At 36.1% G+C, this 72,089-nt stretch overlaps 1 protein-coding gene and 1 pseudogene across 1 annotated transcript; one reads left to right on the top strand and one right to left on the bottom strand.

Annotated features, from left to right (window-relative positions):
• Positions 1 to 9,913: 9,913 nt before the first annotated feature.
• Positions 9,914 to 10,724, top strand: LOC139854206 (uncharacterized). The gene is made up of 2 exons (XM_071843523.1): positions 9,914 to 9,974; positions 10,084 to 10,724. The coding sequence occupies exons 1-2, from the start codon at positions 9,914 to 9,916 to the stop codon at positions 10,722 to 10,724; spliced, it is 702 nt and encodes a 233-aa protein (XP_071699624.1).
• A 28,426-nt stretch (positions 10,725 to 39,150) lies between these two features.
• Positions 39,151 to 44,456, bottom strand: LOC139852902 (uncharacterized; annotated as a pseudogene).
• Positions 44,457 to 72,089: the final 27,633 nt, after the last annotated feature.

Below are 72,089 nucleotides of genomic sequence, written 5' to 3'. Positions count from 1 at the left end.
GGACGAGTCGTGTGAACGACTCGTTAAATAAGGTTCACGTTGTTGTAAAGTTTGTATATTTTTGGTGCTAGTTTGATAATATGTGCAATACGATCATGTTTAGTTTTTATTGGGGATGGTTTGGTTGTTTTATGGCGAGAAAACTGGGTTTTATTGCTTAAAAATGCGGATTTTTGATGATACAGTACATGGAGCGCCGCTCCAATAAGGGGCGCGCCGCGCCACTTGAGTATATCTGAAGTACCAGTTTTTGAAAACAGCACGGCACAAATTTTTAGTTATTCGGCGCGCCGCGCAACACTTTGGCGCGCCGCGCGAAAAACCTGCGCGCCGCGCGAGCTTTTGGAGCGCCGCGCGGAATCCTGTCAGCCAGCTGTTTTGGGGTTTTTATTTAAAGTCAATCCGAATTTTTACATCCCCACAATTTAGAAACGGGTGACCAGCTGTATTTAGTCCTTTTTACTTCAATTATTTTCATTCTTACATCTCTTAAACACCTACAAATCCTTTGATCTTTCAAAACCCTAATTCTACAAAGTTTAATTTCTTGTTTCAAGTAACCTTAATCTTTCAAGAATGGCACCTAAGAAGGTCCGAATTTGTTCCTTTCTTTACTAATTTCATCTTATTATATGTTAATTGCTTGTTTAATTCTTAATTGTCATGATGAATTAGTGTGGGGTTGTTTTAATTTGGGTTATGTGATTCAATTAGTAATGGGTTTTTGTTAGATAATGTTTAAATGCTTTGATTTTATGCTAAAGTTGGTGTTTTTAGAAGTTTAACATGAACCTAGGGTTTGTAGGGTTAAAGGTCCGAATTTTGTAAGTAAAAAGGGGTTAATTGCTTGAAGGTGTGTTGTTCTTTGAATTGTTCATGTGGTTTTGAACTAGTGTGGGGTAGTGTCCATATGGGCGGGTCACTTTGTTTTGAATGACTTAAGCTACATTGTTCAAATTATGTGATATGCCATGCTAGTGATGATTAAACATATGATTTTAATTGAGATAAAGCTTTTGTTTAATGGTTGTTGAATTTGATAAAAGTTGCTAACATGATGAAGTTGATTGGATTTTTGGAATTTAAAAGAGTTATAAGTAATCATGTTGGTCGTGTTTTGGTTATGTGGTTTGATGAATAAGGTTATGAATTATTGGTTTATGGATAGTGTGATTTGGTTGAGAGTTAGTTTTTGAAAAGTTTTCAAAAGAGTTATTGGTTTAAATGGTTATTGTATTTGAAAGTAATTTAGCATGAAACAAGGATTGATTGTAAAGGTGTTTGGTGCTTATTATGATGACTAACACTAACTTTTGAGTTTTGTGTTTGTTTTCTTTACTTGTTTCATGAATGCAGAGAACAAGAGGTAACCCACCACAGCAACCACCGAACAACCCTGAATTGTGGTTGTCCCAAGTTAGTAATATTGAGGATTTGGAACAAAGGTTTAACATCAATCTTGCTCGTCCGATTGAGCAAACCTACTACTTGGATTGGACGCAACTTCGGAATGAAAGTGTTCAAGCTTATCGAGAATTGCGCGGTTACTTATGGGTTACGTATAGCGGTACTGAGTTGAGACCGTATGAGCGTTTGTTTCAGATTAACGAAGATGTGTATGAGCAATTGACTGTCGAGTTCTTTTCGACTGTAAGTTGTCGGCCCCGAGTTGCTCCTCGTGATTCGGACTTTTTGATATTTAGGCTTGGCGGGGCGGACCGTCAAATGAGTAAAGTTGAGTTAGCTCGGGCGTTGGGTTTGTACCCCGAGTTAAATGATGACATCGATCTAGGGTACCATTTGTTGGGGTGCAGGGTATTCGGTGACGGCGATTTTAGTGAAAGTGAGTATTGGCCGACGATTATTAATCCGGGGGTTAGGGCTTTCAGTTCTAGTAGAAGCATTCAGTCTAATCTTCGACGTCCGGTGGACCGTATTCTGTTTAAAATGATTGCTACTATGTTCATGGCCCGGAGGAATGCAAACAAAATCAAACGGAAGGATCTTTGGATCCTCCAGCAGATAAAAGCAAGAGAGGCAATTGATGTGCCGACTATGTTGGGGTCCTGGTTTCAGGAAATCGGTGAAGATAATCGTCCCGAGCGCCCGTTGTTAGGGGGCCATTTTGTGACACGGATAGCTGAGGCATTTTCTGTGCCTACTGATAGGTGTACTATCGCGGGGGTCGAAGCAATGGTAACAAACATTTTGTTTTTCGCTAAAGCCGATTTTATTAGGCGAGGACCGAACGGTTGGGTTTTGGTAGAGGATGAAGAGCAACAACAGGGTCAAGGTCAACAACAACAGCAAGAGCAGGGTCAAGGTCGAGGTCACGGTAGAGGACGTGGTGTTGGGTCCACGTATGAAGCAGGGAGTTCTAGTGGTAATGTTCGAGGATGGACTCCCGATGAGGAAGCTTTTAATGGGTTGGTGAATAGTGTTGACGGGCTGCATCTCGAGTTCCAAGATAGTCGTACATTTTATAATGATCAGGTTGCGCATAATCAGCGTATGTATGACGAGCAGCGCCGTCATAATCAGGAGTTGATGACGTGGCACCAGGGTAACTATGGGTCGCTTAACACGAGTTTGGGTCAGGTTCGGACAGAGGTTGGTAATTTGGGCGACCGTGTTGACAGGATAGAGTATGATGTTCGAGGGATTCGGGCCCACAATCAGTGGGAAATTCATCAGAGGCAGCTCCAACGGCAGATGCGTCATGTGCCGGATGCGTACATTCCTACGCAAACCACTATTCCGGACTACACCGCCGTGACGCCTCCGAGACCGGATCCGTATTATGACCCGTATCAAGCTTGCCAAGATACTTATGGCGTGACTTGGGACCCGTTGAGAGATTTTTGGCCGGGAAGCGATTGATGTGTTGCACTTATTATTGTTGTATTTGTTTAAACTATTTCCGTTTCGATTTGGTTGTACTTGACTATTTTTATTTTTCGTATGATGTACTTTGAGACCTATTTGGGGCAAGGCGTTTTGGTACCGGGTGGTACCACCTTGCCCATTTATGTATTTGGTGTGTTTTTCTTTTTGTTAGGTGTGTTGGTGAAACGGTTTTTCAAGTCTGGCATTAAGTTCAGCAAAACTACTTTAATGATGGTATTGGTGTGAGGATCGGGAATGGACGATGTTCTTATGCTGGCAGTCAGTTCAGCGCCATCTGTCACTGTCATTCCACGATCTGTGGTTAAGCTCGATAAGTTTTTATTTTTCTTACCCTTTTGATTTTAATCCATTTTTGATCTCAAGTGATGGAGACATTACTTAATCTCAAGTGTGGGGTGGGGGATGTAAAATCTCTCGGGTTGGTTATTAATAGAATCATCATTATTTTGGTTTTGACATTTAAAAGACTTAACGTTTCACGGGGTTTTGGTCGTAAAAAAAAAAATTTTTGAAAAATTTAGGGAAAAATAAAAAAAAATGAAAAAATTAGTTAGAAAAAAAAAAAAAAAAAAATATATAAAATGTAGTTAAAAATTCGACCAAAACCTTTGTTTAAGTATGGCTTGGTATATTTATTTCATTATGTTTAAAGAAGCCAAAGTTGTTCCACATGTTCATTACCATTGAACATGAAATCCTACGAGTTCGAAGAACTCAATAGTAGGTCACCTGTACCAAAACGGGTGTAAACCGTGAGAGAGCGGTGATTGCATAGCGTGATTGTGACCGAATCACGTGCCAGATCAAAAACTTTTGGTTACTTGGTATAGCATACTTCCGAAACTATATCATTTTATTATTGCATCATTTAATGATGTGATACTGTGGGAAGAGGAGCCTTGAGCTTCACCAGTGCTGTCCTTTTCAGGAGCAATAGCTACGTGCTTGTGTTTGCTTAGACAACACAACCCATAGCCAAAAGCTATGGAACCCGAAGGTTTTCGGGATTTTTCAAAACCGGTGACAAGTGAAACAGATTGGCACTTCCGAGTGACTCAGATCCACTTATTAAGGAAGTAAAGTCTTCCGATTGTCTTACTTGGTACGTATACCTCTTAAGCGTGCCATTTCATTACCCATCATTTCACGATGAGGTACTGTTAGAGGAGAAAGTCTTGAACTTTCAAAACACGTTCATTATTTTGAATGTGAAATCCTACATGAACATTCAGTTCATACGTAGGTCACTTGTACAAAAACGGGTGTCAACCGTATGAACGGTGATTGGATCGTGTGGTCGAAGCCGGGCCACACGCTAGATCGAAAACTTTATAGGGCGGTCTTCATTGTTTCTCCTAACAAGGACAATGTATGCGCTCGACCACCTTTTATGACCACACAGGATGTATCTATTCCATCCTAAAGGGAGTCAAGTCTCCCGAACGACACACTTGCTGATTTACTTCAGAAGTTGTAGTCCAGACCAGTTGTAGGGTGACGAAAAGTCTTGAAAAGTCATTGCTAAAATCGACTGGAAATCTACCAGGCCTCAACATCAAACAGGGAAACTGGTAGTCAAAGCTTATCTCAATGAGGGAGATTTGCTAGCTTAATGGGAAGCGCACCATGATACACAAAATGTCAGTGATTGATCAGATTCCCAGTGGATAACCTCCGGAAAGGTAAGATATCAGCTTTTAAGCCTGATGAACTTCAATCTTTATGATTGACTTAACGGATTAGACGGTTACCTCATAACCATCGATGATATCCGGACGTAATGTGTATCCTCCTAAGCACATTATTTTCTACCGACATCTCGCGATGTTAGGTACTGTGGGAGGCTTGGCTTGACCAATTGCGGGGTAGCCCGTACGTTCTCTTGGCACACATGGCTCGATTGTTACATCTTTGGTGCTTGGTTCCTACTTGATTCCCGGTTTCTTTGAAGACTTTTATTATGGTTCGAGATTCTCTATTTCATCAGTATGGTACGTTATCGAGATTATTTTTGGTTACTATTTTGATTCATATTGATGGCGGTTTGGGGAGTTCCATCGGGGGAATGCAAGTGGGAACCATGGTTGTTATTTACTCCAAATCGTGCCCACGCTAGTTGCTTGTTTGGTTCTTGTTCGTTTGATTCTACATATTTGCTTGAAGACGTTATTTTATTGTAGAAGATTATTATCGAGTTCATTGCTTGAGGACAAGCAAAACTCTAGTGTGGGGTTGTTTGATATCGCATATTTAATATGCATTTTCCTTAGCGATATCGGTTGCATTTTGGTCCTTATGGATACGATTTGGAGTTATTTCGGTTAAAGTTGTGAAAGTTTGAGTTCCAAGACCAAGAAGGTTAAATTTGATGTTATTTGATGGTTTTGGACGTGTTTCGTTGTTTACAAGTGAAAAGGTTTGATTCGGTTCGAGTTTGGGTGTTAATATTGAGTTTTCAGCTTCGTTTCAGTAATCTGGTAATGGAGCGCCGCTCCAAAAGGGCGCGCGCCGCGCCATTTAACTACAAAAACAGTTCGAGCATATCAGAAAACAAAGTGTCAGTTTCTAGTTATTCGGCGCGCCGCGCGGTATATTGGCGCGCCGCGCGGGGTTGTGCCCGGGTTCAGAATTCCCTCCTATAAAAGCCCGAATTATACCCTAACTTATCATAATCGTATCCTGACGAATTCCAGCCACTTTTTGACGAACTTAGGTGATTTTTGGAGATCTTCAAGGTCATTCTAAGGTATTAATCATTCCGGGAACAAGTCTCGATTCGTGTATCATTCAGATTTCAATCTTTAATTAGTTTTATTCTTTTGTTATCAACAATGAATTATTCTATGTCTTTGATTGTTATTTTGATTTCAGCCATGATTGTAGGCTAAACCTTTAATGTTTGTCTAGATTGAATATTTGCAAGTGTTTGGATGATACTTTAATGTTTTATTGATTGATGCATGATTAATTATGAGTTTTGATTAAAGAACCATTCTTGTGGGTGTTAATTATTGTTACTAGGTTGATTAGTGAATCTTGTTTGAACAAAGGGAACCCTGTTTCAATTTAGTGATCTAATTCCCAATTGATTTGTCTTAACCGATTGGGTGCTTACTGGACCAAGGGGGTAAACCGGGTAACGTAATTGAACAAAATAGGGGTGAATTGTGTGGAGCGAACGCGTAACCAATTGAATCTTAATCTTATAATTAGCTAGTTACTAAGTCACAAACAAAAGATGGTATTTGGTAAAAGGGAACCCTAAGCCAATTAATCCTAGTTTGACGTGTTTGCTAAAAGAGAACTCTGGGTAAACCGACTCTGTAATTGCGTGCATTGATTAATAGAACTAGTGCTTAATAACAAATCATCCAACACTGCGAATAGGATATCTAGGCGAACATTCTTTTATCCATTGAATTCAAATATCTTTATTTTTCTGTCGAGTCTGCATTTCTTTTATTTAAACTTAAAAACCAAAAATATTGTCTTTTATTTTCAAAGCTATCTTGATTTGGCTAATCGTTAAATAGCCGCAAAACAAACTATCTCGTACTTTCGATTTTCATAGTTTAACTTAGTTTACTTTTATTTACAAACTTAATTCTCACGTTAATACTGTCCTTGGAACGATCTTGGAATTACCATTTTTTTATACTATTGCACGATCGGGTACACTGCCCGTAAGTGTGTAGTAATCTTTAACCAGGCATATTTCCAGAGATAATTTATATACTAGATTTCACACATCACATAGCAACTTTATCAGTTGAACTATTCGAAGCAATAGATGCTTCCAATTCTTGTACCGTCTCTACTTTCAGAATGTATAAATTAGCACCCACCTTTTCTCCTTTCATAAGTACAACCACTCCTTTTTTGATTATCATGATCTTCTCATGTATCACCATCTTACAACCAAGATCATCCAATTGTCCTAAAGACAATAAGTTCTTCTTCAAACCCTCCACGTGTCGTACACCTTGAATAGTACGAACTGTACCATCGTGCATCTTCAGAATGATATCTCCAATTCCAATGATCTTTAGTTCATGATCATTGCAACTGTATACAGATCCTCCTGAGATATGTTCATATTGTTTGAACCATTCTCTTCTAGGGGTCATGTAAAAAGTAGCTCCCGAGTCAAATAACCAGACATCAACAAATGTCTTTCTGCCTTCATTTGCTACTACTGCCTCACTAACCAAAGCAGTCCCATCATCTGAAGTGCTTGCAATATTTCCTTGAGGATTTGAGTTATTTAAACTCCAACAATCCTTCTTCAGGTGACTTTTCTTGCCACAATTGTAGCATGTATAGGTCTTCTTCTTTTTAGACTTCGGTTTACCATGATTGTGACTCCCACTTGGGCCACGTTCCGTTGATCTCCCTCCTGACACCAATAAGGCCTCCACTTGTCGTGAACCGGCATGTTTGTCCTCCTTGTTATTGTGCCGATTTTCTTCTTCTAGAATAGCAGCCGCAACTTCATCATAGACTAGATACTCCGAGAGAACATTATTGGTTAAGTTAATAATGAGTTGATCATACGAGTCAGGTAGACTCTGAAGTAAAAGTTCAGCACATTCTTTTGACTCTATATTGCAACTTAATGAAGCGAGTTGAGAAAATAGAGTATTCAAAGAATTAATGTGCTCATTAACTGAAGTAGATTCATTCATGCGTAGCGCATAAAGTTTCCTCTTAAGGAATATCTTGTTGTGGAGTGATTTGATCTCGTACAATTTTACGAGGTGATCCCAAATCTCTTTCCCCGTCTTCTTTTCTTCATTGCTAGACAAAACGCCATCTGCTAGTGCCAGATGAAGATTTGCGATAGCCTGGCCGTCCATCTCTTCCCATTTTTCATCAGTGACTTCGGCGGAACGTCCACTGATGGCCGCCAAACACTTATCCTTTCTCAGGATAGCTTTCATCTTTAGTTTCCATAACGAGAAGTTACTCCCGTTGAACTTTTCAATTTCAAATTTCGTAGACATCGCTATAATTACAATCTCATTTTCGACAATACTATTTTTCTTGAAATAACACCCAAGGACTTTTACCGAGTGAAAATAATCTTACTTATTTTCTGATGTGGACGATCCACTCCCGTGGCAACCACAGAGCATAGGATAAGTAGATTAATACACACCAGATATTAGGAACCTTAGCTCTGATACCACTTGTTGAGAAATGTGACACCGAATTATAGCAAACCGCTAGTAATACTTGAAATAATGACAATAAAGGAACACCGAGATTTAACATGGAAAACCCCAATAGGATAAAAACCACGGGCAAGGAAAGAAACGCTTCACTAATAAGAATAATAGGAATTACACTTCTCTCTAATTACAAGGATAAGTACTAATCTTTATATCTCTTGTAATTAGGAGACTAACACTCACAAACTCTCTATTAGACTTTTAGTATACAAGATACACTCTTGAATTTTGGGATGAATGAATGAACTATCTACTGCCTCAATTTATAGTAAATGAATAAAGGGTTGGTAAGTCTAAAAATGCAGAAGTCTTCATTTGAATAGTGTATCCTCAATAAACATGTGGTATTTGACCACATATACCCACCAACCATTCAACATTTCAACACAAAGTGAACACAAACCGGCGTTTGAAACACCGGTTTGGACCAAACCGGAGTTTGAAACTCCGGTTATACTAGTTTTGTAAAGTGTTTTTCCATATTTCTAGTTTTGTAAACATGTTACCAAATATTACTATTTCAAAAAAAAAAAATTCCACAAAAGAAAACCAGTTAAACGTCATTGTGTTATTTCAATTTCTATGTCATTAACCTTTATGATTCTGGTGTTAGCAATAAGACAATAGAATACCTAACGATCAAGCAAGAGAATTCGACATGAACCTACAACATCCTTCCAAAACTAGTGGTTGTTACTATTATACCATTCTTTCATTAATTCACATTTTCACCGTCATTTATTAAACACTTCAATTTAATAGTGAAATCACTAATTAGTTAGGACAAATAATTTATATTGTATAAATTGTATAAATATAAATATATGAAAACATTTAAGTCATGATTAATTAATGATTTCTTCATTAATACGGAGTATATGAAAACATTTATGTCATGATTAATTTAATCATTTCTCCATATTCTCTTTAACGTTAGTTTATTATTATTATTATTTTTTTTTTTTGAAAAGCAAGAAATTTTGTATTCATAACCGCGAAGAGTTTAGAACGATCGGGAACCGAAAACACGAAAGGATCACGAAACTATAACAATTTAGGAGTTGCAAAGATAGCAACCCCAAAAGTCTAAAAACTATATAGAAAAATAAGAACTTGCATTATTCGACCAAACAAGCCAATCGATTTTTTTCTTTCCCATCCTATGCGATATCTACTCGAAAGATTTAGTTTGAATCTCATTTGGAGCAATCAGAGTATTCCACATTTTACCGCGAAATATCATATTGTTTCGATTTTTCCAAATGCAATAAACACAAACTCATTACACCGCTTGCCAAATCTCAATCTCGAAGTCTTCCGTTGTACTACTTCTCGCTTTTCCGTGCCCCGCCACGTGTGATCAAAAAACTTGAGTGTGTAAGGTGTTCTTTTTTTGGGGCGGGTCGGGGGGCTCTAAATCTAAAATATCTTGGGTGAAATGGGAAAATACTATTTTACCTTATGGGGAGGGGGGTTTGAACTTGGGAACTTTAAAGGGCAAAAACTTGGCTTTGATTGGCAAATGGTTGTGGAGGTTTAAAACCGAAATCAAAGTTATCTCGAGTATTTATGGGAAGTCGGGGGGGGGGGGGGGTATTGGTCGAGGGTGCTTTTCATTCCGACACTTATAATTCGGTTTGAAATGACATTATTAAATGTTGTTGTAATTTAATTGAAATTGGTCATCCATTTCAAAGTTTTTTTGTCAAAGAATTAGGTGACGGCGGTTCTACTTCTTTTTGGAACGATTTGTGGATTGGAAATGAGACTCTTAAATGCAAATTCAAAAGGCTCTCAATGCTAGACGTCGGCATCAATGCTTCGGTCAAAGATCGGGTGAGTTGGGACGGGTCAAAGGGTGCGGGTAATTGGGCGTGAACTAGAAATCCATCGGGTCGGGCTAGAGGTGATCTCCAAAGCTTGTGCGATTTGATCTCGGGTGTAGTTTTGAAACCGGAAAAGGAAGACACTTGGCGATGGACTCCCGGCTCCAATGGGATCTTCACAACAAAAGTGCTTTCGGATTTGGTTGACTCAAATATTCTAAGTTCAAATGGTTCAAATGGTTCAAATAGTGAGACTTTACGCAACAATCTTATTCCAAAAAAGGTGGAGGTGTTTGTTTGGAGGGCTAGAAAATTATATCTTCCGGTCTTGGTTGAGCTCGATAAAAGAGGGATTGATCTTCATACGGTTCGGTGTCCGTTATGTGATGACGATATCGAGACGGTCAATCACTCCCTAATTTTGTGTAAACATGCGGTTGAAGTTTGGGTCAAAGTTTTTGAGTGGTGGGGTGGCGGTGGCGTTGCTTTTGTAAATGTCGACGACCTTCTTCAAGATTCGGGTCATTCTACTTCGTCGGTTGGAAAAGATATTTGGCAAGCGGTCATTTGGACATGTTCATATCTAATTTGGAAAAACCGAAACCAAAAGGTTTTCTCAAATAAGTGTTGGAATGTCCCGTGTGCTCTCAACGAGATCCAAGTCAAAAGTTTTAATGGGTCTCAAAAATATGCAAGAAAAAAAACATCGACTGGCATAATTGGATTCACAATCCGCGTTGCTTTCTTTAGTGCGTTTTAGTGTGTTTCTTGTTGGCTTGCTTCCTTAGCAATTTGACAAGGCCTGTGTGCTTTTGTATATTGTTTTTTGTTGAGTTGTAAGGCCAATGGCCTCCTGTTTTCTTTGTAATTTCCCTTTTGGGGGTTTCTTTTTAATGAAAAGTTGCCTTTCCAAAAAAAATCTCAATCTCGAAAGAAGACATATGAGCCGGTGCGTTGCCACGAAGAATTTCATTGAGGCTTAAGATAGACAATCTTAATTTAACTAAAAAAAATCAAATCAAGATTTTTCTTTTACTCTGTTAAAATTTATAAATAGTTCAAGCTTATTTTTGATTCTCATTTAAAATTATTCTTATTCTTTGATTCTAGTGTTTGCAGAGTAATGCTTGTTATTCTGGAAGGATTGGCATTGCTGGATTTCATAAAGTGAAGGACTAAAGTTGTTAAGTTATTGAAGTTTAATGCTGAAATCAAGTTGGAGGACATTTCTGCACTTCTTAGAAGATTAAAGGACTACTTGGAGACCAAGTTATTTTGATGCTTATATCTGGTTTTAGGGTTTCAGTTGGATCCATCGTTTTTCAGTCATTCATTCACAAATTTGTGGTTTTCTCTCTAAACACACAATATCTGAAACCCTAATCATCTTCATCTTCATCAGATTGATAGAGTGCTTCTGTTATTCATTTAATCAATCACTTATAGTGATTGTAATTTTGGTATTTGCTGTTCAAGAGATTTTTAATCTACTTGATTTTATTTTCATCAAAGTTAAGATTGTAATTTTGAAGATTGAAGTATTTTGTAATCGAATCTGATATATTTTAGCATGGTATCAGAGCGTACGGTTCGTTGATTTGTGTTTTGATTTCATCATTCGATTGAAGAAATTTAGGGTTTGTTCGTTCGGTTGTTGGAACAAGGTTTCTTTGAAGTTCTTTCTTTCTGGGTTCGATTGTGGATCTGTGTTCTTCACTTTCTCTTCTTATCAAAATTGTTTGAAGAAACCCTAAAATTAGGGTTAGGGTTTGTGAAATTTGGGCATCTTTTCTGAAATTGTCTTCCGCTACTTCTGTTCACTCGTTTCTTCTATTTTGTGGTGATCTACAAAGGGGAGTCTCGAATTTATTCGTGTTTTCTTTATTGTGTGTTTACTTGTTCTGTTTATCTCTTTTTATTATATCTTGATAATCTGTTATTACTTATCTGTTACATCTGTTCTTTATTAGTTTCTCTCTTAATTGCTGATATGGCTGAACAAGGTGCTATTACTTTGATTAATAAACTTGATTTTAGTGATCCTTTGTATCTTCATGCAAGTGATACAACTACTGGTACACCTTTTATTTCTATTAAACTCAAAGAAACAGAAAATTATAATATCTGGAGTAGATCTATGTTAATAGCTTTGGGTACTAAAAATAAACTTGATTTTATTAATGGAACTTTTTAAAGGCATGCTACTGATGCTACTCTTCAAAATCAATGGGATAGGTGTAATAGTGTTGTTCTTTCATGGATACTTGGATCAATTTCTGATGAGCTTTATGAAATGTCCCGTTCATATTGATTATAAACGTTCCATATTAATTGATTTCGTTGCGAGGTTTTGACCTCTATATGAGACGTTTTTCAAAGACTGCATTCATTTTTAAAACAACCATAACCTTTATTTTATCAATAAAGGTTTTAAAAGCATTACGTAGATTATCAAATAATGATAATCTAAAATATACTATTTACACACGACCATTGCATAATGGTTTACAATAGAAATATATTACATCGACATATGTTTCTTGAATGCAGTTTTTACATAATATCATACAAACATGGACTCCAAATCTTGTCCTTATTTTAGTATGCAACAGCGGAAGCTCTTAATATTCACCTGAGAATAAACATGCTTTAAACGTCAACAAAAATGTTGGTGAGTTATAGGTTTAACCTATATATATCAAATCGTAACAATAGACCACAAGATTTCATATTTCAATACACATCCCATACATAGAGATAAAAATCATTCATATGGTGAACACCTGGTAACCGACATTAACAAGATGCATATATAAGAATATCCCCATCATTCCGGGACACCCTTCGGATATGATATAAATTTCGAAGTACTAAAGCATCCGGTACTTTGGATGGGGCTTGTTGGGCCCAATAGATCTATCTTTAGGATTCGCGTCAATTAGGGTGTCTGTTCCCTAATTCTTAGATTACCAGACTTAATAAAAAGGGGCATATTCGATTTCGATAATTCAACCATAGAATGTAGTTTCACGTACTTGTGTCTATTTTGTAAATCATTTATAAAACCTGCATGTATTCTCATCCCAAAAATATTAGATTTTAAAAGTGGGACTATAACTCACTTTCACAGATTTTTACTTCTTCGGGAAGTAAGACTTGGCCACTGGTTGATTCACGAACCTATAACAATATATACATATATATCAAAGTATGTTCAAAATATATTTACAACACTTTTAATATATTTTGATGTTTTAAGTTTATTAAGTCAGCTGTCCTCGTTAGTAACCTACAACTAGTTGTCCACAGTTAGATGTACAGAAATAAATCGATAAATATTATATTGAATCAATCCACGACCCAGTGTATACATATCTCAGTATTGATCACAACTCAAACTATATATATTTTGGAATCAACCTCAACCCTGTATAGCTAACTCCAACATTCACATATAGAGTGTCTATGGTTGTTCCGAAATATATATAGATGTGTCGACATGATAGGTCGAAACATTGTATACGTGTCTATGGTATCTCAAGATTACATAATATACAATACAAGTTGATTAAGTTATGGTTGGAATAGATTTGTTACCAATTTTCACGTAGCTAAAATGAGAAAAATTATCCAATCTTGTTTTACCCATAACTTCTTCATTTTAAATCCGTTTTGAGTGAATCAAATTGCTATGGTTTCATATTGAACTCTATTTTATGAATCTAAACAGAAAAATTATAGGTTTATAGTCGGAAAAAATAAGTTACAAGTCGTTTTTGTAAAGGTAGTCATTTCAGTCGAAAGAACGACGTCTAGATGACCATTTTAGAAAACATACTTCCACTTTGAGTTTAACCATAATTTTTGGATATAGTTTCATGTTCATAATAAAAATTATTTTCCCAGAATAACAACTTTTAAATCAAAGTTTATCATAGTTTTTAATTAACTAACCCAAAACAGCCCCCGGTTGTAACTACGACGGCGTAAATCCGGTTTTATGGTGTTTATCGTGTTTCCGGGTTTTAAATCATTAAGTTAGCATATCATATAGATATAGATCATGTGTATAATTTATTTTAAAAGTGTAGTTAGAAGGATTAACTTTATTTGCGAACAAGTTTAGAATTAACTAAACTATGTTCTAGTGATTACTAGTTTACCACTTCGAATATGATAGCTTTTTATGTATGAATCGAATGATGTTATGAACATCATTACTACCTTAAGTTCCTTGTATAAACCTACTGGAAAAGAGAAAAATGGATCTAGCTTCAACGGATCCTTGGATGGCTCGAAGTTCTTGAAGCAGAATCATGACACGAAAACAAGTTCAAGTAAGATCATCACTTGAAATAAGATTGTTATAGTTATAGAAATTGAACCAAAGTTTGAATATGATTATTACCTTGTATTAGAATGATAGCCTACTGTAAGAAACAAAGATTTCTTGAGGTTAGATGATCACCTTACAAGATTGGAAGTGAGCTAGCAAACTTGAAAGTATTCTTGATTTTATGTAAGTAGAACTTGTAGAATTTATGAAGAACACTTAGAACTTGAAGATAGAACTTGAGAGAGATCAATTAGATGAAGAAAATTGAAGAATGAAAGTGTTTGTAGGTGTTTTTGGTCGTTGGTGTATGGATTAGATATAAAGGATATGTAATTTTGTTTTCATGTAAATAAGTCATGAATGATTACTCATATTTTTGTAATTTTATGAGATATTTCATGCTAGTTGCCAAATGATGGTTCCCACATGTGTTAGGTGACTCACATGGGCTGCTAAGAGCTGATCATTGGAGTGTATATACCAATAGTACATACATCTAAAAGCTGTGTATTGTACGAGTACGAATACTGGTGCATACGAGTAGAATTGTTGATGAAACTGAACGAGGATGTAATTGTAAGCATTTTTGTTAAGTAGAAGTATTTTGATAAGTGTCTTGAAGTCTTTCAAAAGTGTATGAATACATATTAAAACACTACATGTATATACATTTTAACTGAGTCGTTAAGTCATCGTTAGTCGTTACATGTAAATGTTGTTTTGAAACCTTTAGGTTAACGATCTTGTTAAATATTATTAACCCAATGTTTATAATATCAAATGAGATTTTAAATTATTATATTTCATGATATTATGATGTACGAATATCTCTTAATATGATATATATGCATTAAATGTCGTTACAACGATAATCGTTACATATATGTCTCGTTTCAAAATCATTAAGTTAGTAGTCTTGTTTTTACATATGTAGTTCATTATTAATATACTTAATGATATGTTTACTTATCATAATATCATGTTAACTATATATATAACCATATATATGTCATCATATAGTTTTTATAAGTTTTAACATTCGTGAATCACCGGTCAACTTGGGTGGTCAATTGTCTATATGAAACCTATTTCAATTAATCAAGTCTTAACAAGTTTGATTGCTTAACATGTTGGAAACACTTAATCATGTAAATAACAATTTCATTTAATATATATATATATAAACATGGAAAAGTTCGGGTCACTACAGTACCTACCAGTTAAATAAATTTCGTCCCGAAATTTTAAGCAGTTGCAGGTGTTGACGTATCTTCTGGAAATAAATGCGGGTATTTCTTCTTCATCTGATCTTCTCGTTCCCAGGTGAACTTGGGTCCTCTACGAGCATTCCATTTAACCTTAACAATTGGTATCTTGTTTTGCTTAAGTCTCTTAACCTCACGATCCATTATTTCAACGGGTTCTTCAATGAATTGAAGTTTTTCATTGATTTGGATTTCGTCCAACGGAATAGTGAGATCTTCTTTAGCAAAACATTTCTTCAAATTCGAGACGTGGAAAGTGTTATGTACAGCCGCGAGTTGTTGAGGTAACTCAAGTCGGTAAGCTACTGGTCCGACACGATCAATAATCTTGAATGGTCCAATATACCTTGGATTTAATTTCCCTCGTTTACCAAATCGAACAACACCTTTCCAAGGTGCAACCTTAAGCATGACCATCTCTCCAATTTCAAACTCTATATCTTTTCTTTTACTGTCTGCGTAGCTCTTTTGTCGACTCTGGGCGGTTTTCAATCTTTGTTGAATTTGGATAATTTTCTCGGTAGTTTCTTGTATTATCTCCGGACCCATAATCTGTCTATCCCCCACTTCACTCCAACAAATTGGAGACCTGCACTTTCTACCATAAAGTGCTTCAAACGGCGCCATCTCAATGCTTGAATGGTAGCTGTTGTTGTAGGAAAATTCTGCTAACGGTAGATGTCGATCCAAACTATTTCCGAAATCAATAACACAAGCTCGTAGCATGTCTTCAAGCGTTTGCATCGTCCTTTCGCTCTGCCCATCAGTTTGTGGATGATAGGCAGTACTCATGTCTAGACAAGTTCCCAATGCTTGCTGTAATATCTGCCAGAATCTTGAAATAAATCTGCCATCCCTATCAGAGATAATAGAGATTGGTATTCCATGTCTGGAGACGACTTCCTTCAAATACAGTCGTGCTAACTTCTCCATCTTGTCATCTTCTCTTATTGGCAGGAAGTGTGCTTACTTGGTGAGACGATCAACTATTACCTAAATAGTATCATAACCACTTGCAGTCCTTGCCAATTTAGTAATGAAATCTATGGTAATGTTTTCCCATTTCCATTCCGGGATTTCAGGTTGTTGTAGTAGACCTGATGGTTTCTGATGTTCAGCTTTGACCTTAGAACACGTCAAACATTCTCCTACATATTTAGCAATATCGGCTTTCATACCTGGCCACCAAAAATGTTTCTTAAGATCCTTGTACATCTTCCCCGTTCCATGATGTATTGAGTATCTGGTTTTATGAGCTTCTCTAAGTACCATTTCTCTCATATCTCCAAATTTTGGTACCCAAATTCTTTCAGCCCTATACCGGGTTCCGTCTTCCCGAATATTTAGATGCTTCTCCGATCCTTTGGGTATTTCATCCTTTAAATTTCCCTCTTTTAAAACTCCTTGTTGCGCCTCCTTTATTTGAGTAGTAAGGTTAGTGTGAATCATTATATTCATAGATTTTACTCGAATGGGTTCTCTGTCCTTTCTGCTCAAGGCGTCGGCTACCACATTTGCCTTCCCCGGGTGGTAACGAATCTCAAAGTCGTAATCATTCAACAATTCAATCCACCTACGCTGCCTCATATTCAGTTGTTTCTGATTAAATATGTGTTGAAGACTTTTGTGGTCGGTATATATAATACTTTTGACCCCATATAAGTAGTGCCTCCAAGTCTTTAATGCAAAAACAATCGCGCCTAATTCCAAATCATGCGTTGTATAATTTTGCTCATGAATCTTCAATTGTCTAGATGCATAAGCAATCACCTTCGTCCGTTGCATTAATACACAACCGAGACCTTGCTTTGATGTGTCACAATAAATCACAAAATCATCATTCCCTTCAGGCAATGACAATATAGGTGACGTAGTTAGCTTTTTCTTCAATAATTGAAACGCCTTCTCTTGTTCATCCTTCCATTCAAATTTCTTCCCTTTATGCGTTAATGCAGTTAAGGGTTTTGCTATTTTGGAGAAATCTTGGATGAATCTTCTGTAGTAATCAGCCAATCCTAAAAATTGACGTCTATGCTTCGGAGTTTTTGGGGTTTCCCACTTTTCAACGATTTTGATCTTTGCCGGGTCCACCTAGATACCTTCTTTGTTCACTATGTGACCGAGGAATTGAACTTCTTCCAACCAAAATGCACACTTTGAAAACTTAGCGTACAGTTTTTCTTTCCTCAATACTTCTAGCACTTTTCTCAAATGTTCTTCATACTTTTGATTATTCTTTGAGTAAATAAGTATGTCATCGATGAAAACAATGACAAACTTGTCAAGATATGGCCCACACACTCGGTTCATAAGGTCCATGAACACAGCTGGTGCGTTAGTCAATCCAAACGGCATAACCATAAACTCGTAATGACCATAACGCGTCCTAAAAGCAGTTTTTGGAATATCATCCTCCTTTACTCGCATTTGATGATATCCAGAACGTAAATCGATCTTCGAATAAACCGACAAGCCTTGTAGTTGATCAAATAAGTCGTCAATTCTCGGCAGTGGATAACGGTTTTTGATGGTAAGTTTGTTCAACTCTCTGTAGTCAATACACAACCTAAGTGTACCATCCTTCTTCTTGACAAACAAAACAGGAGCTCCCCATGGTGATGTGCTTGGTCGAATGAAACCACGTTCTAATAGTTCTTGCAGTTGGCTTTGAAGTTCGTTCATCTCGCTGGGTGCGAGTCTATAAGGAGCACGAGCTATTGGTGCAGCTCCTGGTACAAGATCTATTTGAAATTCAACAGATCGATGTGTAGGTAGTCCACGTAATTCTTTCGGAAATACATCGGGAAATTCTTTTGCGACGGGAACATCATTGATGCTCTTTTCTTCAGTTTGTACTTTCTCGACGTGTGCTAGAACAGCATAGCAACCTTTTCTTATTAGTTTTTGTGCCTTCAAATTATTAATAAGATGTAGCTTCATGTTGCCCTTTTCTCCGTACACCATTTAGGGTTCTCCTTCTTCTCGTACAATGCGAATTGCATTTTTATAACATACGATCGCTGCTTTCACCTTCTTCAGCCAGTCCATGCCAACTATTACATCAAAACTCCCTAACTCTACTGGTATCAAATCAATCTTAAATATTTCGCTACCCAGTTTTATTTTTCGATTCCGGCATATATTATCTGCTGAAATTAATTTACCGTTTGCTAATTCGAGTAAAAATTTACTATCTAACGGCGTCAATGGACAACTTAATTTAGCACAAAAATCTATACTCATATAGCTTCTATCCGCACCCGAATCAAATAAAACGTAAGCAGATTTATTGTCAATAAGAAATGTACCCGTAAGAAGCTCCGGGTCTTCCTGTGCCTCTGCCGCATTAATATTGAAAACTCTTCCGCGGCCTTGTCCATTCGTGTTCTCCTGGTTCGGGAAATTTCTAATAATGTGGCCCGGTTTTCCACATTTATAACAAACTACATTGGCATAACTTGCTCCGACACTACTTGCTCCACCATTACTCGTTCCGACACCATTTGTTCCTTTCGTTCTGTTAACCCCTGGTCCGTAGACCTCACACTTCGCCGCGCTATGACCATTTCTTTTACACTTGTTGCAAAATTTGGTGCAGAACCCCGAGTGATACTTTTCACACCTTTGGCATAGCTGCTTCTGATTATTGTTGTTGCTGCGGTTGTTATTGTTGTTGGGATGAATGTTGTAGTTACTGTTGTTGTTGTTGTTGTTGTTGTTGTTGTTGTTGTTGTTGGGCCATTTGTTGTAGTTGCGATTGATGTTGCGATTGTTGGGATAATTGTTGCGATTATTATTGTAATTGCTGTTGTTGTTGTATTGGTGATTCTTATCACCGTTTTCCTCCCACTTTCTTTTGACTTGCTTCACATTGGCCTCTTCAGCCGTCTGTTCTTTAATTCTTTCCTCAATCTGGTTTACTAGTTTGTAAGCCATTCTACATGCCTGTTGTATGGAGGCGGGCTCGTGTGAACTTATATCTTCTTGGATTCTTTCCGGTAATCCTTTCACAAACGCGTCGATCTTCTCTTCCTCATCTTCGAACGCTCCCGGACACAATAGGCACAATTCTGTGAATCGTCTTTCGTACGTGGTAATATCAAATCCTTGGGTTCGTAACCCTCTAAGTTCTGTCTTGAGCTTATTGACCTCGGTTCTGGGACGGTACTTCTCGTTCATCACGTGCTTGAATGCTGACCACGGTAGTGCGTACGCATCATCTTGTCCCACTTGCTCTAGATAGGTATTCCACCATGTTAACGCAGAACCTGTGAAGGTATGCGTAGCATACTTCACTTTGTCCTCTTCAGTACACTTACTTATGGCAAACACCGATTCGACCTTCTCGGTCCACCGTTTCAATCCGATCGGTCCTTCGGTTCCATCAAATTCCAAAGGTTTGCAGGCAGTGAATTCTTTGTAGGTGCATCCTACACGATTTCCTGTACTGCTAGATCCAAGGTTATTGTTGGTATGTAGCGCAGCCTGTACTGCGGCTATGTTTGAAGCTAGAAAATTACGGAATTCCTCTTCATTCATATTCACGATGTGTCGAGTAGTCGGTGCCATTTCCTTCAAAATAGTCAAATGGAACAACTTAATCATACAGAATATTAAGAGTAGTTAATAGTATTTCGTAGCATAATATGAACTCATTTATAAAAGCTTTTTCTTCATTTTAGCATTTTATAAGTTTAAATTCGGGTAGTACCTACCCGTTAAGTTCATACTTAGTAGCTAATATACAATTCAACTACTACAATTCTATATGAAAAACTGATTATAATAATATTTCGCGTTCAAACTTTTATACAATATTTTACAAACTTACAATACCGCTTATTTTACATATAGCATGAAATATAGCACACAATAAATTTGATACAAGATGGTTGTGAAGATAATTCTAGCTAGTACACAAGTCGTTCAGCAAGGCAATAAAGACACGTAATTCATACGTCCAGAAACAAGTCATGCATTCTGGTATTACTAGGACTACTTCCCATCCTTGGTCTTGTGGAACATAACCGTTATGGCCGTTGATAAGACAGCGTGTTGTAACGTCGTCAAAGGAACGAGGGTTACGTAATGACCAACAGTCTTGTAATAACCTAAAAACCTCATTTCTTACCCCAATTACCGACTCCGTCACTTGTGGGAACGTTTTGTTTAATAGTTGTAGCCCGATGTTCTTTTTCTCACTTTGGTGAGAAGCGAACATTACTAACCCGTAAGCATAGCATGCTTCTTTATGTTGCATGTTAGCCGCTTTTTCTAAATCATGAAGTCCTATATTCGGATACATTGAGTCAAAATAATTTCTTAACCCGTTGCGTAAAATAGCATTTGGGTTCCCCGCAATATATGCGTCAAAGTAAACACATCGTAACTTATGGGTTTCCCAATGTGATATCCCCCATCTTTCAAACGAAAGTCTCTTATAAACCAAGACATTCTTGGAACGTTCTTCGAATGTCTTACAAACTGATTTCGTCGTAAATAGTTGTGCCGAAGAATTATGACCGACTCTAGACAAGATTTCATCAATCATGTCTCCGGGTAGGTCTCTTAAAATATTGGGTTGTCTATCCATTTTGTGTTTTTATACTGTAAAATAGACAAGAGTTAGATTCATAAAAAAAAATACTTATTAATACAAGCAATTTTTACATATATCATAAAGCATAAGCACACTATATTACATATATTACACCACACGAATACAACTATCTTATTCCGACTCGCTCGTTTCTTCTTCTTCAGTTTTGGTTCGTTTTGCCAAGTTTCTAGGGATATATGATGTTCCCCTAATACGAGCTGTCGTTTTCCACAACGGTTTAGAAAAACCTGGTGGTTTAGAGGTTCCCGGGTCATTCTTACAACTTAAAGGCTTCGGGGGTTGACGATACATATAAAGTTCATCGGGGTTGGAATTAGATTTCTCTATTTTTATGCCCTTTCCCTTATTATTTTCTTTTGCCTTTTTAAATTCAGTTGGGGTAATTTCTATAACATCATCGGAATTCTCGTCGGAATCCGATTCATCGAAGAATTGGTAATCCTCCCAATATTTTGCTTCCTTGGCGGAAACACCATTGACCATAATTAACCTTGGTCGGTTGGTTGAAGATTTTCTTTTACTTAACAGTTTTATTATTTTCCCCACCGGTTCTATTTCCTCCTCCGGTTCCTCCTCTTCCGGTTCTGATTCTTCTTCCGGTTCTGATTCTTTTTCCGGTTCTTCTTAGGGAACTTGTGAATGAGTCCAATATATATTCGACTGTTCGTTATTATTAGGTGAGTCAATGGGATTTGTGCTAGAGGTAGACATCTATCACACAATATCAAACATGTTAAGAGATTAATATACCACATAATATATACATGTTAATAATATATAGTTTCCAACAAAAATGTTAAGCAATCATTTTTAAAGAAAACACGGTCGAAGTCCAGCTTCACTAATGCATCCTAGCAAACTCGATAAGACACACTAATGCAAATTTTCTGGTTCTCTAAGACCAACGCTCAGATACCAACTGAAATGTCCCGTTCATATTGATTATAAACGTTCCATATTAATTGATTTCGTTGCGAGGTTTTGACCTCTATATGAGACGTTTTTCAAAGACTGCATTCATTTTTAAAACAACCATAACCTTTATTTTATCAATAAAGGTTTTAAAAGCATTACGTAGATTATTAAATAATGATAATGTAAAATATACTGTTTACACACGACCATTACATAATGGTTTACAATAGAAATATATTACATCGACATATGTTTCTTGAATGCAGTTTTTACATAATATCATACAAACATGGACTCCAAATCTTGTCCTTATTTTAGTATGCAACAGCGGAAGCTCTTAATATTCACCTGAGAATAAACATGCTTTAAACGTCAACAAAAATGTTGGTGAGTTATAGGTTTAACCTATATATATCAAATCGTAACAATAGACCACAAGATTTCATATTTCAATACACATCCCATACATAGAGATAAAAATCATTCATATGGTGAACACCTGGTAACCGACATTAACAAGATGCATATATAAGAATATCCCCATCATTCCGGGACACCCTTCGGATATGATATAAATTTCGAAGTACTAAAGCATCCGGTACTTTGGATGGGGCTTGTTGGGCCCAATAGATCTATCTTTAGGATTCGCGTCAATTAGGGTGTCTGTTCCCTAATTCTTAGATTACCAGACTTAATAAAAAGGGGCATATTCGATTTCGATAATTCAACCATAGAATGTAGTTTCACGTATTTGTGTCTATTTTGTAAATCATTTATAAAACCTGCATGTATTCTCATCCCAAAAATATTAGATTTTAAAAGTGGGACTATAACTCACTTTCACAGATTTTTACTTCGTCGAGAAGTAAGACTTGGCCACTGGTTGATTCACGAACCTATAACAATATATACATATATATCAAAGTATGTTCAAAATATATTTACAACACTTTTAATATATTTTGATGTTTTAAGTTTATTAAGTCAGCTGTCCTCGTTAGTAACCTACAACTAGTTGTCCACAGTTAGATGTACAGAAATAAATCGATAAATATTATCTTGAATCAATCCACGACCCAGTGTATACGTATCTCAGTATTTATCACAACTCAAACTATATATATTTTGGAATCAACCTCAACCCTGTATAGCTAACTCCAACATTCACATATAGAGTGTCTATGGTTGTTCCGAAATATATATAGATGTGTCGACATGATAGGTCGAAACATTGTATACGTGTCTATGGTATCTCAAGATTATATAATATACAATACAAGTTGATTAAGTTATGGTTGGAATATATTTGTTACCAATTTTCACGTAGCTAAAATGAGAAAAATTATCCAATCTTGTTTTACCCATAACTTCTTCATTTTAAATCCGTTTTGAGTGAATCAAATTGCTATAGTTTCATATTGAACTCTATTTTATGAATCTAAACAGAAAAAGTATAGGTTTATAGTCGGAAAAAATAAGTTACAAGTCATTTTTGTAAAGGTAGTCATTTCAGTCGAAAGAACGACGTCTAGATGACCATTTTAGAAAACATACTTCCACTTTGAGTTTAACCATAATTTTTGGATATAGTTTCATGTTCATAATAAAAATTATTTTCCCAGAATAACAACTTTTAAATCAAAGTTTATCATAGTTTTTAATTAACTAACCCAAAACAGCCCCCGGTTGTAACTACGACGGCGTAAATCCGGTTTTATGGTGTTTATCGTGTTTCCGGGTTTTAAATCATTAAGTTAGCATATCATATAGATATAGATCATGTGTATAATTTATTTTAAAAGTGTAGTTAGAAGGATTAACTTTATTTGCGAACAAGTTTAGAATTAACTAAACTATGTTCTAGTGATTACTAGTTTACCACTTCGAATATGATAGCTTTTTATGTATGAATCGAATGATGTTATGAACATCATTACTACCTTAAGTTCCTTGTATAAACCTACTGGAAAAGAGAAAAATGGATCTAGCTTCAACGGATCCTTGGATGGCTCGAAGTTCTTGAAGCAGAATCATGACACGAAAACAAGTTCAAGTAAGATCATCACTTGAAATAAGATTGTTATAGTTATAGAAATTGAACCAAAGTTTGAATATGATTATTACCTTGTATTAGAATGATAGCCTACTGTAAGAAACAAAGATTTCTTGAGGTTGAATGATCACCTTACAAGATTGGAAGTGAGCTAGCAAACTTGAAAGTATTCTTGATTTTATGTAAGTAGAACTTGTAGAATTTATGAAGAATACTTAGAACTTGAAGATAGAACTTGAGAGAGATCAATTAGATGAATAAAATTGAAGAATGAAAGTGTTTGTAGGTGTTTTTAGTTGTTGGTGTATGGATTAGATATAAAGGATATGTAATTTTGTTTTCATGTAAATAAGTCATGAATGATTACTCATATTTTTGTAATTTTATGAGATATTTCATGCTAGTTGCCAAATGATGGTTCCCACATGTGTTAGGTGACTCACATGGGCTGCTAAGAGCTGATCATTGGAGTGTATATACCAATAGTACATACATCTAAAAGCTGTGTATTGTACGAGTACGAATACGGGTGCATACGAGTAGAATTGTTGATGAAACTGAACGAGGATGTAATTGTAAGCATTTTTGTTAAGTAGAAGTATTTTGATAAGTGTCTTGAAGTCTTTCAAAAGTGTATGAATACATATTAAAACACTACATGTATATACATTTTAACTGAGTCGTTAAGTCATCGTTAGTCGTTACATGTAAATGTTGTTTTGAAACCTTTAGGTTAACGATCTTGTTAAATGTTGTTAACCCAATGTTTATAATATCAAATGAGATTTTAAATTATTATATTATCATGATATTATGATGTACGAATTGATGGAATTTGACATACTTTTAAAGAAACATGTTCTACATTATAACAAGTTCATAAAAGTCCATTTTTATGAAGATAAAGTGAGCGGAAGCATGTATGTTCATGTTATATAACAACCATTTTTAAAAAGACAAATTCCATAAATATATCAAGTCTTGAATAATATGCTTACGTACAACAAGTGGGTTTAGTATTTTACCTCCTCAAGCTAGTTGAGGGTTACAACAAGATGATGAAGAAGATGAAGATGAATGGAGCTTCAAAAGTATGAAACCTCAAGAGATAATACCCCAAACTTATTACCAACACCCTAGCCTTTAGTTAGGATTTATTTGACACTTAAAATTGAGCTTCCAATAAACTCAAAAAAACTCCTTTGATGCTCAAATATTTCGGCCAGAATTGGGGCAAAAGGGAGAGCAAAAAATCTTTGTTACTTGATGGAAGAGAGAAGTGTGCAAGTCTCAAACAAGTGGGATTGGTTAGGTGCATTTGTAGAAGCAAAAGTCCCTTAAGAAAGAGCCAATCACAATCCATGCAATGCACCAACCTCCCATGCCCATTTAATTATATAAATTTGAATTTTAAATAAATACAACTTATATAAATGTATTATAAATAATACTTGCACCTTTTCTTTTATTTTATGCTTACATTATATTTTATAAAACCAATTTATAAAAATGTAACATAAAATAATTAATTATTTAACCTATAAATAATTAAATCCTTTATATATAAATTATTCCATAATTTATATATATATACATCAAGTGATATATTTTTAGAAACCATTTTCTAAAATTCAAGTGTCGCGTATTTATTTAATGATCCAACCGTAAAGATCAAATACGTATAAGGTGTCGGTAAGCTTGTTATTGGGTATGACCCGACTTGGATCATAACATGTTAGCCACATTAGTTTAATATGTCTCTCGGGCATATGAAATACCTTCAATCTCCCACTTGCACGAGAAACATAAGAAATTAATGCAAGTGATGGATACCACCTAACGACCGTCCATCACCCCTAATATGTTATGACTTAGTGCCATTCAATAACATCATCCCTTTCGAGTTCCCATCTCGAATATGATTTAGGTGAATCTTTCAATATATCCTTTTGTCCTAGATGTCATGTTAAATCCAAGAGACATAGAATGATCACTCTCTTATAGATTTAACTTTATCAGGCCTTAGACATCTGACTCTCAACGAATAAGAGGGACAAATTCCATCTTGACTACATACGTTCTAGACACTACACTTAGTACTATACCTGAAGCCTCCCTTATGAGCTACCTTTTCAGAATAGCGAAGGAAAGAATCAAGGCACAATATTCGGTGAATGTCCGAACCCAATATGTGTCTCAGGTCAGAGGATATAATGATATTCTCCTTTACTCAAGATTACATGTGATCAACCACAAAGGCTCCATACAGTAAATCTTGAGAGCGGGTCTTCCAATATTTGTGTCCCACAAATATCTATGAACCTTGGTTGCAACCTTGCCCCACATTCACCATTTGAATGTTGACCAATCCAAGTTCATAATAGTCTAGACCTCACACTTGTTCCCACAAATGTGATCAACTACGGAATTCAGAATAATAGTTTATTCATGGATAAAATATGCAAAATTGGAACATGACTCATAATTAAATTAATACCATAATTATATTAATGAGTTTGAACTAATTCGTTCCATTACAATACATAAAATAGATCATTTCCAATCACTAGAATATCGAAGCCCTAATGCACAAACATGTCCCTCATGTTTTGGCCCATGTAGAAGCTTCGTGAGTGGATCCGCAACATTTTGATCTGTGTGAACTTTGTGAATACATATCTTTCCCTTTTCAACCTCATCCCTGATGTAGTTGAATCTCCGCTCAATGTGACGAGTCTTTTGATGAGCACGAGGTTCCTTGATTTGAGCAATCGCACCCTCGTTGTCACAAAAGATCTCAAGAGGGTCCTGAATGGAAGGGACCACTCCTAAGTCGTCGATGAATTTCTTCATCCATGCAGCTTCCTGAGCTGCCAGTGAGGCGGCAATGTACTCCAACTCTGTAGTGGATAACGCAACAACCTCCTGTTTCGAACTCTTCCAAGAGACCGCACCACCATTTAACATGAAGACATAACCGGATTGTGATCGAGAGTCATCTCGGTCAGTTTGGAAGCTCGCGTCCACGTAACCTTTTACAGCGAGTTCCTCCTCACCAGACCCATATATTAGAAACATATCCTTAGTTCTCCTAAGGTATTTCAATATACTTTTAACAGCAATCCAATGACTGTTTCCTGGGTTGTTCTGGTATCTACTTGTCAAGCTTAGAGCGCATGACACATCCGGTCTAGTACATATCATTGCATACATGATAGACCCAATAGCAGATGCGTATGGGACTTTCTTCATTCTCTCTTGTTCATCTTTCGTGGTAGGACACTGAGATGAACTGAGAACGGTTCCTCTTTGAATAGGTACCAAACCTTTCTTAGAGTTTTCCATCTTGAACCTTTTCAAGATTTTATCAATGTATGTACTTTGACTTAAACCTATCAATCTCTTGGATCTATTCCTATAGATCCCTATCCCCAATATGTATTGTGCTTCTCCAAGATCCTTAATGGAGAAGCAACTCTTTAGCCAAGTTTTGACTTCTTGCATTGTGGTAATATCATTCCCAAATAATAATATATCATCCACATATAGCACAAGGAACATTATAGAGCTCCTACTAGCCTTCTTGTATACACAAGCTTCATCACCATTTTTAATGAAGCCAATTTTCTTTGCCTCTTCATTAAAACGATGATTCCACATTCTAGATGCTTGTTTCAATCCGTAGATTGATTTCTTTAACTTGCATACCTTTTTAGGATTTTTCGGATCAACAAAACCTTCGGTTTGTACCATATAGACATCTTCCTCAAGATATCCATTTAGGAAAGCGGTTTTGACATCCATTTGCCATATTTCATAGTCATAGTGAGCAGCTATGGCAAATAATATCCTAATAGACTTTAGCATTGCCACAGGCGAGAAAGTTTCATCATAATCAACCCCTTGAGTTTGAGTGAAACCTTTTGCTACAAGTATAGCTTTGTATGTATCCAAGTTTCCATGTATGTCGGTTTTCTTCTTGAAAAGCCATTTGCAATCAACTAGCTTGGAGCTAGGAGGTTGCACAACAAGTTCCCAAACTTGGTTTTCATACATGGATTGCATCTCGGCGTTCATGGCTTCCTGCCATTTATCTTTATCAATCCTTGATAAAGCATCTTCGTAGTTTGTCGGTTCATCCAAATCAACCGTATAGCAACCATCCACGAGAAAACCATATCTCTCAGGAGGATTACTAATTCTACTAGATCTTCGAACGTCTTGTATGTTTTGATCATCCACTTGATCATTTTCAACATCCTCATGTTGAGTACTAGTGTCGACCATTTGTGTATCATCGACTTGATCTTGTACCTCTACAAGATCTATTTTCCTTTCACCATCACCTTCCATAAGGAATTTGGTTTCAAGGAATTCCGCCTTTCGAGCAACAAATACATTTTGCTCGGTCGGATCATAGAAATAGTATCCCATATCATCCTTGGGATATCCTATGAAGATACACTTTGTGGATCGAGCATGTAACTTATTAGCTACATGGTGCTTAGGATAAGCTTCACATCCCCATACTTTCAAGTATGAAAGAGAGGGAGGTTTTCCAAACCACATCTCATGAGGAGTTCGTTCCACTTTCTTGGTTGGGGCCATATTTAAAATACGAAACGCGGAGCTTAGACAATAACCCAAAAATGATAGAGGTAACGAGCTTCTTGCCATCATAGATCGAACCATATCCATTAGGGTTCGGTTCCTCCTTTCGGAAACTCCATTAAGTTGGGGTGTTCCGGGTGGAGTAAGTTGTGAGATGATCCCACAACTCCTAAGATGATCTTGGAAAGCATCGCTTAGGTATTCACCTCCTCTATCGGTACGAAGTACCTTAATTGTCTTATTGAGTTGATTTTGTACTTCGTTTTGGTATTCTTTGAATGCTTCAAACGTTTCGTCCTTGTGTCTTAATAAGTAGACATATCCGAAACGACTAAAGTCATCAATGAAAGTAACAAAGTATCTTTCACCATTCCTTGTCATGGGCTTAAACGGTCCACACACATCCGAATGTATTAATCCCAATAAGTCTTTAGCCCTTTCATAGGTCCCTTTGAAAGGTGCTTTAGTCATCTTGCCTTGTAAACAAGACTCACATACATCAAACGAATCCATCTCATTTGATTTCAAAAGTCCATTCTTTTGAAGTGTATGCATTCGGTTCTTGTTTATGTGACCAAGGCGACAATGCCATAAGTAGGAATCACTCAAATCCCTTTTGAGTTTCTTGGTGCTTGTATGGTACATTGAGCTACTAGATGATGTGTCATCATGAACCAATTCATAAATTCCATTTGAAGGCGAAGCCTTGAAATAGAATACATTATCTAAATAAACATGGATATCATCATTAATAAAATTAACATTAAAACCACATTGTCTCAAACGGGAAACAGAAATAATGTTTCGACATAAGTCGGGTGCATACAAAACATCATTCAAAATAAGTTCCAAGCCACTTGGAAGTTTTAACACAAAGTCTCCTTGAGCTTTCACTTGTACTTTAGCTCCATTCCCCATGAAGAGACTTGATATTCCCGTTTGCTTGTTACTTCTTTTGAACCCCTGCAAAGAATTGCAAATGTGAGTTCCACATCCAGTGTCTAATACCCATGTATTAGAAGAAGTAATACTAAGCTCTATATATACCATATATATATTACCTGAGGATTGCCCCGCATCCCTCTTTTCCTTCAACTCCTTAAGGTAGACCGGATAATTTCGTTTCCAATGACCCATCTCACCGCAACCGAAACATGGGTCTTCCTTGGGGTTTGCCTTTTCCGCAACCTTTTGCTTTTTGTTCTTGTTCTTGGTTGGGGTAACCATCTTCCCCTTTCCCTTGCCTTGATAGGCGAGTCCTTTTCTCTTAGCTACCTTTGGCTTAGAGGTGTTACCTTTGGACCCACCTTGATCGATTGCTAACACGGGTAAAGCCCTTTTACCCATGCTAGTTTCCGCCGTTCTAAGCATACCGTGGAGCTCACCTATGCTCTTATCCATCCCATTCATATTGTAATTAATTACAAATTGATCAAACCTTTTTGATAGGGAGTTAAGGATAAGATCGGTGGCTAACTCATTTGATATGTTTAGGTTAAGACAGTTAGCACGATCAATAAGGCTTTTCATCTTAAGGACATAAGATGAAACCGATTGGGTATCGTCCATACGACAAGCATGTAGCGCCCGAACGGTCTCGAAGCGCTCGACACGCGCTTGTTGAAGGAACATCTCCTTCAATTGCATTATCATGTCGTATGCACTATGATGCTCGAAATCCTTTTGGAGTTCGGGAATCATAGTCCCAAGCATTAGGCATGAGACTTGAAGGGAGTCGTGGCAATACTTATCGTAAAAGGCCATTGCCTCCACATCATCCTCATCCGGTTGATCGGGAATGGGGTCCTCAAGTACATACGCTTTATCCTCTTGTTTGAGGACAATCCGAAGATTGCGGAACCAATCCATAAAGTTGGTATGGTTGAGTTTGTCTTTCTCTAAGAGAGACCTTAATGATAGGTTGTTTAGGTTAATTGGTGCGTTTTGCATGTTGTTGTTGTTATTAGCGGCCATCTACAAAATTCAACAAAGTTCTTTTAAGTATTGATTTTAAATTTAATAAACAATACCCTTTTATATTTCAATTGTTTAATTAAATCTTAGAATCCAACGGTAAATCAAATTTCGGTTAGGTGACCTTTATCCCGTCATTTGATTTAGCTAGGTAGTCATTTATATGACAATTGCAATCCTTTTGCAACTTCTAAGTTATGGGATCATGCAATCCTTTTGCATGGCATATTAATCCCATCAATGCCTATTTGTTCCTCATGCTTCGGTGACCCTAAGTTCATGATTCCCAAATCAAGTCGTCCTACTTGTGTTAACATGTAAAATTAACATGCAAGTGGTTAGGTGACCTTTATCCTACAATCATGTGAATTTTACCTTAACCATATTAGTTTGCTCATAACGGTTAGGTGACCTTTATCCCATTATGAGTTCACTACTATGTTCAAGTGTCCCACAATAGGATGGCGTTTAACTTGTTTTCCTTGTTTTAGTTGTTAAGGGATTTTTTAGTCTTTCTTAAATTCTAGTTTAAGAAAACATTTTGCCATACACCAACATGCATTTGATGTATGGTATATAATGAAAAACCTATTTCATGTCATTAGTAAAATAACCAAATTTTACTTGATATAAACCATTTTATATACATTTTTCATCTAGCACCTAATAACCATTTATTAGTGTCTTTTGTTGTTTTAATTATAACCAATTATAATGTCATTTTTGCAAGTTGTTCATGTGAACTTGTATCAACCAAACACATACACAAAATCATACAAGCATGCAAAAGAAAAGTCCACAATCAAGCCATGGTGGTGAACACTTGTTTAGCCAAAAGAAGTGTTACCTAAAGGGTTAAAATTACAAAAGTAAGAGATTAACAAATCTCCCACTAGCTCTTGCATCTTTATGCTTCATCTTGTAATCTTCTTGAATCTTCACTTCTTTTACAAAAAAATATATAACCTAATACATTTTTTCTAGAAAAAGAAATTACAACCTAATCTATTTTACATACCAAATAAAATAAATTACATCATAAAATTACAAGATTATTACAAACCAAATGAATGAATAATTATTACAAACCATAAGAATGAATAATCAACCAAATCATATACAAATCCAACCATAAGGTCAAGGCTTGATTGTGAACCAAAATAACAACAAAACTTGGCCAAATTTGAAGCTCCAACCCCCATTTGGAAGCCCTAAAATTCGGCCAAATGGAGAACCCACCCAAAATCCAAAAATTTTTACATTCTAGTTTTATGCATGTTACTAGATTGTAAGATTAGTGGATTTAAAAGTCATAAACAAGAAGCATATTTCAAAGACCTTGGCTCTAGATACCATTGATGGAATTTGACATACTTTTAAAGAAACATGTTCTACATTATAACAAGTTCATAAAAGTCCATTTTTATGAAGATAAAGTGAGCGGAAGCATGTATGTTCATGTTATATAACAACCATTTTTAAAAAGACAAATTCCATAAATATATCAAGTCTTGAATAATATGCTTACGTACAACAAGTGGGTTTAGTATTTTACCACCTCAAGCTAGTTGAGGGTTACAACAAGATGATGAAGAAGATGAAGATGAATGGAGCTTCAAAAGTATGAAATCTCAAGAGATAATACCCCAAACTTATCACCAACACCCTAGCCTTTAGTTAGGATTTATTTGACACTTAAAATTGAGCTTCCAATAAACTCAAAAAAACTCCTTTGATGCTCAAATATTTCGGCCAGAATTGGGGCAAAAGGGAGAGCAAAAAATCTTTGTTACTTGATGGAAGAGAGAAGTGTGTAAGTCTCAAACAAGTGGGATTGGTTAGGTGCATTTGTAGAAGCAAAAGTCCCTTAAGAAAGAGCCAATCACAATCCATGCAATGCACCAACCTCCCATGCCCATTTAATTATATACATTTGAATTTTAAATAAATACAACTTATATAAATGTATTATAAATAATACTTGCACCTTTTCTTTTATTTTATGCTTACATTATATTTTATAAAACCAATTTATAAAAATGTAACATAAAATAATTAATTATTTAACCTATAAATAATTAAATCCTTTATATATAAATTATTCCATAATTTATATATATATACATCAAGTGAAATATTTTTAGAAACCATTTTCTAAAATTCAAGTGTCACGTATTTATTTAATGATCCAACCGTAAAGATCAAATACGTATAAGGTGTCGGTAAGCTTGTTATTGGGTATGACCCGACTTGGATCATAACATGTTAGCCACATTAGTTTAATATGTCTCTCGGGCATATGAAATACCTTCACGAATATCTCTTAATATGATATATATGCATTAAATGTCGTTACAACGATAATCGTTACATATATGTCTCGTTTCAAAATTATTAAGTTAGTAGTCTTGTTTTTATATATGTAGTTCATTATTAATATACTTAATGATATGTTTACTTATCATAATATCATGTTAACTATATATATAACCATATATATGTCATCATATAGTTTTTATAAGTTTTAACGTTCGTGAATCACCGGTCAACTTGGGTGGTCAATTGTCTATATGAAACCTATTTTAATTAATCAAGTCTTAACAAGTTTGATTGCTTAACATGTTGGAAACACTTAATCATGTAAATAACAATTTCATTTAATATATATATAAACATGGAAAAGTTCGGGTCACTACACTTTATTCTGGTCAAATTTTTCTACTAATGCTACTCATGTATGGAATGAATTAAAAGAAACTTACAACAAGATATATGGTTCAATCATTTATAATCTACATCATAAGATAAATTCTATCAAACAAAATGAAAGCAGTTTATCTGATTATTATCACAGTTTGAATAGTTTATGAAAACAATATGACTGTATGATAACTGGTCCTGCTTGTACTTGTGGTAATGTTTGTAATTGTCCTGCTGGTGAGTTTGTTAAGGAACAAAATAAGGTTCAAAAGCTAATGCAATTTTTAATGGGTTTAAATGATTGCTATATGTCTGTTAGAAGTAATATTTTGTTGAGGGATCCCTTGCCTGATGTGAAAAGTGCTTATGCTATTTTGTCTAGGAAAGAATCACATAGAAATATAAATCTAAAAGAAAATGTGATTACTAAACCTCAAACATCTGCTTTTATTGCTCAAACTTCTAACAAAGATATGAATTCTAATAATAGTAGTTCAAGATTTAATAACGGAAGAGGACCAAATCAGAATCTAAAATGTAAAAAATGCAATAAACTTGGTCATACCATTGATAGATGTTTTGAAATTGTTGGATATCCTCCTGGATATAAGAGAAACTTTAATAATAATAATAAAAGCTATAAGCCAAATCAAGGATATCAATCTCAAAACAATTTTAAAAGTGTTTCTAACAATACTACAGCTTCTAAAGAAGCTAGTACAAGTTCTTCTCCTATTTCTTTCTCAAATGAACATATGATAAAACTTTTAAGCCTTATAAATGAAACACCTGAATCTAGTACTCAGTCTAATATGACAGGTACTTTCTTTAATTGCAGTGTAAAGTTTAATGCAAATTTTAAAAAATACTTTAATGCTCTTAATTCTCAATCTGAAAATGTATTTAAGGGTTGGGTTATTGATTCTGGTGCTAATCAACACATGACACTTTCTGAAAAAGGCTTATTCAATTTGGTAAATGTTTCAGACTTAAAGCTAACTGTTGGACATCCAAATGGTACTCAAGCATTAATTAAAAGTATTGGAAACTTAAAAATTAATGATCATATCACACTTTTTGATGTTCTTGTTGTAACTGAATATTGTGTTAGCTTAATGTCTGTATACAAATTATCAAAAGATAATAAATTAAGTGTTAGATTTGATGATAAAAGATGTTATATTCAGAATTTGAAGGACTTGAAAATAAAAGAGATTGGTAAACAGGATGGTGGATTATATGTTTTTGATGATACTCATGATTGTTCTTTTACTGCTAATAATTGTGTGAGTAATTGTTATGCATCTTGTAAATTATGGCATGCTAGGTTAGGTCATCCTTCAGATCAAGTTCTTAATGTTCTTAAAAATAAACTTTCTTTAAAAGGAGATTTAAATACCGAACCTTGTGAAATCTGCCATAAGGCTAAACAAACTAGACTACCTTTTCCATTAAGTGAACAAAAAACCACAAGTCTTGGTGATTTAATTCATTTAGATTTGTGGGGTCCTTTCAAAATTCAAAGTAAAGAAGGTTTCAAGTATTTCTTAACTATTGTTGATGATTACTCTAGAGCTGTTTGGATTTATATGCTTAAAAGTAAAGAGGATGTGTATGACAATGTGTTCAGTTTTGTTCAACTAATTGAAAATCAATTTTCAAAGAAAGTTAAGATCATAAGATCTGATAATGGTACTGAATTTCTGAATAATAAAATGGCTGATTTTATTAAAACAAAAGGTATTATTCATCAGACTACTTGTGCATACACACCTCAACAAAATGGTGTTGTTGAAAGGAAACATAGGCACTTGTTAAATGTTGCAAGAGCCTTAATGTTTCAGGGGGGATTACCTTTAAATATGTGGTCCGATTATGTGCTAATTGCTTGCTATTTGATTAATAGGACTCCCACTGCTGTGCTGAATGGAAAATCTCCTTATGAACTTATTTTTAAAATTGAACCTAACCTCTCTTATATTAAGTGCTTTGGTTGCTTGTGTTTTTCTACTGTTCTTAATCCTTCTGATAAATTTAGTAGCAGATCTGTTAAAAGTGTTTTGATTGGTTTTTCCAGTGTAAAAAAGGGTTATAAACTTTACAGTTTGGAGGATAAAAGTGTTTTCTTTTCTAGAGATGTGAAATTTTATGAAACTATTTTTCCTTTAAAAATGAAAACTTCTGTTGATGAACAAAATGACATTGATTTACAAAAGACAAATTTCTTTGATAAATGTTTTTAAGCACCAATGACACTTCAAGTCCCTATGATGAAGAGAGGTCTAATAGTGATGGTGATGGCAGTGGTGATTATGTTCATAATCATGAATACAATTCATCTGCAACTCATGTTGATGGCAGTAGTGATAATGCTAATGAGCATAGTCCTACATCAACTCATGATAGTGAACAAAATTCTCATTCTGAGGGCAATTCTCCTGTTTTACAAAACACTAATTCTTCTGATAACTTAAGGAGATCTACCAGAAGCACATTATTTCCTAAGAAGTTTGGTGATTTTGTTGTTGATGATAAAGTTAAATATAGTATTAATAGACTCCAATCTGAATTCTGAGAATTTGTGCTTTGTTTCTAATTTGAATAAAAGTTTTGAACCTAAAAATTATGAAGAAGCTGTTAAAGATAAAAATTGGGTTGAAGCCATGAATACTGAGATTGAAGCTCTTAATAGAAATAATACCTGAATTATTACTGATCTTCCACCTGATAGAAAACCTGTTGGTAATAAATGGGTGTATAGAATCAAGTATAAATCTGATGGTGAGATTGAGAGATATAAAGCTAGACTTGTTGCAAAAGGATATAGTCAAAAGGAAGGAATAGATTATGATGAAACCTTTTCTCCTGTTGTTAAACATGTTACTGTTAGGTGTTTAATAACTATTGATGTGCAAAATGATTGGCCTCTTTTTCAACTTGATATCAATAATGCTTTTCTTTATGGTGATTTAAATGAAGAAGTTTACATGACATTGCCTCAAGGCTATTATTCTGACTCTGATAGAATGAATAACGTGTGTAAATTAACAAAATCTCTTTATGGATTAAAACAAGCACCAAGACAATGGAATGAAAAATTAAATGCTGCTTTGGTTGAAAATGGTTTTGTTCAAAGTAAAAGTGATTATTCTTTATATGTGAAAGATTGTGATAATGTGTTTATTGTTGTAGTTGTTTATGTTGATGATATTGTTATTACTGGAAATAATCTGACTGAAATTGATAATTTCAAAACTTTTTTGAAGTCTAAATTCATGATAAAGGACTTGGGAAAATTAAAGTATTTTCTTGGTATTGAAATTTTAAAAACAAATCAAGGTGTTTGTTTGTTACAAAGAAAGTATTGCTTAGAACTTCTAAATGACTATGGTTATTTAGGAGTTAAACCAATTGGTACTCCAATTGAATCAAACTTGTGTGTTGCTTGTGAACCAAGTGATAAGGATTTATTGATTTCTAATATAACAGAATATCAAAAGTTAGTTGGAAGGTTGATTTATTTGACCTTAGCTAGACCTGACATATCTTTTGCTGTTCATGTTCTTAGTCAATATATGCATGCTCCATTGCAATCTCATTTGAATCTTGCATTTAGAGTTCTTAGATATCTTAAGAACTCCCCTGGAAAGGGTATACATTTGATGAAGGGCAATGGTTTTTCTCTGTATGCATATTCTGATTCAGACTGGGGAAATGTAAATTAGATAGAAAGTCAGTCACTGGTTATCTTGTTTTCTTTTGTGGATCCTTAATCTCTTGGAAAAGTAAAAAACAAGCAGCAGTTTCTAGGTCCTCTGCTGAGGCAGAATATAGGGCAATGGGTTCAGCTGCTTGTGAAATTATTTGGTTGAAAAATTTACTTTCAGATCTGAATATTACTGTTAAATTACCTATTGAGCGATACTGTGATAATAATTCAGCCATGCAGATTGCTTCTAATCCTGTATTTCATGAGAGAACCAAACATTTTGATATTGATATGCACTTTATAAGAGATAAAGTTTGTACATGTGTTATCAAAACTTTAAGAGTTGACTTTGGAAATCAGCTGGCTGATGTTTTAATCAAAGGACTTAGTATCAAACAACATAACTTTCTTTTAAAAGGGTTGAGACTTATTGATTTGTTCAAAAATAATCTTGAGGGGGAATGTTAAAATTTATAAATAGTTCAAGCTTATTTTTTATTCTCATTTAAAATTGTTCTTATTCTTTAGTTCTAGTGTTTGCAGAGTAATGCTTGTTATTCTGGAAGGATTGGCATTGCTGGATTTCATAAAGTGAAGGACTAAAGTTGTTAAGTTATTGAAGTTTAATGCTGGAATCAAGTTAGAGGACCTTTCTGCACTTCTTAGAAGATTAAAGGACTACTTGGAGACCAAGTTATTTTGATGCTTATATCTGGTTTTAGGGTTTCAGTTGGATCCATCGTTTTTCAGTCATTCATTCACAAATTTGTGGTTTTCTCTCTAAACACACAATATCTGAAACCCTAATCATCTTCATCTTCATCAGATCGATAGAGTGCTTCTGTTATTCATTTAATCAATCACTTATAGTGATTGTAATTTTGGTATTTGCTGTTCAAGAGATTTTTAATCTACTTGATTTTATTTTCATCAAAGTTAAGATTGTAATTTTGAAGATTGAAGTATTTTGTAATCGAATCTGATATATTTTAGCATACTCGTTATTAAGATCACGGTCAAATATGTATATCATAATCTTATTAAACCCCTCAATAAGTTGTATATTATTTAACTTGAAGCAGCCATTATTATAGATAGCCTATTGCAAATTTCTATTTTCTGAAAATCTGTTCAAGGCTTCAAGCTGATTAACAAAGGATCTTTTGAAGAGTATTACTTTGTTTGTTGGTAACATAGTTGTTTGATGTGACTCAGAATCTCGATTAATTATCTTTTGTAAGTATGTCTCTCTTGTTATGTTAGTTGATGATGATGATGGTAGTTTAGTATATTGTATGTAAATACAGTGAAACACTTTTAAATTATTATACGGTATATTTAGATGTACACGAAATTTGCAATCGGATAATTCAAAAACTACTCAAAATTCGCATGAAAATTAAGCTAACACGTAAAAGTGTAATCTAAACCATCCCAAGGCAGCCCAATCATGACATCCTTGCAAAAGGTCTCATGTTCAAATCTAGAGGTGACAAGAGAAGGGTTGGAAACAGTTAAAAAGTAATCATGATGGATTGTGTACAGTATGATTTCAGATTACCTGCCCTTCTCGAGTAACCCGAAGAGAAAAAACCTTACAACTTTGGTAAAAGTGTAATCTAATCTTGGGCTTATGTATATAATGTTTTTTATGTAGTATTTGCAACGGTCCTTCTACTTTCCTTAAATCTAATAAAGAGTGATTTTTATAAATTATAGATCTACTTTAGAGATCATAATATCATAAAATATATTTGTTAGTGCTAAGAAATTTTTTATTGGTATATCAATAAAACTTAGTACTGCACGGATAATCATTCAAATATAAGTGATCGTTTTGTATCTTATAGTGTAATATTGCACTAGTATAAAGTATAACTAGTATAAGTAAAAATAATTTAGCAGTGCACCCATATTTAATCACACATCCTTCTATCCTTCTATAGTTTTAAAAGTGATGCACTTAATATAAATATGATGTTTTAAGTAAACCAAATTCAGACTGTAGCATGATGCTGTAATTCAGATGACTTGTACTTTTTTTTTTACATCTTTATGCCAAGTTACAGTTACCTTTAAGAAAAGTTTTCTTAACAAACTGCAGTTGATTAAAGACGTCGTTGATGCCCATTCGATCTTTTGGCGATTCCATTGAACAATTAATTCCAATTTCATAAATTGCAATCAAACACTCCTTGACGGACCTATACGTTTCACGACCATGACGATCATGTGTATTTTCGTCTTGTCTGGTTCTCAATTGGATGGGATCAGTTATCTCCATAACTTGGTCAGGTATAGCCATCTTCACATAACCATGAAGACTCACACCATTACTGAACATTTCATGAGTAGGGTGTTTTCCAGTAAACGTTTCTAGTATGAGGATCCCGAAACTATAGATATCTCCGTATGTTGATGTCTGACTACCCAATCCATATTCTGCATTAATTAATAAACAATCACACTTGTAAAATATAACATACATGATTTGTTTGAAAAAATAATCATCACCAAGGTGGCTAGTGTCAGAGAACGCGAAATTTCTCAGCTAGTTCTAGGCGATTACTCGGTTTTTGCAATTCGAAGAGTACTTGGTCAAAGTCGGTAAAGCTTGGTTAAAACTCGGTCAAAGTCGGTCAAGCTTGGTCAAAACTCGGTCAAAGTCGGGCAAAACTCGGAATTACTCAAAAGATCGGTCAAATTTAGGTCAAAACTCGGAATTACTTGGAAAATCGGTAAAAAAAGGCCAAAATCAGTCAAGGTCAAACTTGGTCATCCTCGAGTTGCTGAGTACTTCCTAAAAAATTCCGACGGAGTACTCCCCGAGTAGCAATTTTTGCAACCTTGAAGGTGGCCTAGTAGTTGGAGTAAATATGGTCTAGGGTTCAAACCTCACTATGTAAACATGTTGGGAGTGGCTAGGGGAAGGACGAAAACGATACCCATTAAACCGCATACATCAGAGTAAAAATTACCCGGTAAGATAAATAGTAAAATCCTTAAAAAAGAATCATCTTTTGTATAATAAGTAATTGTCAACAAAAAGTAATATATACATATTTATAAGAATGAGTTGATGACAAATTACCAGGAGCAGCATAACCAATTGTGCCTTTTACACCAAGCGAATTTGTGTGGCTTGTTGTAGAATCATCATGTGCGGAATATTGAAGTAATCTTGCCAAGCCGAAATCACCAAGATGAGCAACCAAATTGTTATCTAACAAAACGTTACTAGGTTTGATATCACAATGAACCAACGGTGATACACATTGGCAATGAATATAAACTAGCGCGCTAGCCACACATCGATCACAATGTTCAGCCTCTGAATAAAGTTTAGCGACCTAGTTTCCTTATGTAACCATTCATCCAAACTCCCATTAACCATGTAATCATAAATAAGGGCCTTAAAGTCATTTCCCTTAAAATCCATGTAATCATAAATAAGGGCCTTAAAGTCATTTCCCTTAAAATCAACGCCCAAACAAGACGTTATTATTTTCACAAGATTTCGGTGTCTAATATTTCTCAAAGCTTCACATTCTGCTACGAATGTCTCGTGTGCACCACGAACTGCAAGTTTTAGTACCTTCACAGCAACAGTTTCTGTAAGATCGCATAGCCCAAACACAATGTCCTGCAATATAAGCACAAGAGTCCATCCTTTTCTAAAACCAATTGGTATTAGAGGGACTTCCCCTTAGACTTATATACATACATTTGTTTTTGTCTCTCTCCTATGTGGGATAGGTTTGCACCCCAACAAAATCGCCTTATACACAGCAAAACTTTCCAGAACCTATTAGGTTTTCTGAAGAGAAACCATTGGTTGCTTTCTGTAAGCTTCTATATGAAACTTGTGGAAAACTTTCAATGTTTGACTTTGACTTACTACTATCTGGAGAGACCTCCTTACCATACTTTTTTTTATAAACCAAATAACACATTATCACCATAATTAGTAGCAAAACCAAACTTAAGATTATATTAATAATCAATTTTAAAGATCGGTTTTTCGTTGATGATTTTTCCAGGGTACACTCTGGCAACTGAAATTCAGGACTACCGCCGTAAAGCTTAACATTTCCATAAACAGAAACAATGCTCGTGTTTCTAAAGACTCCAACTTGAGGCAAATTTCCATCAAACTGTTGAACGAAAGTGATGCAGGATTCGATAAATGCCTTAATAATGGATTACAAGTTGTTGGGTTTAATGGATTTACACGAATTGGGCTACATGAATATTGGGCAAAATATTGGAATCAAAAGTATGGGAATGGGAAATGTAGACGTGGGATAGGATAGTAACATAAGCATCTTGAAGTTTGAAAGTAGATAGAATTTGTTTCATGTTTATCTTAATTAGTTTAATGTTTATCTTTTATTTGTTTTCCAAGTTTTTAGCAAAAGGTACGGTATTTATATCTTGTTTCATTGTATTGGGAAGTTTAGTTTTGATATTAATAATTTCATTGAATAAAATAGCCTACGGCTTTTGTTTTGTGTTACGTATACACAATCCATTTATCTGTTGTTATTTCTGTTTGGCCACGTCTTTTACATTATTTGGTATCCAGAGCTCAGGTTTTGGCCAAACAATGTTTCGTGGAGGTTATCGAGGAGACTATTGCAGAATCGCCGATCGAGGCAGCGATGGAGATAATCGTAGACTCGCCGAAAGAGGCAACGAAGACCCTCGAGACACAGAAATTGAACGATTATATAAGCGAATCGTCGAGTTGGAACTGAACCAACAACGATTTCCTGCGCATTACGATTCGGAAAGAATCGATTCAGAATCCATTTATGATACTGAACCCATCTCTGATACAGATGGTGAAGATGGAGAATCCATCTATGATACCGAACCCATCTATGATACTGATGGTGAGGTATCATTTTCTTTTTTTGATTATGATTATGAAAGTGATTTGGAGGTAGTTACTAACAAAGACATCAACATGTCCAATGAAGATGTTAAAAATTTTTATTGTGAAGATGTTGATGTTATGAAAAAGGTTTGGAAAACATTCATGTAGTTCTTGAGGATCGGTTAGATGTTCCCGTCATCGATATTGTAGACTTGAGGACGAGTCTTTTCGAAGAAGGGGAGAATGATGCAGGATTCGATAAATGCCTTAATAATGGATTACAAGTTGTTGGGTTTAATGGATTTACACGAATTGGGCTACATGAATATTGGGCAAAATATTGGAATCAAAAGTATGGGCATCGGAAATGTAGACGTGGGATAGGATAGTAACATAAGCATCTTGAAGTTTGAAAGTAGATAGAATTTGTTTCATGTTTATCTTAATTAGTTTAATGTTTATCTTTTATTTGTTTTCCAAGTTTTTAGCAAAAGGTACGGTATTTATATCTTGTTTCATTGTATTGGGAAGTTTAGTTTTGATATTAATAATTTCATTGAATAAAATAGCCTACGGCTTTTGTTTTGTGTTACGTATACACAATCCATTTATCTGTTGTTATTTCTGTTTGGCCACGTCTTTTACATTAGAAAGGTTTAACGTTTTGAGAGACATGAAATTTCCTAGGTAATCTGGTACGTTCCCAGTTAAGTTATTTCTAGAAAGATCTAGAATTTCTAGTCCTTTCAACGAGCTAAATGTTTCTGGAATCTCTCCCTGGATCGTGTTTCCTGTAACGTTTAATATAACCATGCTCGTACAACTCCCAATACTATTTGGAATCACACCAGATATCAAGTTGTTTGCAAAATTAAGTGAATACAAATTCTGCAAGTTACCTACTTCGAAAGGAATTGAACCCACAAAACGGTTGTTCGATAGATCAAGGTTTAAAGTTAACGAAGGTAGAGTTAAAATCTCTTTAGGTATGTTACCTTCGAGATTGTTTCTGTTAAGTTGAATCTCTTGTAACCCTCTACAGTTTGATAAACTATACGGTACAGTTCCGTTAAGATTGTTATAATGTAATAACAGCCTGATCAGTTGGGTCAAATTTCCAACCGATAACGGGACAGAACCGGATAACGAGTTTCCATACAGAGACAGTGTTTGCAAGTTTTTAAGGTTCCCGATTGTGTCGGGAATTAAACCAATGAATTGGTTTGAGTAAAGAAACAATCTTTTGATACTAACAAGTTGCCCAATTTCAGATGGGATGTTACCTGAGATTAAATTATCACCTATTGCCATATGTATAAGTTGAGTAAAATTAAGGATTGATTTTGGCAACAGTCCTCCAAATCTGTTATCACCAAAATCCAAATAAGTCAAATTGGTAGAGTTGGTCAAAGACGAAATGAAGTCTAGATCATCGTATTTTCCAAGCCCGAGTTTATTTCGACCAATTGCAAACCAATCTAATCTTTGAAGTTGGTAGAATTTTGGCACAGTTCCGGTAAACGCGTTATCATCTAATGCTAGATGTTCAAGATTGGTGGAGTTAGACAACGAAACGGGAATGGGTCCCGAAAAGTTATTCATTGGAAGGTTTAAATATGTTAGTCGAGGGAATTTTTGTGCGATGTCGGATGGTAAATTACCCGATATTTGATTATCGAGCAACTCGATGAGCGTTAAGGCTGAAAGATTAAAAAACGAAGGAGGTAAAGCGCCCGAAAGAAGATTAACTCCAAAATCGAAATAGGATAAATTCGTTAACTGGCCTAGAGTATCAGGAATGTTTCCATGGAAACTGTTATAAAGGGCATCAATAAACACAAGGGAAGTAAGGTTTCCAATAAACTTTGGTATTTCCCCCGTTAGATTATTGTTTCGAAGGTTCATAATTTGAAGCTTCGTTAAGAGTACAAACTCGTTCGGTATAACTCCAATGAAACTGTTACCGCGCAAATGAAGTTGTACAAGATTCAAACAGTGAGAAATATTAGAAGGAATTTCACCTGATAAAGAATTGTTTGTAACTGATAACCACCTTAATCTTGATAACCTGCCAATCTCTTGTGGTAAATTGCCTGTTAAATAATTGTTAGAGAGAAAAAGATTTTCAAGAAACGATAGGTTCCCGACTGCAGGTGATATCGAGCCAACTAAGCCATAAGACTGGAAATTAAGGGTGACGACTCTCATGTGGTTAAGACCACATGCAACACCGGTCCAGTTGCAGAAATGGGTCGACCCGTTCCAAGAGGTTGTCATGATTTGATACGGGTCGGACAATATATGCGCCTTAACCGAGAGTAAGGCCAAGCGGTCGGTTTCTTCTCCATTTGGTGCTGAACAAACTGAGGTAAGTATGATAAAGAACAAGATAAAAGGAAGCAATGCATACATAAGATGGTGGTCAACCGTACTTTTTTCATCTGATGCAGTGCTGTTAATATAGTCTTAGTTTTGTGTAGGGCAACAAAACATGATCACTTATATATAGTACTCCATATAACTTAATAGTATTATAATATATGGGAATTTTGTGAAGACTTTATTGTTTTTCTAATTTGTGCTTTGAGAATCTAATAACATATGTCTACATCGAATATTACCTCGTTAACACATGGTACCAAGACTTATCATATAGGACACTTTTGTCTTATATGCTTAATTAAAAAACTTGAATTGCAAGTCTTATATGCTAAATTTAAACAATTGAATTGTAAACGGGTAGACTTTTTCTTAAAGAACACATACAGATATACCTGCCTTGTTAAACCTCCAAAATAGTTTTTTTAATTTCTATTTTGGAGTATTCTAATGACAGCTTAAGGGCTGTCAAATATTTTCAGACACACATTGATTAGTAGTACTCTAATGGTAATTGACTAACCGTCCACTAACCTTTAATAACTACCTCATCTAGTCATCTATGACCTTAATGTACTATGGAGTACTAAAAATGCATGCTTTATTGAATTTTCTTTAGGAATTTGTTTACAGTGGAGTAAAAATATAAACTATTTAAAGAATTTGGTTCTGGGAACTTTGGAGTTGCAAGACTTGTTGGAGATAAAAGTACTAAAGAGTTGTTTGCTGTCAAATACATTGAAAGAGGCAAAAAGGTATCAACTTGTATTTGTTTATGTTAATTTGATGGAGAGTTTGTAATCTTTATTTTTATTTCTTTTTCATTGAAACTGGTTAATGGGATTTTGTATAAAAATCCAACGGGTTCAACAAGGTCAAATAGGTCAACATACCCTAGTTCCTTTATAATGGCATTGAGCACTCGCAACGATAACTTATGAGGATTAACAAGGTAAACCGGTTCAACAATCCACCAACATATTGTCTTTTTGGTTTGGAGACAAAGTGACCATGATGATGTACATTAATGGTGAACAAATCTTTATATTCAACTATAATAAAAAAAAGTTACATAACTGCAAAAAAAATAGAACAGTGACATGTGATAAACAATCGAACATGTCTAACTTACCATATATCTCTTGATGATCATAATCGCATATCCGGTCTCCAAAGCCACGTTCGATTATCATCCATCTATCGCGTCTAGAGAATTATTATCGCTACGTTCAGACTTTTTCTTTTGGAACTACAGTTTGATCTTTTGTTTTACGTAATAGGGAAGTTGCAAATAGGTGTTTAACGGGGCTCTACGCAGGGCTTAACAAAAAAAGCACGTGATGGGCACATATTTTAGCCTGAGGGACTAATTTGGGACTAAATTGTTAATTTAGTGACTAATTTAAGCAGCAGTTTTAATCGCAGTGACTAAATGGATAGACAAAATTGTCCATTTCGTTCCCGTGTTTTCCAATTTTTGCATGTTTCATCCGTATGTTTTATTTTCTGCATTTTTCATCCTTAAAAATCATTTTAAAGTCCCAATTTCATCCGTCTTCCTAACGAAGTAACTGAGTCCGATAAAACTATTCACGGGGACTATTCACGTAATCTTCAACTAATTAAACTACAAAAATCAATTCATCAAACGTTGAGTTTCCCGAGCTCGCCATTCCTGTAATTCAAAGTTTAATATAAATAATTAAATATTATTCTTAAATATATATATATATATATATATATATATATATATATATATATATATATATATATATATATATATATATATATATATTGAAAACTCGGAATTCTTCCATTCCTCTCCGAAACGAAAAAGGAGAAAACTAGCTGTTTCGGGCATCATCTCTAATGGCATTTGGGTTACGGACCCGTCGTCAGTTAAAAAGACGTTTCTTGACTTTTTTGAAGATAAGTTTCGGTGGTGTCCAAATATTAAATTTTTATCTCCTAGCTCTCACTTTTTGAAGTTGATCAGTCAACATGCCTCGAGTCACCATTTTCTTCTGTTGAGATTAAGAATGCAGTTTGGTCTTGTGGAAATGACAAATCTCCAAGCCCGGATGGATTCTCTTTTCGTTTCGTGAACATTTTTGGGATCTGATTAAGCCGGGCGTGTTTGCTTTTGTTCATAACTTTCACGCTTCCAGACACATTCCTAGAGGGTGTAATTCTTCCTTTTTTACTATGATTCCGAAGAAAGAGAGCCCTCTTCTTGTTTCTGACTACCGTCCTATAAGCTTGATTGGTATCCAATACAAAATTTTAGCTAAAATCCTAGATAATCGTCTTGCCACTATCATTGAGTCTATTATTAGCCCCGAGCAATCGGCTTTTATCAAAGGACGTCAGATTTTGGATGGTCCTTTGATCATCAATGAAATTATCGATTGGTGCAAACGAAGGAAGAAACTGGCTATGCTATTAAAGGTTGATTTTGAAAAGGCTTTTGACTCCATCAGTTGGGACTACATCTTCTACATGCTCTCTTTTCTTGGATTTGGCCATAGATGGATTCTCTGGATCAAAGGTTGTCTCACTTCTTCTTTTGCCTTTGTTCTTATAAATGGTAGCCCCTCTGTAGAATTTAAAATTGGGAGAGGCTTAAGGCAAGGAGATCCCCTTTCTCCCTTGCTTTTTTATCATAGGCATGGAAGGTTTACACGCTGCTATTCATGACGCTGTTGATGCTAGTCTTTTTGCGGGCCTCAAAGTGGGGAATAGTCATAGCTGCTGCTTGATTTCGCACAGCTTCTTTGCTGACGACGCTCTTTTTATGGGTGAATGGAGTGACACCAATATTGATAACCTTATTACTTTATTGGCTTGGTTTTTTTTTTTTTTTTTTTTTTTTTTTTTTTTTTTTTTTGCTGTTTCAGGTCTCCGTATTATTTTGAAGAAATCCAACTTAATTGGTATTGGCGTCTCAAATGATGAGCTTAATAGACTCTCATCTGCTATTGGATGCAACCCAGGACATCTGCCTTTTAATTATTTGGGAATTCCAGTTGGAGCGAACATGCACCGGTTTGATAGTTGGAAGGCAATCATAAATAAAGTGGAGAAAAGACTAGCAAATTGGAAAGTAAGTCTTCTTTCATTCAGAGGTTGTCTCACCTTAGTAAAATCTGTTTTGGGATCGCTGGGGACTTACTTTTTCTCTTTATTTAAAGCTCCCAAGATGGTCATTAACCACATTGAATCTATTCGAAAGAATTTGTTTTGGGATGGTTATCAAGTTGACAAGAAAATTCTTTGGGTAAAATGGGAGGAGATCCTAAATCATAAGGATAAAGGTGGTCTTGGCGTCATCAGTCTCGAATCTCTTAATAAAGCGCTTCTATATAAGTGGAGATGGAGGTATGTTTCTAAGATCAATCAGTTATGGGTTAATGTAGTCCAAGCAATTCATGGCTATCAGCACGTTGGATTGCACCCTATCATCAATCCTTCCTATAGTAGTACGTGGGCTAATATCAACCGTTTCTCGTGGCTATGCATGATCATCATGGTTCTCTTCAATCTGTTTTCTCTTTCAAGTTTGGTAATGGCAACAACGCTCTATTTTGGCACGATAGGTGGTTAAATGACTGTTTTCTTTGTGATCTTTTTCCTAGGCTCTACGCTCTTGTTATTGATAAACAAGGTATGGTTACCGATTGTTATTTGAAATTCTACTTGGTGTTGGAAGTGGCATAGACCTCCTAGCAGGGCCGTCCGGTTAATTTTATGGGCCCTGTTCGTTAAGTAAATAGTTGGCCTTTCGGTCTTTCGGATTAGAAGGTTATAACATCTACGATTGTGTGTACGGATCTAAAAAATTATTCGTAATGAGAATTTTGTTGTTATTGCGAGATTGACAATTTATTAAAGTGGTTTAAAACAAGATTATGTCTATTAAATGAGAAAGTAGTGTACATGTTTTTGATGTTTTGTTTACAAAATTTATGCCTTTAAAAAACCATTATAATAACGAATAACAATAATAAATATTAAATATTAAATATTAAATATACTATTACTACGGAGTAATATAAAATAAAAGGACAAGACACAGCATACTAAGATTATTATTAAATGAAATGTTTCTTTTGATCACTTTGCTTCCCACATCGGTCTGCCCATAAGTATTACTTTAGTATAAAAATGTTGGAGCAAACATAAGCAGTCATATTTATTCAGAATTAAAATATCGAATTGATTGTGGACATCCAAATACTCAAGTTGGGTTTTTGTATACGTAGCTATTGTTTGGGCTTTTGCATATATACCGAATATTGGGTCAATCAGGTTACCGGTATAAAGGGATTAGAAGGATTAATAATAATTTATTGGCCCTCAGTATCAATGGGCCATGTGCAGCCGCACAGCTTGCACAGGCCCAAATCCGGCCCTGCCTCCTAGGGATGGGGTTGAAAAGGAGCAATTGTCTCAGCTTTGCAACATGCTTTCTCTTGTCTCCTTGTCAAAGGATGACGATCGTTGGGTTTGGTCATGTACTTTCTAAAGGGATTTCTCGGTTAAAGCATTCGCCGGATGATTGATTCTTCTCTGATGGGCTGCTTCAAGACTTATTGGTGTGCAGTTGTTCCTCCGAAGATAAACGTTTTTACTTGGCGCCTTCTTCGTAATCGCCTTCCCGACAAAGTGAATCTATCGGAACGTGGTATGGTTTTCCCTAAGCTTCTTTGCTCTACGTGTAATTTGGAGATTGAAGACGCCAATAATATCTTTTTTCGTTGTGAGCTAGCGATACAAGTTTGGTCTTATATTGCAACTTTGACGGGTATCTCCCTTCCAGGATGGAACAACTCTACTGCCTTTTGGTCATGGCTTGATTCTTTCTCCCAGGTGACAAGTAAACGTGCAATTTTGGACGCTATTTGCTTTGCTTCCTTATGGTCTATTTGGAGATTCAGAAATGGAGCCGTTTTCAACAATTCGAAGTTCAAGAAAGGGCATATTATAGATTGTATCGTTTTTTCTTCGTTTGATTGGTTGTCTTCTAGATATAAGATAGCTAAGATTGATTGGAATATGTGGCTTCAATTTCCTATGAACTCTTTGTAATTGTTTTCTAGCTCCTAGCTAGTTTTATTTATTCTTCTGCCGTTCTTAAAAATATGATGTCTTAAGCGGGGACGCACTTACAACTCGCCTCTTTGCAATGACTTAAGCAACTCACTTTCATCTAATCTATCAATTTTGACCAGGGCCTTAACGTATTGTTGAAGTGTTGTATTAGTTGAATGCAAAGAAGGTTGACTTTCAAAAAGTTTTATTACTGTCTCGGGAGCATTTCGATGATTTAATTCTCGGAGATAAGTTGCAGTAACTAATCCTTCTGCATCACGTTCGCGAAATCTCCGTGCAAGATTTCCAACATAACTGGACTGAAGCCTTCGTAGAGCAATCGGAAGCTTGTGCACTACAAATACACAATCATCAAAAACAAAAACTTTATAAATAAACTGCCTATATTTATCCTTAAATTTACAAGTCATTATTTAATACATTAGTCATAACTATGCACTTTGAATATTTGTACCTATATCAGATCATAATTTTCGTGAAGTGATATATGATATAGTATACACGGTTCTTGCAAGTCCCGGTTTTTGTTGTTGCTTTGCAACCTACATAGAATAAAAATCAATACAAAAATCCTTTATATCCATCAATTAGTCATTATGGACTTATGGTTATATAACAGCATATAACGAATTTATCACTATAGCATTAACCCTTAAAACCATAAGTCAATAAAAGAGTATAATAGTTTGATGCTTTGATTAACATGGATCATAAGATGGTTTCTTGCAACAATAAAGGTAACAACTTTGATTAAAAATCAATCCATTAGCAGCATTATTAATCAAACACAGATGCACAACGGTTCTTTCCATGTACTTTGTGTCATGGGATAGGGACAAGTCATGAGTTCGATCCTTAGGGATGACATGATTTTCTTTAAACCAATTGAACACCAATAATGGTGGTATATATTGACCCTATAGGGAGGTTTTACCGGATTCGTTCACGGACCCCTACCCGGAACCACTGCCCGAATGGATGTGTTCCCGGGTACCGTCGATCGGGTTCGGGTTTCCGCCCGAACGTGTGTGTTACGTGCAAATGAGGTCGTTGAAAGAAATGATCTACTGATGCCAAAAAAATCGCCGTTAAAAAAAAAAACACAGATGCACAAACTTGTTATAAATCACCATATACTGCCAAATTGAGATAACGAACAGTGCCGGTCTCTAACTGTTAACAAAAATATATGCATAATAAGGGAGTTGTGCAAAAACCCTAGAAGCTAAATAAGTCTAGGGATTTCAATCAATGTTTAGTACGAATTACGTACCAAAAAAATTGATTGATTATAAAACTCAGATCCATAAAAGAATAAGGAGAGCAAGAAGGAATTGATTTTTGTATTTTAATTAGTTAAAGATTAGGTGGATAGTCCATGTGAACAGTTTTTACGTATTCAGTTAATCTTCGTTAGGGTGAGGGATGAAATTGGGACTTTAAAATGCTTTTAGGGATGAAAAATGCACAAAAAAATACAAGGATGAAACGGGCAAAAAGCGAAAAATACGGGAACGAAATGGACAATTTTGTCAAAAGGGTGAATTCCAAAAATACAGAGACTATATTTTGGCTATTTTGTCAATTTAAAATCTAATAAAAAGCTCGTACCAAATATGACTGTAAAATGATAGTGTGAGCTTCATAGGCATGTTTAATCACCGCCACACTTATTTAACTGCATCTAAAACCTCAACTGCACTTAGGGGGTTTTGAATTAATTCGCTGTGTTAATTTCATGTCTAAAACTAGAGCGGCGTAAAGATAAATGTTGGATGTGTGAAGGATATCAAAACAACAAGAAAAAGTGCGTTTTAGTGTTAAAGCGCGTCGTTGCTCATTAAGGTGCGCCATGGCTCAACACTTGGATTGAGGTTCGAAGGTTGCAAAGCTGTCAGTTTCGAAATCATGCTTTAAGCCACGACACGGCTCCTCTAGCCGCGACGCGACTTAAGCCTATCTGGGAGCCTGACGAGGAAAAACTCGTTTTCTTGCTCTTTAAGTTATTTCTTATTTAGATTTGCCTATATAAACACCCTAATATAACCTGTAAAGGTGTGCACGAAAATAATAAGAAAAATTCTATGATTTGCGTCCGTGGAGTAACCCCTTCTCCGTGTTTGGAGTTGGGATATAATCACGTTAAATATCCATGTCGTTTATTGATCAAGCATAGAATATTCGGGTCGGGTTCGGTCCATGCTTGACATCAAAGAAGGGGGATTTAAGGGTCAATTGGGTTTAACTCTCCGGTCCGGAGTACCGTGAATAACCCCCTGCGAGATGAGGATCTCAGCGGGGGTGGTTAAACATAGACCCACCATCGGCGGGTAGTCCGGTCAGCGATGGCTCGCGCTAGGTAGTAGGGTTTGTGTTCATAGAACGTTACCTGTATATCAAGAATGTCTAGTGGAATGCTATGGGTCCGGTAGCGCGGGTACAATCGCGCTATTTTAGATAGCGCAGCTAGTCCGTACGTGGATACTCAAAATAGTATGTGTGTAAGTTCTTCCAGGATGGAACCCCTTGCCTTGTGGATTGAGTCCGTTATTTATAAGGTGATCTTTTTTGTCTTCTATCGCCACGTAATAATGTTAGCAAGATCGTGGCCTGCAAATAGTACTTCCTTAAGTGAGCTGACCCAACAAAAAGTAAAAGGTGTTTTGTCGGACCTGACTCCTGACTGCCATATATACTTTGCCAGCTACAGCATCGCCTGACATGCATATGTCACTACCGCGCTACTGGAACTCAGCGCGGTTTAGTGACTACAGCGCTTTCCATTTCAGTGCGCATCATGCTTGGCTAACCTGGCGATGATGATTGATGCGCTACACGAGCTAATCGGGTATGCGTATCATTAAGTCCCCCCAGTTCAATGGTATGCGCAGGAACTGCGCATGGCGTTGAACTCAACCTATGACCATCGTCTGGCCATTCTTTTCCAAATGCCTTCGCGCTCCTTCATTTTATTTAAATAATGCTTTGTCATGCTGCATTAAATGCAAGGTAATTGAAGCGACGTTTGTCAGTTGCTACAGTGATCATTCCGCCGTTTTCGTCGCCCTTGGTTACCTCGTACATCTTCCTTTCCAGCTTTTGACACGTGGCTCCATCTCCGCGCTTCATATTCTTCTCGGCTCTCTTTCGTGTTTTTACTTCCCTATAAATACCTCATTATCTTGAGACCTCTTTCGTGTTTTTACTTCCCTATAAATACCTCATTATCTCCTCTCCATATTTTTACCCTTCTTTGTTTTCCTCAATCTTGCGCAATTCTTCTCGGCTCTCTTCTCGTTGCTTCTTTGGTTTCGACTTTAACTTCCTCAAGTTAGCGCGCATTTAGTTTCTTTTGCTTACTGTATTTCTATTATATTATTAGTAGATAGCATCTTCTTCTACTAGCGAGCCTCCAAATTGCCGAGCCATCAGGTCCGCTATGACAGCGCGCAAAATTACGTTCTTGGTGGATTGGTACCCATCTTTGGCCGATCTGAATCCGGTAGCGCCCCTACCTAATCAGCGCGCAGACACCGTTATTGACGATATGGTCACCGTGTATCGTCAAGTCATGGTGGAAGGGAATGTGCGCTATCCTTCCACTCCTTTTTTCATGGAGGTCCTTAATCTTTTTAGCATTGGCATTGGTCAATTACATCCATATAGCGCTTGCCGTGTCGCACTTTTTGAGACGATATGTAATTTCTACAATTTCCCTCCCACGCTAACGTTATTTAAAAACGTGTTTTCTTACCGTAAAAGCCAACAGAGTTGGTACGCTTTCAACGATAGGGTTAATTTTATGGCGCATCTGAAAGCTGGGGTTCGTAGGAAATGGAAAAATTCATTCTTCTATATTGACGATTCCTCCATCCCTCTTGCCTTTCGAAATATTCGCGCATGGCATACGGAAGCTACCGACGCGCGACTCAATGTTAAGCCCACACTTTCTCCGATTGAAACAAGAGAGGCTCGGGCATTTTATTAACTGCGAGCTTCCAATTCGCCCTTATAGTAGCGACATCTTGCGAGTTGCTAACATGTGTTCTTATCCGTCTGCCCTGCCAATTATCAAAGATGGCAACGATAATGGTATGCGGCAGATGGGCGATAACTTTATACTTGTTTTATTCTCCTGATGCTTTGTTCTAATCTCTTGTTTGTTTTTGTTGCAGTCATGTGCCTAGACAGGCTTCTTGGATCCCGCAATATCGAGGGCATCTATACCGAGACACCCGAGATGGAGAATGAGGGCGAGCAACGCTCAGGCGGTTCTGGTGGCGCCAGTGGTTCTGGTGGTGCGAGCAACGTGAGAGTTATGCAGGTGACGATTCTCAACGTGTGGGTGCTGAGGGACCCAAGGTGACTGAGGTCCCAACTAAGAGTGGGCACAAGCGCAAGCGCGCTAAGAAGGCAAAAGGTAATTTCCTCCTTTTGAGTTATGGACAATCGCACTACCCATTACATTACTAATCAGTTATCTTCTCGTCTGCAGAGGCTCGTCTGCGATTTTATGGTATGAATGATTTGCTGTCAATACTGGAGGATACGGCGACCTGCCAATTCAACTACTTGGAGGGCATCAAACTCCCCAATTAATTCACGCACCTATCACCCGAGGCAGTGTAGCACTTCGACGTTCAACTAACTATGTTGAACTTGATGCGTTCTCAATTATGCCTAAAGGAGGCAAAAGCTCGTCTTGATGGCGCCGACTCTTCTACGCCGAGCGCATTGACTGCCGATCAGTCTCATGATCGCATTGTTTTTCTGAACTCAAAGCTCGAGGAGGCAGAAAAGGCGCGCCAAGAGGCAGCCAGCGCTTCATCTGCCTTGGCTTCTGAAAAGGTCTATCTTGTTTCTCAAGTTGAGAGGTTAACAGAAAAGGTTAACTCCATTGAGTCTGAAAAGAGCGCTCTGGCTAAAGAGCGCGAAGATTTGGTTAGTCGGTTGTCTACTTGTGAAAGAGATCGTGACTCGGCGGTGCGCCAATTCGAGACCTTGAAGAAGGGCCTTCCTGCGCTCGTTGCTCGCGCTTGTGATTCCAGATATGTAAGTGATCTGCTTATTGATGCCATTCTCGCCTTCAAGGAGGAAGAAAAGCATACTTTCTGGAACAAAATCCAGCCTCATGTTCAATCTTCCGAGGCTTTGGATGCAATTATTGCTAAGGAATTGGATCCCCTCGCAGCGCAAAAGAGCTAGGAAGTAGCGCCGACGCTGATGAACATCATGGTCCCCTCATTGGTAGCTTTGTCCAATGACCCTACTGCTGATGCACACTGCTTGTTAAACGAACAATTGTAATTTATTATTTTCTTTATGTATGTAATGACCTTCTTGGGAATGGAATATTAATCTTATTGTGAATCTTTTCGCAATTGTCGTTCATGTTATAACGCGCTCAAATTTATGGGTGCACGTAAGTGATACATACTTAGGCAAATTTAATCATCGTTAATCATAGATGATGCACGTGCTCTAGATATAACTTTACTCTTTGTGATTTACACGTTGTCGTCCAAGTGACGGTTGCTAAGTATTTGTATGACCAGGTACATGGGTTCTGTTTTCAATTATAGTATGATCATGCGCGTAAGATAGTTTGTTAACACATTTCTTTTAGCTAAGTTCTTGTTGATTTTAATAGTAAATATACTCAAGGCATGTCAACACTTAACTTATCACATATATTGTTGTGCACACAATATATGCTTAAGTTAAACGTCCGTATGTGCGCATCGGGAGTCTTCTAAGTGTGCCAACACTTAGGATTGAGGTCAGGCGCGACCAACGCCGTTGTTTATAGTCATGACTTGCAGATCTCAAGTTCTGCGTGTAGTGACCCGAACTTTTCCATGTTTATATATATTAATTGAGATTGATATTTACATGATTAAATGTTTCCAACATGTTAAGCAATCAAACTTGTTAAGACTTGATTAATTGAAATAGGTTTCATATAGACAATTGACCACCCAAGTTGACCGGTGATTCACGAACGTTAAAACTTGTAAAAAAAAAAAAACTATATGATGACATATATATGGTTATATATATAGTTAACATGATATTATGGTAAGTAAACATATCATTAATTATATTAACAATGAACTACATATGTAAAAACAAGACTACTAACTTAATGATTTTGAAACGAGACATATATGTAACGTTTATCGTTGTAACGACATTTAATGTATATATATCATATTAAGAGATATTCGTACATCATAATATCATGATAATATAATAATTTAAAAATCTCTTTTGATATTATAAACATTGGGTTAACAACATTTAACAAGATCGTTAACCTAAAGGTTTCAAAACAACACTTACATGTAACGACTAACGATGACTTAACGACTCAGTTAAAATGTATATACATGTAGTGTTTTAATATGTATTTATACACTTTTGAAAGACTTCAATACACTTATCAAAATACTTCTACTTAACAAAAATGCTTACAATTACATTCTCGTTCAGTTTCATCAACAATTCTACTCGTATGCACCCGTATTCGTACTCGTACAATACACAGCTTTTAGATGTATGTACTATTGGTATATACACTCCAATGATCAGCTCTTAGCAGCCCATGTGAGTCACCTAACACATGTGGGAACCATCATTTGGCAACTAGCATGAAATATCTCATAAGATTACAAAAATATGAGTAATCATTCATGACTTATTTACATGAAAACAAAATTACATATCCTTTATATCTAATCCATACACCAACGACCAAAAACACCTACAAACACTTTCATTCTTCAATTTTCTTCATCTAATTGAACTCTCTCAAGTTCTATCTTCAAGTTCTAAGTGTTCTTCATAAATTCCAAAAGTTCTAGTTTCATAAAATCAAGAATACTTTCAAGTTTGCTAGCTCACTTCCAATCTTGTAAGGTGATCATCCAACCTCAAGAAATCTTTGTTTCTTACAGTAGGTTATCATTCTAATACAAGGTAATAATCATATTTAAACTTTGGTTCAATTTCTATAACTATAACAATCTTATTTCAAGTGATGATCTTACTTGAACTTGTTTTCGTGTCATGATTTTGCTTCAAGAACTTTGAGCCATCCAAGGATCCATTGAAGCTAGATCCATTTTTCTCTTTTCCAGTAGGTTCATCCAAGGAACTTAAGGTAGTAATGATGTTCATAACATCATTCGATTCATACATATAAAGCTATCTTATTCGAAGGTTTAAACTTGTAATCACTAGAACATAGTTTAGTTAATTCTAAACTTGTTCGCAAACAAAAGTTAATCCTTCTAACTTGACTTTTAAAATCAACTAAACACATGTTCTATATCTATATGATATGCTAACTTAATGATTTAAAACCTGGAAACACGAAAAACACCGTAAAACCGGATTTACGCCGTCGTAGTAACACCGCGGGCTGTTTTGGGTTAGTTAATTAAAAACTATGATAAACTTTGATTTAAAAGTTGTTATTCTGAGAAAATGATTTTTATTATGAACATGAAACTATATCCAAAAATTATGGTTAAACTCAAAGTGGAAGTATGTTTTCTAAAATGGTCATCTAGACGTCGTTCTTTCGACTGAAATGACTACCTTTACAAAAACGACTTGTAACTTATTTTTCCGACTAGAAACCTATATTTTTTTTGTTTAGATTCATAAAATAGAGTTCAATATGAAACCATAGCAATTTGATTCACTCAAAACGGATTTAAAATGAAGAAGTTATGGGTAAAACAAGATTGGATAATTTTTCTCATTTTAGCTACGTGAAAATTGGTAACAAATCTATTCCAACCATAATTTAATCAACTTGTATTATATATTATGTAATCTTGAGATACCATAGACACGTATACAATGTTTCGACCTATCATGTCGACACATCTATATATATTTCGGAACAACCATAGACACTCTATATGTGAATGTTGGAGTTAGCTATACAGGGTTGAGGTTGATTCCAAAATATATATAGTTTGAGTTGTGATCAATACTGAGATACGTATACACTGGGTCGTGGATTGATTCAAGATAATATTTATCGATTTATTTATGTACATCTAACTGTGGACAACTAGTTGTAGGTTACTAACGAGGACAGCTGACTTAATAAACTTAAAACATCAAAATATATTAAAAGTGTTGTAAATATATTTTGAACATACTTTGATATATATGTATATATTGTTATAGGTTCGTGAATCAACCAGTGGCCAAGTCTTACTTCCCGACGAAGTAAAAATCTGTGAAAGTGAGTTATAGTCCCACTTTTAAAATCTAATATTTTTGGGATGAGAATACATGCAGGTTTTATAAATGATTTACAAAATAGACACAAGTACGTGAAACTACATTCTATGGTTGAATTATCGAAATCGAATATGCCCCTTTTTATTAAGTCTGGTAATCTAAGAATTAGGGAACAGACACCCTAATTGACGCGAATCCTAAAGATAGATCTATTGGGCCTAACAAACCCCATCCAAAGTACCGGATGCTTTAGTACTTCGAAATTTATATCATATCCGAAGGGTGTCCCGGAATGATGGGGATATTCTTATATATGCATCTTGTTATTGTCGGTTACCAGGTGTTCACCATATGAATGATTTTTATCTCTATGTATGGGATGTGTATTGAAATATGAAATCTTGTGGTCTATTGTTACGATTTGATATATATAGGTTAAACCTATAACTCACCAACATTTTTGTTGACGTTTTAAGCATGTTTATTCTCAGGTGATTATTAAGAGCTTCCGCTGTCGCATACTTAAATAAGGACAAGATTTGGAGTCCATGCTTGTATGATATTGTGTAAAAACTGCATTCAAGAAATTTATTTTGTTGTAACATATTTGTATTGTAAACCATTATGTAATGGTCGTGTGTAAACAGGATATTTTAGATTATCATTATTTGATAATCTACGTAAAGCTTTTTAAACCTTTATTGATGAAATAAAGGTTATGGTTTGTTTAAAAATGAATGCAGTCTTTGAAAAACGTCTCATATAGAGGTCAAAACCTCGCAACGAAATCAATTAATATGGAACGTTTTTAATCAATAAGAACGGGACATTTCAGTTGGTATCAGAGCGTTGGTCTTAGAGAACCAGAAAATTTGCATTAGTGTGTCTTATCGAGTTTGTTAGGATGCATTAGTGAGTCTGGACTTCGACCGTGTTTTCTTTAAAAATGATTGCTTAACATTTTTGTTGGAAACTATATATTTTTAACATATGAATATTATGTGATATATTAATCTCTTAACGTGTTTGATATTATGTGATAGATGTCTACCTCTAGAACAAGTCCCATTGACTCACCTAATAATAATGAAGAGTCAAATGTAAATTGGAATGATTTGTGGACTGATTCACAAGTTCCCGAAGAGGAACCGGAAGAAGAGTCGGAACCGGAAGAAGAATCGGAACCGGAAGAAGAATCGGAACCGGATGAAGAAATAGAACCGGTGGGGGAAATAATAAAACGGTTAAGTAAAAGAAAATCCTCAACCAACCGACCAAAGTTAATTATGGTCAATGGTGTTTCCGCCAAGGAAGCAAAATATTGGGAGGATTACCAATTCTCCGATGAATCGGATTCCGACGAGAATTCCGATGATGTTATAGAAATTACCCCAACTGAATTTAAAAAGGCAAAAGAAAATAATAAGGGAAAGGGCATAAAAATAGAGAAATCTAATTCCAACCCCGATGAACTTTATATGTATCGTCAACCTCCGAAGTCCTTAAGTTGTAACAATGACCCGGGAACCTCTAAACCACCAGGTTTTTCTAAACCAATGTGGACAACGACGGCTCGTATTAGGGGAACATCATATATCCCTAGAAACTTGGCAAAACGAACCAAAACCGAAGAAGAAGAAACGAGCGAGTCGGAATAGGATAGTTGTATTCGTGTGGTGTAATATATGGAATATAGTGTTCTTATGCATTATGATATATGTAAAAATTGCTTGTATTAATAAGTATTTTTTTTATGAATCTAACTCTTGTCTATTTTTACAGTTTAAAAACACAAAATGGATAAACAACCCAATATTTTAAGAGACCTACCCGGAGACATGATTGATGAAATCTTGTCTAGAGTCGGCCAGAATTCTTCGGCACAACTATTTAAGGCGAGATCAGTTTGTAAGACATTCGAAGAACGTTCCAAGAATGTCTTGGTTTATAAGAGACTTTCGTTTGAAAGATGGGGGATATCACATTGGGAAACCCATAAGTTACGATGTGTTTACTTTGACGCATATATTGCGGGGAACCCAAATGCTATTTTACGCAACGGGTTAAGAAATTATTTTGACTCAATATATCCGAATATTGGACTTCGTGATTTAGAAAAAGCGGCTAACATGCAACATAAAGAAGCATGTTATGCTTACGGATTAGTAATGTTCGCTTCTCACCAAAGTGAGAACAAGAACATCGGGCTACAACTATTAAACAAAACGTTTCCACAAGTGACGGAGTCGGTAATTGGGGTAAGAAATGAGGTTTTTAGATTATTACGGGACTGTTGGACATTACGTAACCCTCGTCCCTTTGATGACGTTACAACACGCTGTCTTATCAACGGCCATAACGGTTATGTTGCACAAGACCAAGGATGGGAAGTAGTCCTAGTAAAACCAGAATGCATGACTTGTTTCTGGACGTATGAATTACGTGTCTTTATTGCCTTTGCTGAACGACTTGTGTACTAGCTAGAATTGTCTTCACAACTATCTTGTATCAAAGTTATTGTGTGCTATATTTCATGCTTTATGTAAAATAAGCGGTATTGTAAGTTTGTAAAATATTGTATAAAAGTTTGAACGCGAAATATTATTATAATCAGTTTTTCATATAGAATTGTAGTAGTTGAATTGTATATTAGCTACTAAGTATGAACTTAACGGGTAGGTACTACCCGAATTTAAACTTATAAAACGCTAATATGAAGAAAAAGCTTTTATAAATGAGTTCATATTATGCTACGAAATACTATTAACTACTCTTAATATTCTGTATGATTAACTTGTTCCATTTAACTATTTTGAAGGAAATGGCACCGACTACTCGACACACCGTGAATATGAATGAAGAGGAATTCCGTACTTTTCTAGCTTCAAACATAGCCGCAGTACAGGCTGCGCTACATACCAACAATAACCTTGGATCTAGCAGTACAGGAAATCGTGTAGGATGCACCTACAAAGAATTCACTGCCTGCAAACCTTTGGAATTTGATGGAACCGAAGGACCGATCGGATTGAAACGGTGGACCGAGAAGGTTGAATCGGTGTTTGCCATAAGTAAGTGTACTGAAGAGGACAAAGTGAAGTACGCTACGCATACCTTCACAGGTTCTGCGTTAACATGGTGGAATACCTATCTAGAGCAAGTGGGACAAGATGATGCGTACGCACTACCGTGGTCAGCATTCAAGCACTTGATGAACGAGAAGTACCGTCCCAGAACCGAGGTCAATAAGCTCAAGACAGAACTTAGAGGGTTACGAACCCAAGGATTTGATATTACCACGTACGAAAGACGATTCACAGAATTGTGCCTATTGTGTCCGGGAGCATTCGAAGATGAGGAAGAGAAGATCGACGCGTTTGTGAAAGGATTACCGGAAAGAATCCAAGAAGATATAAGTTCACACGAGCCCGCCTCCATACAACAGGCATGTAGAATGGCTCACAAACTCGTGAACCAAATTGAAGAAAGAATTAAAGAACAGACTGCTGAAGAGGCCAATGTGAAGCAAATCAAAAGAAAGTGGGAGGAAAACGGTGATAAGAATCACCAATACAACAACAACAACAATTACAACAATAATCGCAACAATTATTCCAACAATCGCAACATCAATCGCAACTACAACAAACGGCCCAACAACAACAACAACAACAACAACAACAGCAACTACAACAATCATCCCAACAACAATAATAACCGCAACAACAACAACAATCAGAAGCAGCTATGCCAAAGGTGTGAAAAGAATCACTCGGGGTTCTGCACCAAATTTTGCAACAAGTGTAAAAGAAATGGTCATAGCGCGGCGAAGTGTGAGGTCTACGGACCAGGGGTTAATAGAACGAAAGGAACAAATGGTGTCGGAACGAGTAATGGCGGAGCAAGTAGTGTCGGAGCAAGTTATGCCAATGTAGTTTGTTATAAATGTGGAAAACCAGGCCACATTATTAGAAATTGCCCGAACCAGGAGAACACGAATGGACAAGGCCGTGGAAGAGTTTTCAATATTAATGCGGCAGAGGCACAGGAAGACCCGGAGCTTGTTACGGGTACGTTTCTTATTGACAATAAATCTGCTTACGTTTTATTTGATTCGGGTGCGGATAGAAGCTATATGAGTAGAGATTTTTGTGCTAAATTAAGTTGTCCATTGACGCCTTTGGATAGTAAATTTTTACTCGAATTAGCAAATGGTAAATTAATTTCAGCAGATAATATATGTCGGAATCGAGAAATTAAACTGGTTAGCGAAACATTTAAGATTGATTTGATACCAGTAGAGTTAGGGAGTTTTGATGTGATAATCGGTATGGACTGGTTGAAAGAAGTGAAAGCGGAGATCGTTTGTTACAAAAATGCAATTCGCATTATACGAGAAAAAGGAAAACCCTTAATGGTGTACGGAGAAAAGGGCAACACGAAGCTACATCTTATTAGTAATTTGAAGGCACAAAAACTAATAAGAAAAGGTTGCTATGCTGTTCTAGCACACGTCGAGAAAGTACAAACTGAAGAAAAGAGCATCAATGATGTTCCCGTCGCAAAAGAATTTCCTGATGTATTTCCGAAAGAATTACCGGGATTACCCCCACATCGATCCGTTGAATTTCAAATAGATCTTGTACCAGGAGCTGCACCAATAGCTCGTGCTCCTTACAGACTCGCACCCAGCGAGATGAAAGAACTGCAAAGCCAATTACAAGAACTTTTAGAGCGTGGTTTCATTCGACCAAGCACATCACCGTGGGGAGCTCCTGTTTTGTTTGTCAAGAAGAAAGATGGTACATTCAGGTTGTGTATCGACTACCGAGAGTTGAACAAACTTACCATCAAGAACCGCTACCCACTACCGAGAATCGACGACTTATTTGATCAACTACAAGGCTCGTCTGTTTATTCAAAGATTGACTTACGTTCCGGGTATCATCAAATGCGGGTGAAAGAAGATGATATTCCAAAGACTGCTTTCAGAACACGTTACGGTCATTACGAGTTTATGGTCATGCCGTTTGGTTTAACTAATGCACCAGCTGTGTTCATGGACCTTATGAACCGAGTGTGTGGACCATACCTTGACAAGTTTGTCATTGTTTTCATTGATGACATACTTATTTACTCAAAGAATGACCAAGAACACGGTGAACATTTGAGAAAGGTGTTAGAAGTATTGAGGAAGGAAGAATTGTACGCTAAGTTTTCAAAGTGTGCATTTTGGTTGGAAGAAGTTCAATTCCTCGGTCACATAGTGAACAAAGAAGGTATTAAGGTGGATCCGGCAAAGATAGAAACTGTTGAAAAGTGGGAAACCCCGAAAACTCCGAAACACATACGCCAGTTTTTAGGACTAGCTGGTTACTACAGAAGGTTCATCCAAGACTTTTCCAGAATAGCAAAACCCTTAACTGCATTAACGCATAAAGGGAAGAAATTTGAATGGAATGATGAACAAGAGAAAGCGTTTCAGTTATTGAAGAAAAAGCTAACTACGGCACCTATATTGTCGTTGCCTGAAGGGAATGATGATTTTGTGATTTATTGTGACGCATCAAAGCAAGGTCTCGGTTGTGTATTAATGCAACGAATGAAGGTGATTGCTTATGCGTCTAGACAATTGAAGATTCACGAACAAAATTATACGACGCATGATTTGGAATTAGGCGCGGTTGTTTTTGCATTAAAGACTTGGAGGCACTACTTATATGGGGTCAAAAGTATTATATATACCGACCACAAAAGTCTTCAACACATATTTAATCAGAAACAACTGAATATGAGGCAGCGTAGGTGGATTGAATTATTGAATGATTACGATTTTGAGATTCGTTACCACCCGGGGAAGGCAAATGTGGTAGCCGATGCCTTGAGCAGGAAGGATAGAGAACCCATTCGAGTAAAATCTATGAATATAATGATTCATAATAACATTACTACTCAAATAAAGGAGGCGCAACAAGGAGTTTTAAAAGAGGGAAATTTAAAGGATGAAATACCCAAAGGATCGGAGAAGCATCTTAATATTCGGGAAGACGGAACCCGGTATAGGGCTGAAAGGATTTGGGTACCAAAATTTGGAGATATGAGAGAAATGGTACTTAGAGAAGCTCATAAAACCAGATACTCAATACATCCTGGAACGGGGAAGATGTACAAGGATCTCAAGAAACATTTTTGGTGGCCGGGTATGAAAGCCGATGTTGCTAAATACGTAGGAGAATGTTTGACGTGTTCTAAGGTCAAAGCTGAGCATCAGAAACCATCAGGTCTACTTCAACAACCCGAAATCCCGGAATGGAAATGGGAAAACATTACCATGGATTTCATCACTAAATTGCCAAGGACTGCAAGTGGTTTTGATACTATTTGGGTAATAGTTGATCGTCTCACCAAATCAGCACACTTCCTACCAATAAGAGAAGATGACAAGATGGAGAAGTTAGCACGACTGTATTTGAAGGAAGTCGTCTCCAGACATGGAATACCAATCTCTATTATCTCTGATAGGGATGGCAGATTTATTTCAAGATTCTGGCAGACATTACAGCAAGCATTAGGAACTCGTCTAGACATGAGTACTGCCTATCATCCACAAACTGATGGGCAGAGCGAAAGGACGATACAAACGCTTGAAGACATGCTACGAGCATGTGTTATTGATTTCGGAAACAGTTGGGATCGACATCTACCGTTAGCAGAATTTTCCTACAACAACAGCTACCATTCAAGCATTGAGATGGCGCCGTTTGAAGCACTTTATGGTAGAAAGTGCAGGTCTCCGATTTGTTGGAGTGAGGTGGGGGATAGACAGATTACGGGTCCGGAGATTATACAAGAAACTACCGAGAAGATCATCCAAATTCAACAACGGTTGAAAACCGCCCAAAGTCGACAAAAGAGCTACGCTGACATTAAAAGAAAAGATATAGAATTTGAAATTGGAGAGATGGTCATGCTTAAAGTTGCACCTTGGAAAGGCGTTGTTCGATTTGGTAAACGAGGGAAATTAAATCCAAGGTATATCGGACCATTCAAGATTATTGATCGTGTCGGACCAGTAGCTTACCGACTTGAGTTACCTCAACAACTCGCGGCTGTACATAACACTTTCCACGTCTCGAATTTGAAGAAATGTTTCGCTAAAGAAGATCTCACTATTCCGTTAGATGAAATCCAAATCAACGAAAAACTTCAATTCATCGAAGAACCCGTCGAAATAATGGATCGTGAGGTTAAAAGACTTAAGCTAAACAAGATACCAATTGTTAAGGTTCGATGGAATGCTCGTAGAGGACCCGAGTTCACCTGGGAGCGTGAAGATCAGATGAAGAAGAAATACCCGCATCTATTTCCAGAAGATTCGTCAACACCTTCAACAGCTTAAAATTTCGGGACGAAATTTATTTAACGGGTAGGTACTGTAGTGACCCGAACTTTTCCATGTTTATATATATTAATTGAGATTGATATTTACATGATTAAATGTTTCCAACATGTTAAGCAATCAAACTTGTTAAGACTTGATTAATTGAAATAGGTTTCATATAGACAATTGACCACCCAAGTTGACCGGTGATTCACGAACGTTAAAACTTGTAAAAAAAAAAAAACTATATGATGACATATATATGGTTATATATATAGTTAACATGATATTATGGTAAGTAAACATATCATTAATTATATTAACAATGAACTACATATGTAAAAACAAGACTACTAACTTAATGATTTTGAAACGAGACATATATGTAACGTTTATCGTTGTAACGACATTTAATGTATATATATCATATTAAGAGATATTCGTACATCATAATATCATGATAATATAATAATTTAAAAATCTCTTTTGATATTATAAACATTGGGTTAACAACATTTAACAAGATCGTTAACCTAAAGGTTTCAAAACAACACTTACATGTAACGACTAACGATGACTTAACGACTCAGTTAAAATGTATATACATGTAGTGTTTTAATATGTATTTATACACTTTTGAAAGACTTCAATACACTTATCAAAATACTTCTACTTAACAAAAATGCTTACAATTACATTCTCGTTCAGTTTCATCAACAATTCTACTCGTATGCACCCGTATTCGTACTCGTACAATACACAGCTTTTAGATGTATGTACTATTGGTATATACACTCCAATGATCAGCTCTTAGCAGCCCATGTGAGTCACCTAACACATGTGGGAACCATCATTTGGCAACTAGCATGAAATATCTCATAAGATTACAAAAATATGAGTAATCATTCATGACTTATTTACATGAAAACAAAATTACATATCCTTTATATCTAATCCATACACCAACGACCAAAAACACCTACAAACACTTTCATTCTTCAATTTTCTTCATCTAATTGAACTCTCTCAAGTTCTATCTTCAAGTTCTAAGTGTTCTTCATAAATTCCAAAAGTTCTAGTTTCATAAAATCAAGAATACTTTCAAGTTTGCTAGCTCACTTCCAATCTTGTAAGGTGATCATCCAACCTCAAGAAATCTTTGTTTCTTACAGTAGGTTATCATTCTAATACAAGGTAATAATCATATTTAAACTTTGGTTCAATTTCTATAACTATAACAATCTTATTTCAAGTGATGATCTTACTTGAACTTGTTTTCGTGTCATGATTTTGCTTCAAGAACTTTGAGCCATCTAAGGATCCATTGAAGCTAGATCCATTTTTCTCTTTTCCAGTAGGTTCATCCAAGGAACTTAAGGTAGTAATGATGTTCATAACATCATTCGATTCATACATATAAAGCTATCTTATTCGAAGGTTTAAACTTGTAATCACTAGAACATAGTTTAGTTAATTCTAAACTTGTTCGCAAACAAAAGTTAATCCTTCTAACTTGACTTTTAAAATCAACTAAACACATGTTCTATATCTATATGATATGCTAACTTAATGATTTAAAACCTGGAAACACGAAAAACACCGTAAAACCGGATTTACGCCGTCGTAGTAACACCGCGGGCTGTTTTGGGTTAGTTAATTAAAAACTATGATAAACTTTGATTTAAAAGTTGTTATTCTGAGAAAATGATTTTTATTATGAACATGAAACTATATCCAAAAATTATGGTTAAACTCAAAGTGGAAGTATGTTTTCTAAAATGGTCATCTAGACGTCGTTCTTTCGACTGAAATGACTACCTTTACAAAAACGACTTGTAACTTATTTTTCCGACTAGAAACCTATATTTTTTTTGTTTAGATTCATAAAATAGAGTTCAATATGAAACCATAGCAATTTGATTCACTCAAAACGGATTTAAAATGAAGAAGTTATGGGTAAAACAAGATTGGATAATTTTTCTCATTTTAGCTACGTGAAAATTGGTAACAAATCTATTCCAACCATAATTTAATCAACTTGTATTATATATTATGTAATCTTGAGATACCATAGACACGTATACAATGTTTCGACCTATCATGTCGACACATCTATATATATTTCGGAACAACCATAGACACTCTATATGTGAATGTTGGAGTTAGCTATACAGGGTTGAGGTTGATTCCAAAATATATATAGTTTGAGTTGTGATCAATACTGAGATACGTATACACTGGGTCGTGGATTGATTCAAGATAATATTTATCGATTTATTTATGTACATCTAACTGTGGACAACTAGTTGTAGGTTACTAACGAGGACAGCTGACTTAATAAACTTAAAACATCAAAATATATTAAAAGTGTTGTAAATATATTTTGAACATACTTTGATATATATGTATATATTGTTATAGGTTCGTGAATCAACCAGTGGCCAAGTCTTACTTCCCGACGAAGTAAAAATCTGTGAAAGTGAGTTATAGTCCCACTTTTAAAATCTAATATTTTTGGGATGAGAATACATGCAGGTTTTATAAATGATTTACAAAATAGACACAAGTACGTGAAACTACATTCTATGGTTGAATTATCGAAATCGAATATGCCCCTTTTTATTAAGTCTGGTAATCTAAGAATTAGGGAACAGACACCCTAATTGACGCGAATCCTAAAGATAGATCTATTGGGCCTAACAAACCCCATCCAAAGTACCGGATGCTTTAGTACTTCGAAATTTATATCATATCCGAAGGGTGTCCCGGAATGATGGGGATATTCTTATATATGCATCTTGTTATTGTCGGTTACCAGGTGTTCACCATATGAATGATTTTTATCTCTATGTATGGGATGTGTATTGAAATATGAAATCTTGTGGTCTATTGTTACGATTTGATATATATAGGTTAAACCTATAACTCACCAACATTTTTGTTGACGTTTTAAGCATGTTTATTCTCAGGTGATTATTAAGAGCTTCCGCTGTCGCATACTTAAATAAGGACAAGATTTGGAGTCCATGCTTGTATGATATTGTGTAAAAACTGCATTCAAGAAATTTATTTTGTTGTAACATATTTGTATTGTAAACCATTATGTAATGGTCGTGTGTAAACAGGATATTTTAGATTATCATTATTTGATAATCTACGTAAAGCTTTTTAAACCTTTATTGATGAAATAAAGGTTATGGTTTGTTTAAAAATGAATGCAGTCTTTGAAAAACGTCTCATATAGAGGTCAAAACCTCGCAACGAAATCAATTAATATGGAACGTTTTTAATCAATAAGAACGGGACATTTCACTGCGCGGGTAGGTTAGGTCAACCTAATGACGCTTAACCGTCAGGTTATAATAAACTAGCTTGTCGCCAAACAAGCTTCTGCCGCACGGGTGCCGGAGAAAGCAACCCTTCAGAAGCAGGAGTGCGCTGCCTAAAAGATTGTGCACACCGTTTTCAAGTTATAGAGCTACTTTACATATACTGGCACAAAGATCATAGCAGACAAATAACTTGGAGAAAATAATTAAACATAGATGGATGCGCGTGAAGCGCTTAGGGTTTGTCATCAGTACAAATTTCGAACATGAGCTAAACAAGGTGTGCATAAAAAACTTCTAAACACTTTAACAACAAAACATTCAAATAACCATCCGGATCACAGCCGTACTACCATGATCTCTCCCTCAGCAACTCATCCTTGTGTTCCTCGTACTCATAGTCAACGCCGACAATTTTGTCTCCCTCGTCATTTCCAGCTCCTGAAGAGCCAGCCCCATCTTTCTTCGCCTCTGCCGCGGCTTGAATACTTCGGATCTGTGGATACTAGTCAAATAGTGTTACAAATCAATGAATGCGCTAGTATGTGTGCAAGCGCACTCTAATATGCATCTTATGTTTCAGATTATGTAAGATTGTCCTCATTTTAATACGGTAAGCGTGCAGACTGGTTGCGCGTTTATTGCATTCCATCCAGTTAAGTATTTAAGTGATGGTTCTGCCTTTGTGTGCTCGCGCGTAATCTGTAGTTTTAATTTTCAAAGTAATTAGTTATATATGTACGTGTACCTGCCGAAGTCGATAGTCTTCGGCTATTACTTTGGACTTGAGCATGGCTTTCCCTAGTGGGGTAGGCAGCACTATAATTCCTTGAGAAATGTTGGTGGTGATGGCAAAGTGTGATAATGCCGGTTTTCCAAGGATAGCGTCGTATTCTGATTCCGCACGTATCACTTTAAAGTCAACCACCAACGTGTGCGCCCTTTCCTTGTCAAGATCATCTCGCAAGGTCAACGTTGCTCTAAGTATCCCCTTTGACCAAGCGGGGTCCCACTTATTCCTCTAAACTGTTGCTTCACCTCTCTTATGTTGCGCTTCATTGCGTAGGATAGGTTATCGAAGCAGTGAAAGAACATAACGTTGACGTAGCTGCCGGTGCCGATAAGAATTTTGTCAATGTGTTGGGTGCATTCAGGCAAGTAACCCTCCACAACCAGCGGAGCACATTTCCTTTCGTAGATAGGATCGCGTGGAAGGTGTGCCTTGAGTGTTTCGTATGGCAGTAGCGGTTCTTTCTCGATTTCCATCCTCCTTTCCCACGAAAAGATGTAGATAACCTTGTCCTTTTTGTACCCACTCGATTCATCCTTTCCTGGCTTTAAGTGTTTCAGTTCTCCGCTCTTGAGGCAAACGATCACCTTATCAACCAATGCTTTGCAACGAATGGTCTCATGTCCGAAGTCATCGTGAAAGTCGCAGAATTTAGACTTATTACGCTGCGCATATTCAGACATGCACGCAGGTTTCTCAAACGTTTTTGAGATGGGATCCGTTACATATATCTCCTTTAGGCTCTTGGTTAGGCTTCTGATCAAGGCTTGCTTGTTTTCCCTTGTGTCGTTATCCCTGTTCCGATGATGTTGCTGGTTGTTACTGTTGTTCCCTTGATGGTTTCGCTGGTGCTTTCTATCAATGTGATGATTGTTACCATGGTGGAGGTAGGGGATGGAGCCATGCTGGTTTTTCACGAAATCGCCTGACGGACGTCCGCCCTTTGGTGAATCGTGACCGTAGCGCCGACCATTTCCTGAAACTCTGTAACCCGAGTACCTGTTAGTGTCTTCTTCATCACGCATGTGTTCGTGCGCTTCTCTTATTGCTTCTGCTAGTGTCACTGGAGGGCGCTTCCTAAGTCTCTGCCATAACACTAGGTGGCGTTCCCGACAAATTCCATGTATGAAGCCGGATACCTTCAACGACTCGGCGCAGTTGGGGATTTTGGCTACTTCTTGGTAGTACCTATTGATGAACTGTCCCATGGATTCTCCTCGTTCATGTTTGATGTCATGGCACTCGACGTGCGTCCTTCGAGTTGCGAGCATGTTGTGGAAGTTGAGCAGGAAACGTGTTCGAAGATCATCATAACAGCTTATCACGGGCGCTGAAAGGTTGTTGAACCACTGTCGAGCCACACCTTCAAGAAGCGGAGGGAACTCCATGCACTTCGTTTCGTCAGCCCAGCGCTGGTTTCGCGCTATTCCCTCATACTTCTGTAAAAAGCCATCAGGTTCCGAGAATCCATCGTAGTACTCCAAGGTTAGCGGTATCACGGGCAGTGGCGTCGAGACTTGGTTCAGTATATGCGCTGAGAACTTTTCTCCAGTGGGAGCAGTTTCAAAAGAGGGTTTGACGGGTGCTCCTTTCATTCCCGCGTACAGGTTTTTGATCATGAGCTCGGCCTTCCCGGGCTGCTCAAATTCATGCACCAAGTCATCTGGTGCAGCATTCATCAAAGCATAAATCAGATTGACTTGGCTGAGAGCGCGTTGTTCGCGCGTTCGAGCCGGTGATTCAGTGGATGCGCCTCTTCCTGCAGGCGAAGTTCCTTGCGCAAAAGTAGTGGCGCTAGATCCGGGAGTAGTCGGGGAGGCATTGATGTGTGCGAGGTGTAGTACGAAATAGATTATATTTTACTACGAAATACTATTAAATACTATACAATTTTACACAAGTTATTTATTTATTTATTGAATGGATATACCTAAACCTTGCTACAACACTTATAGGCAGTGTACCTAATTGTATAGTAGTGTAGTTTTTAGTAAGTCCGGTTCGTTCCACAGGGATACAGCTGAGTTTAACGCTATATATATTTTAAACTATATTTGTATCAATATATATATATATATATATATATATATATATATATATATATATAATTAATATTATTATTATTATAAAAGGGGGTTTTACCGTTTAGTGACCGGTTTGTTGATTTTATGTCTTAAGCCACAATTAAAACCTAATGTAAAATATTAAATATAAATATAACTTAATTTAAAGCGTAAAGTAAATGACGATAAATAAAAGTGCGATAAATAAAAGTGAAATAATTTAAAGTACGATAAATAAAATGACGATAAATAAAAGTATGGTAAATAAAAGTACGATGAGATATAAATTAAAGGAATTATGCTTATTTAAACTTCTGTAATCATTATGTTTGACGTGTTGATTTTAATTTATTATCATGGGTTAATTGTCCTTTGTCTTGGATTATTCGATATGTCCATCTGGTTTTGTCCATAATAGTCCATCGGTCATAATTATAAAGTGCGAGAGTCTTCGCCAAATTAACCTTATACCCAAAGTCAAATATTCCAACTAACTGGGGATTTGAACTGTAACAAGGTCTTAATACTTTGTTTAATAAATACACCAGGTTATCGACTGCGTGTAATCCAAGGTTTTAATACTTTGTTAACAATTACACCAATTACCCTTGAATGTAATCCACCCCTGTTTTAATGAGTCCAGTGGCTATTAATCCATCCCCGTGTCCGGTTAAATGAACAATTATTAGTATTTATAGATATCCCGCCCACCGTACCCAGTCAAGCGTATGTGGTTATATATAAACA

The sequence above is a fragment of the Rutidosis leptorrhynchoides genome, chromosome 6 (genome assembly GCF_046630445.1).
Source record: "Rutidosis leptorrhynchoides isolate AG116_Rl617_1_P2 chromosome 6, CSIRO_AGI_Rlap_v1, whole genome shotgun sequence".
Taxonomy (NCBI): Eukaryota; Viridiplantae; Streptophyta; class Magnoliopsida; order Asterales; family Asteraceae; genus Rutidosis; species Rutidosis leptorrhynchoides.
Note: the sequence above shows the minus strand (reverse complement) of the source record. Positions and strands in the feature narration are given on the sequence as shown.

Coding starts and splice junctions, on each gene's coding strand:
- LOC139854206 (XM_071843523.1), top strand. CDS start 9,914: ATGCAAATTCAAAAGGCTCTCAATGCTAGACGTCGGCATCAATGCTTC. Junction 9,975..10,083: donor ATGCTTCGGTCAAAGATCGG/GTGAGTTGGGAC, acceptor TCTCGGGTGTAG/TTTTGAAACCGGAAAAGGAA.